The 60,948-nt window shown below is 30.4% G+C and overlaps 1 protein-coding gene across 2 annotated transcripts; it reads right to left on the bottom strand.

Moving 5' to 3' along the window:
* Positions 1–4,146: 4,146 nt before the first annotated feature.
* On the bottom strand, positions 4,147–37,111 carry LOC107169563 (uncharacterized). Of its 2 annotated transcripts, XM_089218543.1 has the most exons (8): positions 36,663–37,111; positions 33,809–35,067; positions 29,050–29,280; positions 20,832–20,920; positions 17,878–17,963; positions 15,068–15,342; positions 6,146–6,303; positions 4,147–5,001 (listed from the first exon to the last, which is right to left on the bottom strand). In XM_089218543.1, the coding sequence occupies exons 1-8, from the start codon at positions 36,695–36,697 to the stop codon at positions 4,834–4,836; spliced, it is 2,301 nt and encodes a 766-aa protein (XP_089074669.1). In that variant the 5' UTR covers positions 36,698–37,111; the 3' UTR covers positions 4,147–4,833. The 2 variants fall into 2 exon arrangements, with proteins under 2 accessions (XP_089074669.1, XP_089074675.1); XM_089218549.1 differs by lacking the exon at positions 29,050–29,280 and having other exon boundaries at positions 36,663–37,108.
* Between the last annotated feature and the right edge of the window lie 23,837 nt (positions 37,112–60,948).

Raw genomic sequence — 60,948 nt, 5'->3', positions numbered from 1 at the left:
ATAGGCACATATAATATATGCATATAATGGTATAGGAAATAGGACCATCTACTACTTAGTTTTGGTTACACTGCTGGTTGAGGAAGTATACCATCGTGATATTTTCAGATTTAAGTCAATTATGATTTTAAAAGAAATATTATAATTTTAATATTAGTTCGCGTTAATCAACAATATTTTTATGTATTTATGTTTTATGTAAATGTTAATATTTTTAATTATATGTATCCTTATAATTGTATATACTTTTCAATATTACTTAGCGTTGTACTATTAATAATTATTTTATTCTGTAATTAATTTTTTTTTCTACACATTATTGGTCTACATACCACACTAAATTTTGTAAAACGGCTTGTCCCGTTGAATTCTAAATAAATAAATACCATGTAATTATATCCGTGGAAAACAAGCTAACCAGCTAGGTTAAGAAGATGTCAACATAATATTTTTTTTATCCCTCAGACCCACCAGGTACATATAGATGAAACGCATTCACGTAAGATCGTTTTTTTTTTTTGAAATCTTGGAGTAAAATCAACTAAAAAGTTATAAATTACAAAAATTATAGAGAACAGTTTTTGAAGTTTTGAATTATAGATCTTATATTTTATTGATATTTGACTTAATATTATTCAACTAAAAAAAAAAAAAATACTGTATTAATTTAAAATATTATATTCAGTAGAGGTTAACTCTGCGGTGTCTATACATACATACTGATAGTATATTATCGTTGGGTCCAACGTAGATTTTTTTTTTTATTACTTCATTTTATTTTTCATTTCCACAATCTGTTACATAACTTTTGAACAGTAAGTGAAATTGATGAATTTGATAATTATGGCGTGAAGGCCCGATTAAATATACCTTCCACTGGAGGTACTTTTACAGTTAAAAAAAAAAAATAAGACTTATTGCTACAGCAAATTAAGACTATTTAAGATTAAGTAGTTTATTTTATAATCTTATAGACTATATACTATAGTCATAATGTATTAATTTGTTGTTTTCTTTTTCGTGTTATTATGGGATTGGAACAAGATAAATAAATAGATTCACCTACTTAAAAACTTACACTCCGAACACAAAAATTAATTTAAAACTGAAAAAAGTGTTTAAAAAAAAATTAAATGGTCAAATGGAGCTCAACTATGAAATATTAGCTGCATAAAATACAGCCCAACAAGTATTTGTTAGTGTTACAACTATAACTTATTTGATGAAGTAAAAATGTTAATATAATATATATTATATAAGTGAAATTAGGATGAGTTGCAGATACATAATTTGTAATTTTATATTTTTATGATAATAAATTACGTAATGTAATATTTACCATCAAAGTTTAGATGAGAATAAAAACTGTACAATTTCTGCTATGAAATACTTGATACTAACCAAGATATAATGGATTGCTTAAATGAACAAAAATGGTTTTTAGACAACGTTTAGATATATCGAGCATAATAATCATATTAAATACTATATTAATATGTATAATAACAGTTTGAAAAGCGTATCAAATAATATTTATTACAATAATTGAATAATAATATTCTTTGCTATACATTCTACAGGGTGATTCTTTTAAGTGGGTACAGGGTACACTAATTATCTCGAAAAGTATTTGCTTTTTTCGAATTATTTTTTTACATGGTTCCAAGTTGTTAAAAACCAACGTTTTTATTAAACAATAATATTTTAAAATATTTTTTATCCTTATCATTTTTTAAGTTTTTTACTTTTTTGATTGACAACATAGAGTTTTAATTTCATATTCCAAAGCAGAATATTTTTCTAAGTATTTTGATTCATAAAAATCGAATTTAAGACGAGTAGTTTATGAGTTATATGTATTTAAAGGTTAGACAAGCGGAGTAGTGGACAAACATTTTGCGGGGTAACCCCGTACCACTTCACTCTGACAAACTAAACTTTAAATACATACAACTCATAAACTACTCGTCCTAAATTCGATTTTTATGAATCAAAATACTTAGAAAAATAATCTGCTTTAGAATATAAAATTAAAACTCTATGTTGTCATCCAAAAAAAGTAAAAAACTTAAAAAATGATAAGGATAAAAAATATTTAAAAATATAATTTTTTAATAAAAACGTTGGTTTTATAACAACTTGAAACCATGTAAAAAAAATATTTTGAAAAAAGTAAATACTTTTCGAGATAATTAGTGTACCCACTTAAAAGAATCACCCTGTATAGTTATAACTTATAATAAATACATTTTGAGATGTTTATTTGATTAAATAGTCGTTCTATGCATAGTCATCTATTTTTCTTATTTAATCGAAATTGTTTCATTTGCCTTTTCGAAATAAAATTCAAACATTAGATTCTAACGAGTTATTAAAATTTGATACTATTTAATATTATGAATATGATTAATGCACAAGTAACGAAAATAATAACATCTCATTTGTACTTATTGGATTTGTCTATTGTCCTTATTTTAAAATTTTAATATTTAACTAATAAACCACACCTGTGCATGCTATTACCTTTTCAATGACACGTCAGTGTGCTTATATTTTTATCACACTTGATCTCAGTTGAGCTCATATTGTTATACTTAAAATTATTTAATAACATTTTTTTCGTTGTAACTGAATGAATTATTTACATTTAATAATTAAAAAACAAAAATCACACGCATTATCAAATCGAGAACAATGCGTACTGGTGAAAAAAACTACACCACAGAAAAGTATGAAAAAAGTTTCTTTAACAGTAATTTTGTGTGTTATGTTACTCAATATATTAAATTATTTTATTTTATCATCACTTAGCTTATATCTCCCACTCAGCTCCGAACGTCGCCGGGTGCCACTGTTCGGGAAAACAAGGAAAAGAAGGAGAAAAACGATTCACTTTCTCTGATATCTAATTAGAGTATATTAGACAATTGGACGGGTTTAATTGTACTCAGATAGTCGCACACGAAACATTTCCAAGTCGCTCGCATTCATTGAACTCGTACAAAATAAACAATGATAATAAAACACCTTTCACGTGAGTTCTGCTGGTCTAGAGGTGTACCTATATATACGTTTATAGAATTATAATAATATTATTATCGTGTACATACTTTTAAATATTATTACGTGTACTTCTACACAATACTAAATAATATTACAAAAGTCGAGGGGTTCATTTTTCAAAGACTTGAAATCCTCATTTTTAAAAAAATCAGTCATCTTCAACCTGTCTAGTCTTTTGCGTCTCGTTTTAATGTGAAAATTCTCTGGAATTTATACTCGGGAAATTTATTCTAATATTACCCAGAACCAATATACATAAATGTTTCAATATTTTAACCAACTTGTCATATTTATGACAAATGGGTAGTCATACATTTTCAAATAACAAATATCTAATATAACATAATTAATACAAGAGTTATTGGTGACTTCTAATATATATTAAATGTCAAATTCAAATTATATACTAAAATGTCAGACCTCAGTGCAAAAGATGTCAGATTTTATATTTATGTGAAACAAAATACAGTTTTTAAATTGATTTTATCTTTTTAATGAATGTTCTCAACGGGTTAGGGGTTAAGGGGATGGGATAATTTCTAAAATTGTTTTCCGTAAACGTTCCTTGAGGAATATTCCTAGTAGCACATATTTCTAGTTATGACGTCTCGCGGGACTTCTTTTAATTACTTTGAAAATTTATTTCCGTCAATTGTTTTTATATTATTGAAATCGCATTTATAAAACCCCTTAAAAATGATTGTGCCATACATATTAAAATGCAGTCTTTATAGTTTACATGATGTTATTATTAGTTTACGACCATGTTCCAGCCTTGGTCGTATAATATTGTAACTCACGATCGTTATTGTTTCCAGCTGCATTATACACGGCACCACTCCCGTATTGTAGACGGGGTTTTTTGTTTATTTTTTTGGTATTATTTCGATGTTTTTTTTTATCAGCAGCAGTGATTAGTCGTCGTCATCGTTGCGGTCCGTAGAGAGATGAGAAACCTATACAGTGAGAGAAAGGGAGAGATTGACGAAGAGCCGAGGACGAGGTAGGAGTTTCGAAAAAAAAAATTCTATGGGCATAATATTACACCGCATTACAGATTAAGAATGCAAGAAAACAATACGGTTTTTGGTTTTTGTGTTCTCTTATACTTCTATTATTGTTATTAAATTAATTAAACTATTATTACAGCCACATTGTGAGTTTATACACGTAAAATTATTCATCACTATACACGTTTTTACATATACAATAATATTATAATAACAATACGCCGATTCCTGTACGGTGACGATGCGCGGTGGTCTCTGTTTTGAACTTTGTGTTCGCTACTCGTTAACGATCTCATACCGTCTGGGCAACAATAATATTATTATAATAATTTAAAAACAATATAATATATCACGCACGCGCGCATTGCGCACAATCGGACACGGCGGTTCGTTATTAAAGATATTAAATATACCAATAAAATAAAATAACTTAAATATCTATAAATATAGTGTAAAATAAAATAATATAGTATAATATGTATAATATATATAATATATTATAAAATATACGAATGTATCTAAACGTTCGTCCCATATAATATGAATATATCATAGTATATGTATTATAAATTACTAACGTTATAAATATGAATAGTTTGAAAATATCAGAAAATCGGTACGCACCGTTTACAATATTACTATATACAATTTCTGCATAGGTCCGTCGGGGACTTGCGTACAACATAATATTATGGTGTAGGTATAAGGTACAAGACTAAACTGTTACATTTTTTTTTTTTTTTTTTTTATGTAATTATCATTATTGTTGCGACGAATTGATTATGTAGGAAATCCAGTCGACCGTCAACGCGACCCTGTGATAGATGCCGGGCTGTCCGCGTTGTGCGCACGAGTAACCGGCTGACACGATCCCGATCAGGTACCATCGACCCGTCTTCTCCAGCATCAATGGTCCACCAGAATCACCCTGTGAAAACCGTAAACCAGAATGTTAGCCGACGATGCATTGGATATTATACAATATCAATATGACTACCGCGAGCGGTCGGAAGAAAACATAATATTATATTGTTCCGTGTACCGGACAAGGCGTCACCAGTCTAGGTATCCGGTATACGGGTGATTATATTGGTATTGGCTGATATACGAGATAGTTAGGTAGATCGGCATAAAGCCGTATATACCACTACAAGGCGTTTACAAGGTATATTACTCGAATCAAGTGATAATGTATTTAATCATATAATAATATTCGAAAAAAAAACAAGAATAAAAGTTTGGCATAATATCTAAAACAGAAATTTCTATTATTCTAAAAACACCCTTAAGAAAAATATATGGTTGGTATTAGGACGATACCATAGTTAAATAATATGAATATATACATATATATATATATATGTGTATTAGGTGCATAACATATGCTCGATATTATAGCTTGTGGGTATTATCTTTTTTCACGGTTTGTTTTCTTAACGATAAATGTTGTATGATATTATTATTATTTTCCTGATTTTCTTCGAAGAAAATTGCTAACGTACGACTTCCATTGAGCGTGTCGGAAGAAAGCCGCTTCGTTAAAATCGCCGAATGCGTTAGTCACCCATCCGGAAAGATCTCGACACTCGTCGAGTGGGTATATCATACGTGACGTTTGCTTTCATAACAGCTGATAGCAGGTACGTCGAATCATAAGTCAACACGACGATTGTATTATATTAGCGCCAGATATTGTGTTTATTTTTTATTTTTTCACAGAACTCGATCGATTTTTATTTGTTCAAATAATAATAATATTATTATTATTATTATATAGGTATTAATAGTCAATTATTTTATAATAGAGATTATACTTTTGGGAAAATTGAATTATAATTTTTTTTTTTGTTTTTATAATTTCCGGCATGAAGAAAGCGTTAAGTCGGGTCGGTATAATAATTCCTCTCAGTACTCGCCTGGAGGACTGATCGGAATTAATTTAATGATATTATTACAATGTTATTTGAACCGGTGCAGTTGCGCGGAGACAACACGAAACGAGCTAGAATTCCGAAGAGACTGTAGAAAAACCTGTCGGCGTAAAAATCTGAACTCGGCTGCGTATTACTTACTTGGCACGAATCCTTCGATCCTTCCCGGTAACCGGCGCACATCATCTCGTCGTAGATTATAACGTTTATGCCGTTGGACTTGTGCCACCTCTCGCACTGCCTGTTGTCGATGATTGGCACGTCGACGGCTTGCAGCGTCTTTGGCCTCAGTCTAGAACCTGTGTAGCGAAAAACACGCAAAAACAACAACAGAACACTGTATACTATCGACAAACAATAAGTGATTTTTTAAACATTTTACATAATATTTTTAAATGCCGATCGGCTTGCGATTTCCGTTTCCGGGTGCGTGGTCGTCCGGACGTCACGAACTGGCACAGACACGTCATAATGTACAGGTGCCTGTTCAAGACACCGCGAACGGCAGTTGTTTTTTTTTTTTTTAACAATAACTTATGACTTTATGGGTACCATACTACTATCTACTTATAATAAACTATAGGTATATGCATATCGTGATTTTTATCGTTCTTGAAGCTTACGAGATACTCAAATAAAGCTATTTTATGGTGTTTAAAAAGTAGCTGGTCAGTTGGGGTTTTCATCATACAATAGACAGCACGAAAAAAAAAAACCAAACCATATAACTGCAGCATAGTAGTATATTCGTATTATTTCAATAAAAAATGATTTTCAACTATATTTAATATATTATATCAATATTATACTAAAACGTGTCTACTTCGATACCAATTACTAGTTAATATAATATTATACGAAATTGCAATTACGCAACATTTCGATGAAAAAATTTACCAATACGCAAGATTTCAGTGAAAATAATTTTGCCAAGACGGTTTTCGAGCTCATATTGTCGACAGTTCTATAACATAAAGTTTCCTTTAAATATAGTTATGTGCAATTTATTAGTCTATTTAACGTCACTGTTAACCGCTCAGGTATTTCGCAGCGGTTTTCAAGAATTAGTTTGGTCTTCACGAGCCGGTTAAAACCAAACGAATTTCGTCGAGCAATAAACCAAATAACAGAAGAGATTCGGCTGGTCTGCGAAATGTGTGGACGAAAGACGCCACTGTTGCCGCGGCGATGACGACAACAGTTGTAGTTGTACTGTGATAGACGGCATTGCGCACAAAGACTTTTTTAGAAACTCGTTTCCACGCTCGTGACACGCGTGGCGGACGCATTTCCTTTATTGCTTAGGTTTTGTGTGTGTGTGTGTGTGTGTTTTACCAGTTCTACAATAACGCGCGTTCACAGCGAAATCGGCATATTATTTCGATGCGCGCGCATCGTCCGACGCCGCCCACGCGAACCAGCTAAACGTTATAATAATAATGGCTGTAATTTAATAATATTTTGTACAAGTTAAACACAAAGAGTATTATTATTTATTACGATTTATCACAATATTATTAACCACTATGCTGTGTAGGCACAGTCGCGGTGATCAAAAGTCTGGACACGCGCGCGTCCTCCGATCGCACGTCGGGCCTATAGGTATTACCTATTTCCGTCGCATTATAATATTATTGTATTATGTGCAACACGTGCATCCAGCGACACTACTATCGTTTGGTATACGAATGTGGTACTGAAAAAACCATAAAATAATTTCAACCTGGATACGTCGTTTAAATTGTTTACAAGTTTCAACTGCCCGAATGGTCGACGTATCGTCTGCTCGGACTTTGGGGTAGAACAACGAAGAAACTGCTATTACGGTGGTGTTCGTGTATGTGCAGATGGTTACTGCATTAGTACGACATGGCAGTCATACCGTTTTCCTGACATCGATGGAAATAAATCATTTTATATATTATGTTTATACCTACGACGAAACAGATCAACCGATGCTAAAATGTGCAGACTAGCGTTAATATATTCTTGTACGTTACCCACCCCGTTCCGACGATAAAATAACAAATTATTCTACGTCGGTCGATAAGTTCAATCCTCCGAACTTTCACCACGAAACACAGTTATACCAAAGAACCGGCTCCCTCGTTGGAAATAGCAAAATCATTATAATAATTATGGCACAGAAGTTGTAGGAACTACGAGTCGTATATTTTAATCTCGACTGCAATATGGAGAAATACCGTATACTGGATCGAGCTAGAAACCAATAACAGTTAGCGAGATTGAAAACGAAAATTCAAAATGCATATTCAGTCAAATTTAGAGAAAAATTGCAAAATTTTTTTTATATTTTTGTATAGGTATTTATATATTAAGGCGTTCTAAAAAATGTATTTTTATTAGGTAGGTTAGGTACCATATCAATTTTATGCTCAATTCAAGACATTTTCTTTTTCATTTGTGTAAATTAGCAAAATCAAATGTTTCCACTACCTGTAGATGTTTTATTTGCTTATTTAATTGGTTTTAACGTCCAATCCCTAATAATAATAATAATAATAATAATGATATACGATACACATATAAAAGTGTAACATATTATGATGTTGTTCCGATCGCTTAAACGCGCGTTTGCGTGTCCCGTCATTTGAACACTGGACAATATCATTAATAACAATATAATATTATTATTGTATTGTCGAGTGCGCGCTGACTGAACATGACGTTATTATTATAAAGATTTCAATCCGTGATCCTCGAGCGACAACCACTACGAGATAATAATAATATTATTAATATAACGACGTACCTACGACTCTTGCGTGGACGATAACTATATGTTATAGGTACTCGCGGCTATAGCGTGGAGGGAACTGTCAACCGAAATGTGTTATCAATATCTTTGTTTTCGTATATCCATCAACTGTCTTCGAGCCGCTGCCGAGATTCGAAAGCGGGAACGCGCGTGCGAGCGTGATTTTCCAGTATTATTATTATTATTATAGCTGTTGGGTCTTGGTTACCTGTATACTATTACAACTAACGGCCGCCGATATACGTTATATTGTCATTGCCTACTTTTCTATCATTATTGTTAATGGGGCCACAGGACATTGTCCCGAACTGGGATAAAAAAAGCCGAATGATATATTTTGTATTCGATTCCGTCGACAGATTTTGTATTGTTTATTATTATTATACAGGGCTCAGCAAAATGTTTCCCTTTTAATAAAAAAATTACTTTAAAATTCAGTTATTTTAGAATTTTCAAGTATAACCAGTATAAGTACCTACAACTTACAAGGACCATGTTTTTAGATACTTAGATATTTTTTTATCCTTTTTTAGTAGTGTTTTGTAATGTTTACTACTTCAGCTTATTTTTTCCAAGACAATCAACAGTTTTACTGTAAATTGTTAAGTAGAGATTAATTTATTACTATAATTTTTATATTTCCATAGCTCCTGCAATATTTTTCAAACTTATTTTTATGGATCTACTATAAACTTTGAACACAAAGTTAAGCAACTCAAAAACTACGCATTCGGAATTCGATTTAGACGCATCGAAATTTCCAAAAGACTTTTGCTTAACAGCTTGCAGAAAAAGGGTGGTTTTCATTTAAAAATTAATAAGTTTTTATAACCACAAGATACTGCTTAAATGGTATAAGTAGTCCAAGTATCTGGAAATAATATATGATTTTAAGTACACATAAGTATTCCAAAAATTTAAAAAATGACTTATTACCGATAAAAAATAGTGTTGATCATGCTTGGTGAATCGGCTTGTATATTATTTTAACTTGCCTGCATTCGATTTGTAATGATCTCTGACACTCTCTCTCTCTCTCTCTCTCTCTCTCTTTCTCTACCAATCTTCTTTTACCCCACAGTCTCATTACCTCAGCTTGTATATGTTTTTTATTGTTACATATATATGTATAGTTAGTTGTCCGCACGATTATAATCGCCCGAGGTTTTCAAATAAATTGCACGCTGCATATTATACTCTATTAATATTAAGTCAAAGTCCAAGACATTTTGTGCACGTTTGACCGTATTTTAAACGATAATTAAGTATTGTGCAGAACTCAATTTTCAAACAGCATACTAAATGCGTGTGTTGTTACTTATATATCATCACGGAATCCCTATTACATTTTGTTAGAAAGAACAGAACTGAAGGTAATTTTTCAAATAAAATGTACAAGAATTTGAGAATTGCTACTTTATGGTACTTTCTATACGAAATTGTTTGAGAAAAATTATCCTATTCGAATTAAATCTAGAAAAATTCCTACACAATAATATTTTGTAAATTGTTGTAAAAAGTATGGATCCATAAAATAAAATATACGTTTTTAATTTTCATGTATCGGGAAAAATATATTTATTTAAATTGGATAAAAGGTTCACAGAAAATCAATAATTGTAAATAATTGATATCTTGGAAAATTATCATTTTCAATGAATACATGGATTTTTGATTTTTCACTGATTTTAATAACTCAATTATTGTTCCAGAAATAACAAGAGAGAAATATAATTTTCATTAGTTACACTACAGTGCTAATTTTTTTATATAAAGGTATAAAAAGCAGGTTAGTTTGCAGAATATTATCCAATTACAATTTTAATAGACGTTGTCAAGATCCTATTATTGTTTGAATACCTAATCTATTTTTGACATGTATATTTTATCCTGTTGGTGATTTTTTATTATTTACTGTTTACGTTAATTTCTGAATCGAATGGTGTAATATAAATATAAGTACTTAAATTTTTTGTACGACGGATATCGTGTCATGATATGTATGATATTAATAATTTAATTCTGCATGCAGCTGTCGGCTTTCAAAATTTTTAAGACATCGTTAACAAAATAATTTAATTAAACGTAATCTCTTAAAATTGCTCTGGCTGAATGAAATGTCACCGTACAGTATTAGTATAGTTGTTTTTTTCCATCCCATTCATCGTAACACGGGTGTTTCATATACCTAGCTGTTTCGTTTAGGTTGAATTCACAATTGTTTACACTCTGTGTAATTTTAATTATCAGTGCAACATCCGTTATACAGTTCTTTGCGGACAGACGTCTGCTGGAGGTTCCCTTTTACTTTTATTTTTTTTTTCTCAGTTTTAACTGACCAATGATTCGTTTCGACAATGTAACATCGGTGACAAATGTTTTTACAGCGCTAATCAAACTGTACACAAAAATATGTTCCACGCGGAATTGTCTCGCAGTAAATTTATTGTGAAACAATCGATTTTCGCGCACCTGCGTGAGGCTGTTATACATGCCTTTATAAGTATCAATTATAATATAATATACAACGGTCGTTAACGGTAAAACATTGGTGAATATAATTATTATTGTTGTGAGTTACATTATATTATTAATTAATAATTACTATAATAATATAGGTTAACTATATTATGGTAATTAACGCGATATTTTATGCCGGCATTGTACAAATGCGCCGGAACGTATAGGTACCCAATAATAATAATCAAATAATGATAATAATAATACAAATATTTTAGCAAACGCGTGTTGTCATCTCCTGTCCGCCAATACAACATAGAAACCCAAACAAAAGGATAACGAATTATTGCATCGTTCGTATAACCGTAATCGAGGTCGATGCACGAAACACATATTTATACCTAGGTAAGTACATTTGTTTTTTTTTCTGTGACCGTCGAAACGCATAAACCTAATTATAGAGATGTTTAATACAGCTACGATTACCGTAGTTCCGCGATTTTATAGATCACTAGGTTCATAAAAAAGTACACGTAAATTCAAATACGGATGACACTATACTCTAACGGTATATTCGTATGTAATATTTACCGATTTCTCTCTCATACTCTCTCTTTCTCATCAATCTCATCCCCTCTATTAATGTCTATATTATTCTCACTTCACAGTACGTATAACATTTGGCCATTTAGGTAGGTATATCCATATTCAAAAGTTGGACTTGATTTGAGCTTATACAAGTAAAACTAGCATATTAGGTAATATTGAAATATGATTTAGAGACAACAGCTGCAAGAAAAGAATAGACGAAAACCCGGGTTTCATTGCATACAGAACTATGCGAGTTCGTCTAGTATAATATAATATTTAGTATACCTATGTTTGGATGTTTGATTAATATTGTAATTTATTAATATTATCAACACTGGAGCATAAATTCACCCTTTGGTGTTGTAAAATGACTTATATTGTTTTTAAACGCTTAGATTGAAAGAAACAAAAACAATTAGTAGGACCTGGCATATACAACGGACACGTTCGAATATAGCTCCCGGGTGAACGCGTGTGTGATGATAAATGTACAAACATCGTTTTTATGATAGTCTCCTCCGAGGAAACTATATCGCATTAAACAGACTTATGTGACGGAGGTAAAGAGGTGCATATACCTTCACGAAATATATAATTATATATTATTTGAAAAGTCATTTTTAGTGTATGATGAGACTCAATCATTTCAAAATTATTATACTAGTATTGTAGTAGTCCTTGTCCGAAGACGACGAAGAAAATTAAATGACGCGTCGGAAAGGCAGGGCGGACAATGGTGTGTAATATTAATAATTATTATGGTAAAAAAAAAATTGAAACCGGTCTGAAAGATCGGATTACGGTGATCACGGGGAATATTATATATGTACACGTGTTACACGTACACGGATCAGTGGCTGTATTTGTGGGCGAGCGTACGCCTCCAAGTGTTTGGATACTAACTAATAACCATCGATCAACTAGGAAACGAACATACGATTTTCAACTGTTTGAAAGCGTCACTGCTACAGCTGTGCCAGTGAAATACGTTAGGGAATTTATGCTTGATAGGTAGCGATGATTATTTAAAATTATTTTCATAGATGCTTTGTCCGATCAGGTTTTAAATCGATGACTTTTATTTTTAAGCTCTCAGGCGTAAATATATATGATTTTTTTTTTTTTTTTTGAGTAGTTTGTAGCTCGAAACCCTTTTATTTTTCCTTTATAATCTGCGTGAAAACATTTTCTCCACTAAATCTAAGTGTGTAAAGTTTTCTTAGTGGCTTATATAAAATTACACTAACATTTATATAATACACCTATTGGTATGGTAGGTAAGTATATTTTTTTTTTAATCAACAATTTTTAATTTTATTTAAATACTAATTTTTAGATTTTTAAATTCCCTATATATTTCTGATAGATTGTAATTTTTCAGTAAATTAACATCTTTATTCAGGGAACTAAATTTGAGAAATAATTCTGCAACATATTATATTCAACATTCATAGTCAATCTTCTGACTCATCTAAGAGCAAATTTTTTTGGACATAATATTATAAAATATAATATATTTGGGGTGCTGTGAAATTATTTGGGAGGCTTAGTATTCAAGCTCCGATCTAGTTACTCTTATTCTCAAATTGAGTGGCTTATGCACGGCGTAAAATCATCGTATACACATATAATAATAACTGGCAGACAATTGCACTATAATAGGTACGTGGGGGCGGCACCCACGTAAAAACAGCAATATAAAAATCTCCGCTTTCGTTTAACTTACGTATAATAATAATGATAATAATAATAATAATAATAATAATAATAATAATAATATAGCTGATTCTGTCTCGCCATATACACTCTTTCTCTCCGGAGCTTGTCTGCGGGACGGCACACACTATCCGTCCGGCAGACTGATGGTATGCAGACGATCTGATATTGTTATAATCGCGTAGGTATACTATATATATTATTATTATGTTGGACGCAACAGGTATGCGATTTATTAGAAAAGTAGGTCCGGCGACTAAACGTTATAATATTATCGTACATTTGTATATAGGTTTGAAACGCATATACATATATATTTGAATATTGTGCTTATACGGGCTTATTGAAATTTGAAATATACAGCGCGGTCCACCGTATAAATCTTTGCAGATGACGCAGCGTTATAAATACGTGTAATGTATTATAGCCGACGAGGTTTGAAAACAATAATTGACTTCTCGACCCCCACGGCCCCACCTAATATAAAACACGGTCATACAGGTTTCCCTGGTGCGGTGTAGTATACTTTATAATACGTTTTATTAATATTATTACTCTATGGTCCGCACGATAAGATTTTTCAAAACCACGATGACGTTAAACATCGTTGGTTCGTTTTTGTGACGAAAAATGCCAGCGATAAAGCAGGAATTGGTGCAGGTCAGAGGTGGCATGCATTTGGGGGATTAACTCGCCTTAATGATTATGATTTCCAACTCTCACCCACCATGAAAAAAAAAGCTTGCAATATTAATTGAAGTATTAATTGAATAGTTATAATATTAAAATTAAATTACGTTTTATGTTCAAAAGTTTGATTTTCTGCCTGATCCATCTATTCCGGGAATAAAGTCGTTATAAAAAGTCGATCGCGTTTTTCATATTAAGCTTTATTTTAAAAGAAAAACAGCCTTACTCTCTACAAAACCACACGATCATAGTGGCCCTGGTGGAAAATATGGATACATATATTAATGCTATAATATTGATATGCGTCGTAATATACAAATTATTAAATGTAATATAATTCGAATTTAAGTATATCTCAAATAGTTCAAAATGTTTGAAAAATCGAGGTTATGCCAGCAGATAATTGTTTTCGTAATCACTGATAAACTTTTAAAACTTAAAAGTTTATTTTACCATGTGCCTACTATTATTTAGGTATACCTACGTATTTTAGAAATTGTTGTAATATTAGTTCATACAAAATTCGAATTTGTTTTCGAAAACTGGTTCAAGCTAAAGTAATTAGTGTTTATGGTAACTTAAGCTCGGTACATTCTGAATATGCAAGTTCTATAGTTTAATCACACAATATATTCTTCTCAACACACATATATTATTATCATCATTATTCCACGGAATGTTTCTGGGACTGGATTTCGTGTGGTAAGATAATAATATTATATACTTACTATACGTTATGGGCTGTCGTTAATTTTCGTTTTTTTTTTTTTCATCATTAATTTATAATAATAATAATTATGTATACTACATCATAATATAATATTTACCGGCTTGCAAAGCTCCCCATCCGGCGGCCCATCCGTAGTGGCCTAAAAAGTCTTCGCCCTTGTCCGGCAAGCAGATGGGTGCTATGTGCGGCATGTACTGCACCGGTCTGTCCAACCTGAGCACGGCCACGTCAAACCGGTCGGCCTGCGGTGTGAACTTGAAAAACGGGTGCACGCTGATCTTGCGGACGCCGAACGTGTAAGCTGGCAATGGTTCCACCGCCGAGTTGATGACGTAATCTCCGAGTGTCACCTGAACCTGTCGCGCTGACGCCCTGAGAACAGAGAAAACGCATAAAACGGCTGCAATAATTGTTTACTGCAGTTTAGTCGATCCCATCAAGCATTCCGACAAGTTCTGCTTTATACTATAGGTACCTATGTTTATTATAAGTAAGAAAGTTTGTGCGATAGGACTGTTTGAAAATTAAAACTTTTGTGCCTTATCCCATAGTTAACGGATGTATTTTTGACAAAAATTTTTAGGATATTTGATCTCTTCGTGAGTAGAACGTTTGGTCTTAGTATAATATTTTCGTGTTGTAGGGACAGTTTAATGATTATATAATCGATTGGGACACTCCACTGCAGCAAGTTACTGCGTTATAATTTAAATTTGTATGTCCTTTCTGTCACGTATTAAACAATCATGTGTACAGTTTTCTTATTTTGTTAAGAGTTTTGAACGATTTTAATTTTCAGCAGTAATATCATAAATATTGCTCTAAACAGAAGATTAGATCGAATGATAAACGCCAAACGGTCAAACCCAATTAATTTACTAATTATTAAAAAATATTGTAAGTATTTGTTTTTACTAAAGTAATAAATTAAAGTAGATTATCATTTTATTTTAAGAGGTCGTGATACCCGTATGTGTTGTCTCCGTCTTACAAGTGCATAACATACCAAATTTTACGCTCAGCAGATCACGTTTAGCTCCTTTAGTTTAAAAATTAGAGCGAATTTACCTCTTATAAAATTTAAAAGTTAGAATATTATTTAGACAATCTCATGGGCTTCTTATTATATTTTAATTTTGAAGCGAGTAATAAGTATTTTAAAGTTGTAAATATTTTGCATATCTTAAAATACTTATAACTCGTTTTAAAATTAAAATATAGTTAAAAGCCCGTGAGATCGTCCAAATAATATTCTTACCTTTAAATTTTATAAGAAGTAAATTCACTCTAATTTTCAAACGAACGGATCTAAACGTGATCTGCTGAGCGTAAAATTTACTATGTTACGCATTTGCTAGACGAAAACAACACATGGGGGTATCACGTCCTCTTAACTATACATCGGGCAAGCTCCTGTATTAACTATGGATTTTATGTAATATTTTACAAATCTTGAAACGCAAAAGTATAAACGTTAAATGTACGAATTGGCGGTACTGTAGGTATACTGTATAACGTATAGTAACGACTCAAGGTCCGTAATAATTAATGTTACCAAATTACGAATACGTAGTCATCGCTGTACTTTACTCGATTGTTCCGCCATAAAAGACGATTACCAAATCGATATTTAATTGACTAACCTAAATCGGAAATTTTACAAACTATGTCTACACTGTATTAATTGTATACCTATATTTAAAACGTGTAATGGCTGCGATCGGCGTAACGAGATCAGGTTGCGATTATTTATGTTATAGCCGATCGACTATTTTAATAATTAACAATAATAATATTCAATAGTATGTTATTGAGTTCCGTTGCTGTACACTATAATACATATAATTAAATTGCAGTTAACTGCCGCAAGAATTGGGAACTTTGAATTTATTATTATGTCCAGCCGTGGTTATGTCAGTGACCAGCGGCGTATTTAGAGATAATTAACTGCCGGTGGAATGGACGGGGAACAAGAAAATTATATTTTTTTTTTGCATGAAACGATGCTACAAAATTAAAACATATTTTCTCAATCACAGAAAAATAGTCAAAGAAAAATATTTATGATTATGATATTGGTATTTCTTGCTATCATTGTTCAAGGAATAAAACATGATAACTTTATAACATACATAAGAATTGAATTATGTTAAATACAAAAATCGTAAATCAAAAAAAGATATTACATCGCCCATGCTAATAATATTGTGGTGTTTTTTCGATCACTATATTAACTTGTACCTATTTCTGAGAAATTTCGAGTAAATGAAAACCTGCTCATTAAATCTTAGGAATTCATGAAAAAAAAATTTTTGTGATCCCGTTATATTTTTATCATTTGATGGTTTTTATTTTAAAATTATATTAGTTTTGTTATTCCTTTAAAAATTGATCATACAATTTCCGAGTGAAAAACGAAATTACTTATTAGGTACTTATCATATCGTTATTATTGACATTTGATTCACATGATCATTCGCAAAGCATTTTTCCATAGCATGAGTTTCCGTAGTTTTTGCATAACTTTGAGAACTTTATTAGATTGAGGAACTACAATTGATTATTAAAAAAGTTTCGTGACATTGTCGAATATAAGTAATGGAATACACTACAGAGTATATCAAATGAGAAATGTACGTTAATCTATAATAATATGTTCAGTAATGTACAATTTAGAAAAAAAAGCACTTTCTTTTCTGTACAAGTGTACAGTACTGATTTTATAATTTATCATTACATCCTACCAAATGTTAAGAAAAAAACATGAATCTGTATCCGGTATTGGAATGGGTGCGTAAAATCGTAAACGTCGCTAAAAATGCACTAATTTAATTCAGTTATTTTGTAATTTTTGGATGAAACCGAAGTAAGAATATTAAATATTATAACGAATAACAATTGACTTACCTGGCGACACAGTGACCAGCTGTTACTACGTGATACCTGTTCACCAACGAACCACCGCAACGACTGGATCCGATGCGAATATAAGCCTAGAATCATGCACACATTTATTGATTTGTAGGTACGTTTTAATTCATATATTTTTTTAGTCATAATATTATATTTATTAGTTTATTGTAATTTATAGGTTCATTTTAATTGAACATAGGCGTAATCGAGATTTGCCTTATACGTAAAAATGTAATTAATATCATTGGTTAAAATAAAAAGTTACAATAATATATGATTTTCTAATTAACCATACATTAACTCCTACCACACTACAATGTTCCAGGTCAGTGTTTGTGAAAACAATTTTTTTTTTTTTCAGTTTCAATTACTATTATCACATTGTATTAATTATTAAAAATTATTTATGATAATGGTTCTTATGATTTCTTATGTATTCAAAGTTCAGATGAGCTAGTAAAATTAAAAAGGGTACTCCCGCAAAAGTTGTGCAAAGCTCTTCAAAACTGTATTTAATATAAAAGTTTTAGAATAGTAGTTCGTTATCAGGTATGAAAATAAAATATTGTAAGTATTCAGCGGGGTATTTATATTTAAACGGAGCAGGGTTAAATTTAGAAATTAATCGAGTGATTTTTATTGTCAAAAAAACTGTAATATAGAAAAATGTTCCTAAATGTCAGCATAACTATTAAAAAATTAATATATCTTTGAAAACCAATAATTATTAAAAATTATAAATATCTATTTAGATATATAGTGAAAATGTTGTGATTACGTTACTTATCAAACTATAAGTAATAAGTATATATCTATAATATCAATTTTTTTTACCAAAAATACAAAAAATTTCCAGGAATATGTGTGCGTAGTCTCCAGTTAACGTATATGACCGTCAGTTCTGCACGTTTGATGTATTATGATGTCTTAAAGCATCAGAAAGGTAGGTGTAAAAAAATTTAAATACAAAATATATTAAAACGTATAGGCATGTTATGATTTTCGTGTTTTAAAGTGCACTTCATTTCAGTAAAGACGACGTGTCCGTTTGATTTGTTACCGAAAATCGTATATACATATACATTACAGTTATTAATTACACGGACTATTAGACATTAATTATTATTATTACGCATAATTTTATAATGATATGTATTATGCGAAGTTGTGCGTTATTATACCATGTGCTAGTGGTATGCTACCTACTCGCCACAGACGCCGGAGGACTCACGCGTTACGATATCCGGACCGGCGCGGCGCCGCTGCAGATTGATGCTTGGATCCGTTTCACCTTCCGCCGTCACTCATCCGGATCGATGTTATTAATAATTTAATAATATTGTAATGCGACGCGACTGTATAATGAACGTCAAAGTATTTCAAACGCGTAAAATATTACTGTATAAATCATAGGTACCTACGTATTGTCGTCGGGTTTTAGAAATCAGACGGAGATGGTGGCAGTGGTTGCGTTCGAAAACGATTATTGCGGTAATGACACGCGTCGATGGTAATAATGCTATTTACGATGTTTTCGTTGTGTGAACAGATGAAAACCATTCGGATACACTACGCGATGTGCGTTCGATGATGTCGGGCCGTGAAAATGTGTGAGCAATATTCCGGTTATACAATATATTGAAGACGAGAGGCCAATATTTTTGATATAGGTAGAGTGGGTCCCGAAATCGTATGTGAAAACCAATAGTTTTGATCACTGTTTTTTTATAAGTAAAAGATTATAACAACGAAGAATATTGCAATAAATAATAATTGTATAAATACAGCAACTGTATAATGGTACGAAATAAATTTAAAGCAACAACTAGAAATAACATGGTTGAATAAAAAAGGTCTCTGATTTTAATTTAGTTTTTTTTTTTAAATAATTCGTACATATGATCTTATAATGACATATTTTGTATCTACTAAAAATAATACCAAAACGAACTGCCAAAAGATCTTTAAAGATATGGACTGCTTGTAAAAAGAGAGATACCTGAATGCAATAAGGTAATTGAATCCATATTTCCAAGATATCATAGAAAAACAAATCATTTTACATTGACCTCAATAATTATTTATTTTCGAAAATATTGCTTATTACCAAATAATATACATAGTTTTATTCTTTTATGATTTGCTTAAGCTATAGGTACTCTATCTCTTTCATAATATTATCTTAGATCATGTACTATGGATGCAGCCATATTCGTTATTTTGCCTGTGTATTTGATCCATAAATCATATTTTTATTATGACATCAAAAATTAGCTTGATGGTTACATCCACAGTACTTGATCTAAGCAGTAAACAAAATTACAAGATACATACTGTATAAATATTTCACACAGGTTATCTCATTGGAAAACATATATATGTAAATTCTATATAGGTGCATTTTATAATATCTATTATTATGTACCTATATAATATATTATGATATATCAACTATTATGATTGCATATTTTAGAATATTTTGGCAAAATTAATTTATTACTATTTTATATTGCTTAACAAAAGCCTTATATAGCCCTAATTATGAATAAAATTCGTTATTTTTGGCAATCAGAGGTCATAAATCAATACATATAATTACAATAGTATACTGGCTGATACATGTATTGTTATTATTCTATTGTTGTTATAATATTACCGCGATGGTGGTGACATTTTTTTTTTCTTATTCGCGAAAACTCACGGTGAATTAACGTTAATTTAATAAGACGGATGACAAAACAGCGTTGTATTATCGTTATGGAATAGCGACTGTGGCAATATTATGCTCACGAAATATGTAATGAATTACGGTATATTAAGAACGGTAGTACCTACCTACCGTGTTATTATTATTTATTGTATATTATTACAATGTAATAAATATTATATTATTATATTTTAAATTTATATACTAAAATATAGGTATTGTTGTGGCTGTTGTTTTTTACCTGCCATGGAAAGCTGCCAAACCCAGCTTCGTCACCTCCAACAATTCTTCTTTGCGCTCCTTGTTGCTTGGCCACCGAAACACCACAACCTAAATAATACGCATACGTTTTGATCAAATAAAATCCTCGTTGCTTTCATATACCATCCACCAAGTTTATATGTATATGAGATGATCCATTAAGTGTCCAAACTCATTATTTCAAAAAGTTTTAACTTAAAAAAAAAATATAATATAATATTTTTACATTTTAAAAATTGTTTACATTCTTTTAAATGACAACATATATTTTGAATTTCGTGTATTCATGAGTAGAATATTATTCATAAAATTTACGAAAACGTAAATTAAATTTTGAACGAGTAGTTTATAATTTATTAGTTATTTCAAGCCTAGATGAGTGGTGTATAGTGGGCCAACATTTAGCGGGGTACCCCCGTGCTATTCTGCTCCACTCATCTAACTTTAAATTCATAATTTACTCGGCAATTGAAAAAAATGAACATTAAAAAAAAAAAAATCTATATAGACACTTAATAGATCATCCTTAATATATTATATGATTAGTATGATATGGATGTGCTTTTTGGCACATTTTATAAATATTAAATAATTATGCGTTTATCATCGTAGGTACTCAAGGCTGGGCAAATCAAAATAAATCTCACTTTGAACTTTGGAATATAAATTTTGAAATCAACTTATCAGCTCGTTGATGAAGTGTATTGATTTGGTTTTCTCGTAATTTTGGCGAGGTTGGACAACAAAATGATTTTAGTGGAAGACAAAAGTGTAAAAGTTATTACCTTCATAAAATAATGAGTCAAAAAATTAATCTGATAAAAAAAAAATAAAAATATAAAAATACGAGTTACTCGTTTTGTTAAAAAGTTAAAATTGATTCGACTTAAATTATTGAATATGCCCTGCCCTGACTTGAATATAAGTGTGTCTATATAATATTATGGATCATAAGTCTGGTATAATAATATAGGTAAACATTATTATGGTGTGTAGGTGTATTATGTTTATGCATTTTCATATAATATGACGATAGAGTCAAAATGTAGTATTTACAATGATTTATATTCGTCTATATAATATTATGACGACCGTATATAGTGCACCAAAACCACTTTCTAAATACTTGTACTACCATACAAACAAAAAATATTATGCACTATGTATATTCAATATTGTGTATCATGTGTATACTACGTATAATATATGCTCACAATTGGTTTGGGGCTACAAAATCGACCATGTACTTTGGTTTTTTAATTTATAGCCCAAAAACCATTTTTGTTAATATTCAGTTGACCCGGTCCAAAAGGGCATGATTTTTATTATCACATTCAAAATCGTTATTACTTATTATTTTAACTAGGTAATTAATATCTATATATATATATATTATTTTAGTATGTTATTATCATTATCATCATCACATAACAACTCGTTTTTACAACCACGGTTAATAATCGCCGGAAGTCAGCATTTAGTGTGCGGACGCCAAAACATAACATCGTTAATATTATGGTAAATTATTATTTCAATATTCTGTATAATATCCACAGACGTTTTTAATCATTGCAAACATCATTGTAAACCAATCGATACCCATATTGTATGATATTTATTTTCCACATTAGTATCGTCGCAAACGTCGTAATTGTTGTAGTTATAGTTATTATTACAATAATAATATATGTACCAAAGTACGCGTTTTATGAAGGCCTAACCGCGGTGGAAACAATACATAATATGTTAATAATACATCATGCTAAATATGACTATATTATGTTATTATTCCCATTAGAGTTGAAGAATTGAAGTGGACATTAGTTTTAATAGTTATGATGATGATGAAGATTACTATAATATGGTTAGATTACAACAGCAACAGTTTTTGTTCGGTTAAAAGTTCGTTTGTTATTATAATAGTTACGAATGGTTGTTACTTGTTAATATTTTCATGTATTTAATTAATCACAACGTTATGTATAGCGTTTTAGTATTCTAACTTTCACCGTGGTCGTATTTTCGTACAGGTGAAATATATATTTTAAGCTCATGTTTAAATCATTGCGTTTGGTACTACTTAATTATATCATATATAACATAATATAGGTATAAGTATAATAAATTATCGAAATAGTCTCTTGTCAAAGATAACAATAATATTTTATATATTTTATTGGCGTACTTCCAATCACTGATCGCACGGTAATAATATTAATATAGTTATTGCCTATTACGTAATACCTACGAAGGTACATATTGAATCAAAATATATTCACACGTAATAACACTAATAATAATAAATTGCTCATAATATTTGTCATTGTCGAAAGTTGTTTCGAGAAATTTTTACTTTTTTCTTAATCAAATAACACAAGACCGAACGATAACAGCTAGAAAGACGTTACGTTACGTAAAAATATCCACCGGTCTATAATATACGACTGGAAATCTACAATCATCGTTTGCAATAACATTATTTTTGGTATCGGTTCGATTTGAAAGTGTCGCGTGCGTGTGGCTATGTATTGCGTAGATACCATCTAAAAGCGTGCCCGTTTCTAACATATTATTATCATTACTATTATAACGATGGATTAACATTATCCACTCTGTAAAATGCTGAAGCCAAAATAAAACGTAAGTGTTAAACAATATTTTAACGACGGGACCAAACAGCGATCGAACATCTTTCTTTTGTGCGGATGAAGTTTCACACAAGGCGATTGATCGTATGAAATACGTTTTAATTCGGTAATTAATCGCCTAGTGTTAAGCTACTTAAATGATATGCTACTGCCTCATTATTTATTAATATATATTATTATCAATTAAGCTTATTGTTGAGCTCCGAAACTAATGATCTAATAAAAAATTATGTTTAAAAAAGACAATAATAATAAAGAATTTATCCAAATTCTGATCTTTGGAATTAAGTATACTCATGAAGATTATATAGGTATTCTCAAATCATCAAATTTTTTACCACAAAGGCTTAAGATTGTAAGGAATGTTCAGATGTTCTGTGATGGAAGAAACATTTTTTCCAAGTGAGTGAACCCCCTTCAAAATTTTAAATTTTTAAGCACATGATTTTTTAAAAATATTTTGATACGTCTAAATCGATAGAGTCATAGTTTTGTTATTGTTAATCTCTATAAAACAAAAGCACTAAGAAATAAGACCTAAGCTAACTTAATCAAAAATGTGAACCAAATTACGACACTATCACGAGCGGTTCGGTCGGATGGGATGATAATATTATCATAGTCGGAGAACGACTACGGTATAGTATAATAACTACGAACCGCTGTTGATATTGTATATTATTATCGCATTTTAGCCGTTATACGAAAGGCCATGGTGCACGTCCTTCACACAAAAACTGTCATTGTACGGAACAAATAGAAAAAAAATTCGCTTTCTACACAATAATAGTAATAATAGAGCGCAGAGTTCCGCTTAATGCCATCACGTCATCGATGCAAATAATTTTGATTACATTAACCGATTGATTCCATAGTAGATTTTTTTGTAACTATCCTTTATTAATTTAATTATTAAATATACAATAAAAACAAAACATGGTGGTTTATAATAACGAGCATTCACTGCCAATTATAATTGTTGGACTAAATTTATCAATACCTATAACAACTGCAAATCTAAATTTAAAGATTTCTCTTCTATATAGTACAATTATTACTGACAAATAAATTTCTAGTTTGTTTAAAACATTGTAATAGTTATTTTTCTGCGTTCACATTTGGTCCATTCAGTTTCAAGAAAAGTCAAATTTTGTTATCAACAATCACCAAGTTGCATGGAATGTTTTTAAATTTTCTATGATATAATATTATTGGATGGAATTTTTTTTAACTTATCCTATATAAGCTTTACTTACGAATATTTTCCAGCTCATCTAAACGAATAAGTAAATGTATGTTATTGTTATTGACCGATCTTTTTGTTTTTCAAACATTTATAGGTAAATAAAAAACTGTTATGCACAGAATTAAGGACATCGATATTATTCTAATATTATACGTTTACTGTCATTGGACAAATAATTTATCAATCAGATTTTTACTTATTGAAAGACTACAACAGTTTTCATTAAAGTGTTTCAATTATCCTAACACGATGATTTCAATCAAAAGGTTTAATTTTAAATAGGAAATTTGGTTCAAGTTTTCATTTTTTGATTTCGAATAAATGGTTGATTGTATTAACCTGCAGTGATCACATTAAGCTAAACGAGTTGTGTAAAATAAATGAGCTGTAATAAAAATGTAAGATTCAAATTGAAAAAACTATGTTTTAATTATTTTAAATGGTTCCATGAATAATAAAAAAAAAATTGGAAAATAAATATTTTTTAAATGTTAGTAAAAATTTATAATCGACGGAAATCGTTGGAGATATCAGAAACAGACTTAAAAACATAGTTTCCAAATTCAGACACACCAGATGATCATGAAGAAGTGTGCAGAGAGTTTATTCGTGTATGGCACATGAACTCTTCATCGAGAGCATAACAAACTATAGTCGAGCAAATAAAAAATCAGAATATATTCGATTGTGAACACACAACGGTAATAATAGCGGACTTTATAATTAAATTATACGAACAGAAAGATACTTAAACGCCGTCGAGTCAATTATTATTACAGGTATTTAATATTATTTATTATTTAACACATTCGCCGTTTATAATATACAGCGTGATTACGTGTTTATAAAGTATAACATTATACATAATATATTATCATATTATATTATTATATCTGCAACCAGCCAACAATGAAAAGATATTAATATTATTTATTGGCTGATCGTCGTAATAATATAAATGCATTATACTTTTATATAATAATATTATATTATAATATAGGCGCACTTCCATTATTTATCATTTTATTATACCGGTCGACATTGACGACACGATGCGAATGCGATATTGTTGTTAAACGGCCGCACGCGTTTGTCGTAATAATAAAAATACGATAAATTTGATACCATTATTATGTTAAAAATAATGCCGACAACATAGAAAGCTGTATTGTACGTTATAATAATAATATTATGTTATAATAATAATAATATATAATTATAATAAAGTGATCGATCCGTGGAAAATCCTCCCCTCCGCCAGCAACCCATCCAACGATTGCCGTCGCCATCCATCGGATTTAAAATAATATTATGACGTTAATATCACGTCATTAAAATATTATTGTTTAAAATATCGGTTTTTTTTTTTTTTTTTTAATTCGATCAAACCGTTTCGACTTGCCTGTCTTTCGTCAGTCGAGAAACTGTCTGACCGCGCGTCATAATAGTATGATAATAATATACACGTCGCGTTCATATAATATGATATGACAGTACTCATAGTCGTAATCCGGAAATTATTCTTTGCGATATTATAATAATGTATAATGGTACAACGGTACAGGTTTTATGTTAGGTATACCGATTACCGACGCAGTGACCGCGGTGACGATTTCCCCGCGAAAATCGCGAGCGGCCGACATTATATTATATTGTTATTATTATCATTATATTACAGACGAAATGTCGTGAAAACCGCATACGATTTCACCGATTTTGCTTATTTTCACAGTCTCGGACAGACTAGACGTAACGACGCGACGACGGAAATCTAAACCGTAATAATAATAATAATAATAATAACCAGGTTTAGGATTTTATAGCATTTGATAATAGTTATCGGATACTGCAGATAAAAATAGCAGAGTGAGCTATACATTTGTTTTGTTTTGTAATACTCCGAATAAAAAATTATTTAGAGCCATTTTTTTGTATATTTGAAGTATTTTAGTGTTTTAGTACTATTTTTTATGTTTTGGTGCAATTTTTTTCTAATTTGCGTAAGATAACATTTTATAATGTATTTTTATGAATCTAGGTTTGGTATTAAAAATCAAAAAATCAGTCATTTATTTTAATTATATTTTGTTTGAACCCATAATAAAAATGTAAATACCCAAATTTTATTTATTTTTTCATGTTAAAATCTAAATACCTATTTTAAAGTAGGTAATTTAGCGAATGGGTCTATCGAATAGTAAACAATTATGAATATATAGTTAAGTATTTATAATATATATTGTGTAGAATATTCTGTCATTCATTTGTATTTTTTTTTTACAAAGGAAAATGTAGGTACATAATTCTGTTAATTTAAAATAATTTGTAAGTTTATTCCAAGTTTTTTCCAAACAAAAAATAATAATCGAAATCTCGTTAATCGTTTTGAAACTAATATACATATACCTATCACTGATAACATACTATTTACATATATACAGCGTTATTAGTTCAAGTGTATTATACTTAAGACTGAAAATTGTACTTGAAATGTATTTTTACTCATCATTTATATTTTTTATATTTACATTATATTATACTGTTAATAACATTTGGATTTCATAATTTGGATTCTCGGTACATGATTTTGTATTTTCTAGATTTATTACTTCTATTATATTATTAATATACCAATTATTTTTAAACTTAGACGCAACGCAGTCCGAGTGATCAAATTTCAATTTTTTTGATTCCCTTAAAATATAATTAATATAGGAACGACATTTTTTGTATTCCCTATCAAATAAATGTTCATTAAACAAAAATATGTTTTTTGTTCGATTTAAGTGTTCTAATTTGATCTTATTCATATTAAAGCATAATAAAGCAAAATTAAATAATAAAAAACAAAGTTTATCAAAAATACTAATAGAGTTCAATAGAGGTTTATTCAGACAAATTCATTTTGATATCATCAATCGTCCTCGGATGTAACTATAACGGTAAAATTCGACAAGCATTGATTCGAAGGTACTACATTTTCGTGTATAAATAAAATAACGAAATACTTTATTTAGACAGATAAACAAAAACTTTACCTCGGACAATATTAAGTAGTTAAGTACCTACATCTAAAATAGATATCGATAAGATATTTTTATTTCCTTAAAAATTATTAGTAAAATTTCGGTATTTGATATTAGGTACGTTAAAATATTCTAGATAGTTGCGACACTCAGGCTCTAACACGCAGATTCGCCAAGATTATCTTAGACCCTTAATAATGTATTATAAATTGTAAAACCACAAAGTTTCAATAAAAAAAAAAATTATTATTGTTATAAATTAAATCGTGTTTACCGCTTTACCAGTTTATCGACAGCGATATTACTTATAAATTGGATGAAATGGTTCACATAATGATTATAAATGTGACGTTTATTTTGATGTACAAACGCATTAAGGTTCATATGATATGTTTAATTTTAGTGTGGTGTATATTTAGTATTTGTATAAAGCTGTGTTGTAAAAGTTATGACTTGTTTAGGGTTAGTTTATTGGTTTAATTAACAGAATGATTTTTAGAGACGCCAAGTCACTCATTATTTCGAAAACTATAAACATTTTTGAAAATATTTTTTTTCGCATAATTTGTAATAGTTAAAACATAGAACCATTTATCTTATTAGATTACACACTTTATCTTTATTTATCTCTATAATTACTTTTTTAATTTAAAATCAGATGAAAAATATTTTTTTGAATATTATAATATATAAAAATAAAATGTTGAATGAGTAAGTACTTATGGGTTATAACATTAAGTAATTAAAGTTTAGATGAGCGAAATGGAGTGGCTAAGGGTACCCCGTAAAATGTTGGTCCACTGTTCCGTTCATCTAAGCTTTAAATACTTTTAGCTTATTATAATAAATCATTCGTTCATACTCATACTTAGATTTTTATATAAGTACCGAAATACTCCAAGAAATATGTACATAGTATGAATTTTCATCAAAAACTAAAAAACTAAACATTTTTTTACTACTAAAGATATTAAAAAAATATATTTTTTTTTAAACTTTCAATAGTTTTTGTAATAATGTGTGTCTAACATTGAAAAAACAAAAATCATTTTGTAGGTATGTTATGTCGTAAGTGTTGTGTCTTCGAGCGACGGTTTGTGAAGTTTTTACAAAAGCAGGTCGTAATAATATAGTATAAATATACGTATTATGGTTATTATACAGTTTGTAGCGTTATCGTTAGACAAGAAACGAAGAATGAAAGAAAATAACAGTATATAAGTAAAGTGATGTATAAGGTGTAATAGGCAATAAAACCGCGGACCGGCGGTGACTTACTGGGATCGTTAGTCACTGGCCCATAGTCGACCGGCACCGACGCTCTGTTAGTATTGATAGCAATATTTTCGTTCGTTTTGGCGGAATTTCGGTCGCAACAGACGTACAGGAAGCCACCACAGGTGCTCTCAATGTAACCGGAAGCCATCCAGCAAGTTAACAAAAATTCACAGCTTCCTGTATTGCACAAACTATTGCGTTTGCTGTCTACGTCCAAGTCGGTCCATTCATCTGCGAACATCATCCACCGTCTTCACCTGGTCATTTTTTTTACATTTGGAACAACCGTTCCCGAGGTATAGCTCGCTCACTCGCTTTACACGTCATCACATAGATACACGCCGAAAACGTGCTCATAGCCGATATGGTCGGATGTAATCGTATAATATCATATCATTGTCGAGTCGTTATTGTTTTATAATTATTATTATATTTTATTATTTATGTCGTACTCGTTTAACATAATATTTTATAGTATTTTTCGGGGTTGTCGGTGAAAATAAGTCGTTTTATGCAGAGTCCTTGTCCTACCAAACCATCATTATTATTAATAATTAGTCTTATATTATTGCGTCTGTGTTTAGAATACAATAATATTGTAAACATTATTGATGTGATCACGCACTCGGTACCTATTATATGCAGGTACAATAATATTATGTTAATAATTGTATTGGTGTGTTTAGTGATGTAAACGAATCCTGTGTGTTAAAATATACTCATGACTGTAAGCTATATTAAAGTGTTAACCATGCAACTATAATATTATATATTATCATCTAAATATTATTATCAATAACTAAAATCAATTAACCAAATTATTATTAATAATCTGCATAGAACCTCCCCGCATATCATAATTTTTAGTGATTGTCCCTCAATACCAATTATGTATGTGAAAAACTATAGAAAAGTGAGTTGTCAGCAAACGTATGCATAATATTAATTATATGTCAATATGTGATAGGTATAATTTAAAAGTTATGATAGGCTTAGAATTTTAAAAATTAAGAGGGCCATTTATTATCTCCGTCTTAAAAACGTAGTAGATGACATAATTTCGTTCGGCACAATCAATTTTATATTTTATCAGCTCACCTTGAATATTACGATGGATCTATCGACAAACCTAATGGTAAGAATACTATGTTTAGTGCATCTCATAGGCTTTTATTGATATTTTAATTTTAAGTGTGGTTACAAATATGTTAAATATAGTTTCAAAAGGTTTATAATTCGCTTTAAAAATATGTAAATGTAAACAAAAAACTGAAAAAACCTATATTAGATGTCTAAGATAAATTTGACAATTTATTGGTCAATTCGCTTGAATCTTAAACCATAACATAAAATTTCATAAAATATGTTCCGTTGAACGCACATTTGTTACTACCATATGTCTGTAAGACGGAGACAATACATGCGTGGTCGTCGTGTTCTTAAAAGAACGAAAAAAAAATTGATTTTCGTATTAAATACAGTATTCGTAAAATACTAATATATCGTATTGGAATGATATTGGAGTCTCGGGAACGATTGGCTGCAAGTGTACATCAACGTGACCTGATTCACTTTTTTTCCCATACCGTATATTATTTGTCCAGCGTAACACGACTTATTAGTTGATTTATAAATAATTATTAATTAATCATGCACAAAAATGTTCCAAACACATTACCTAGGTACTCACAACTCACAGTAGTTAATGTAATATAAGAAGTTTTTAGGGAACACCGATTACATGCCTACCAATACGGGACGCACAGATAATACACAATACAATTTGTATATTATTATATTATGTAAGCCTCAAAGGGGCAATATATATTATTTAAATCTCTTGTTTCTCGGCGCTATATTATGTGTTAGACGTAGGTTTATTATGTACCCATAATGTATATATATATGTATTCGAACAGCGTGTTATCGCTATCTGATTGTACACACCTGTTACATTTGTTTCAGTGGAGATTTTAACGCGAGTGATGTGTGTCGTATCCCATTATAATACGCATGGGATATTATATAATATTTGTATAGGATATACACCACGAAAATGATAATAATAATAATAATAATAATATGTTTGTCCGGGGTTATAGTTTTTCAAGTTTTTGTCGTCACGCCTTATTGTATTATATTATGCCGTACAGCAACATAACATGAAATCTTCTCCAGACGGTGTAACAATAATAATATTGCCGTAACCAGAATCACATAGGTACACCCCGCGTTATAATATTATGTACAGAGTGATTCACCGGACATGCTGAGCCCAATTTTTCCAAATAATAAATGTCTTTTTTACTAAAAAATATTAAACCGATGATTTGTTTGAAAATAATGATAAACCTATAATCAATATAAAAATTTAGACGAGAATTTGAAATATATTTACTAAGGATATTGAAAATAGTTTTACGAAAATTTAATATATATGTATTATTGGGTCTGCTATTTATCATACTCGGACAATTTTTTAAATTATAAATGCTGATAAATTAATAAATCAATTTCAATTGATCGTAATATTTTATATTATACACGTATACATATATTGTTCCAATTAAACACAAAAGTAAATAATTAGAGAAACTATTCGTTCAAATTTCGATTTAGATAGATAAATAGATTTTTAGGTACCTGGTACATATAATTAAAAAAAAGTCATCTGCAGCTTAGAAATGTATGAGTTTTCCTACAGATAATGATCATTAGGTCCTAACTTAAACGCGCTCATAAAAAACCCTAGTACTTACGTGGAAATATGGTTCTAGGTTAGGAATACTTACAAAAATTTAAAAAAACCAGAATTAAAATAGATGGACATTATTAAAAAATTAAGAAAATGGGCTAGAGCATTCTCTGCAATTCACTCTGTATATAATAATATGTAATCACGAAACGGACTCTAATACCACGTAACAGCGTTAATTCATCGTAATATAATATAATAACCCTTGTCCGTCAACGTGCATTGGATATCAGGATGAGTGGCGGTGTGGAGAGTTCTTACGAGAGGTTTTTTTGAATATTATATTATTGTACTAATATAGTATTGTCATGAGGGTACTGCTTCAGGGGGGAGAGGGGGTGTTGTGACACCACAATCACAATAGATTAAGGATCGAGAAGGTTAGATCGAGGTCGAGTTCCTACCCGAGGTCAACGCACAGTGGCTGGTTTCAAAAATCCCGACCGTCGTCTATGTAATACGCAATCACTGGTGTTCCAGATGACTTAATCATATAAATATAATAATAATATAGGTAATAATATTAAAATGCTTCTAAAACTGTATACTGTAGTAATAAAATCGATGACAAAAAAATATATATATATATCTAAACATTTAAAGTCTATAAGATGAGTAACGATTAAAATTAAATAAGATATTTTCATCTTCATTTCTATAATATTGTACACGGATATCCCGGACCGCGGTCCAAGGGAGAAATATTTCAACATATATCCGCGGTCGGGACGCCGATGACGGTGGTCGCTCATCGTCGTGACACAATCGTATATAACACGATAAAAAACAGTATTGTAATTATTATTACTTGGTAGCGCGCGATCAACTGTCGCGTACAACCACTCGCAGTCCTGTGCGGCGATGATCTTGACCGGGGGCGGAGGGCGGGGGAATCGCCGTGTCCGGAAATCATCGATAACGATAGTAATATAATAATAATAATGATATTGTGCGCGCGTGCAGTGTTGCATGCGAGTCGGTCGGCTTACGGTAAAAAGCGAAAGTGTACGGTGTCGGTCCGCCGGCGGGAAATCGAAAGAAGCGCGTGTTTATCCGCCGTTAACTGTTTATTTATCGTTTCGCCAATAATATAGTGTTATCATTACTATCTCTATATTTGCCTCATAATACCATTTTGTTTTTTAACGGCCGTCACGATGTTAACTTTGACTTTTAACGAGCCGTCAACGCGTCATCGTAAATATCGGGTGCGCGCGTAACACGTTGTTAGGTCCGGTACGAAGATTACGCGAATAACGCGTCCGGAGCCCGCCCGCGGCATTACAATAATACGGTATATTATAGGTACCAATACCGCGGTATAAAAATACATCGACGTATCACACCTACGTGGTACCCATAGGCAATATTGTCACATATCGTACACCCTCCGCTGCGGATAACATATACGAGATTACAAAATTATCGCCAATATTATTATTCAGTTGTGTAACGCAATCGGGACCGGAACGAGTGTGTGTGTGGTGCAAAAAACCCACCCGGTGCAGTGTACAAACTGCCGGTCGCGTCGTCAACGGGACAAACCGGTAAGCGACGCTTGAGCCGCTCGAGTCCAGACGCGCTGCTTTCATATTGTTATTGTGATATTATTGCTGTTGGGAGTTTCGTGCCTATATTATAACCTATACGAATGTCATTATTATTGTCGTTTCTCTCCTCGTGTGATACGCCTCACGGTTTGCGCTAGAAAACACGTTTTTCCCCTTTCGTATCGTAATAAAAATTGTCATCACTTATGACATTACTACTATTATTATTATTATTATTATTATTATTATTCACGTTTACTTTGTGTATATCCGATTGGTATATGAAGACGAAATATGTTTGGACTTGTTACCGTTGAAATTTGTAATATATAATATTCTTACGATAGGACACGTATACATCGCCCGCGCCCACAACTATCACCCCCCCCCCCCCCCCATCATCCCTTCCAACAACCCACGTAGCCCACCCGTCGATAAGCGCGCTGACACTGACCTTTGACGTCGTCGGGTTGCGAGACCAACAGGTCTTGGAGTCCGTTGGGCCCACCGCCGAACGGTGCCTGGAGCGTGCCCTGGTCAATAGGGTCGCGGAACACGAGCCGAGGACTCCTGGGCCCCATGGACGGTGGTTGTTGTTGGACCGGGTACTGGGGTAAGTAACTGAAAGGCTGTTGCTGTGACAGCAGGCCTGGCGGTACGGCGGCCGGCGTCCACGGGTTGTTGCTGTTGCTGTTGACGATGTTGTTGTATGCGGGAGGCGGTGCATCGTGCGTGGGCGGGAACCGGAGGTACCGGCGACGGAACTCGGCGGAACGGTCCCAGGCGGTGACCGCCGCACCGTTCCGTTTGTAGTGATACGGGTCCGCGGCGTACCGGTAACGCCGACGGCGGTTTTGCTGCAGCTGCAGGTCGGCTGCCAACGAGGGCCCGTACTGTTGTTGCTGGTACCGGTTGTTGTTGTTGCTATAGTGGTACGGCCGTATCATGCCGTTCGGATATGCGGCCACCGCGGAACGCCGGAACCGCTTCCGCCGGTACAGCTGTTTGGACGCCGATAAACGCGCCAACGAAAAGTCTGCAGCCGCGGTGTCCGTGATGCCTGCACCCGTGTCCACGGTTTCTTCAGCCGGGCTCGCAATGCTTTCAGCCGTAACTGCGGTGTCAGCGACGGAACGTCGGTACCGCTTGTACCGGAACAACTGTTTGTACGTGGACGACTCGGCTGTCGAAGGGCCCGGCGTACGGCGGAACCGCTTGCGCCGGTACGACTGTTTGGACGCCACCGAGGCCATTAGCTGGGCGTACAGGTCTCGGTGTCGCGACGACTTGACGACCATCTTGAACAGCCGGTTGTCGTGGTTGCGCTTGTTCCGCCGGGTCTTGGCCTTGTCGATCAAGCACATCTTGCACACGGTCGAGTTACCGGCAACCGTGGTAACTGATTTGGCGGCCGTCGTCAAGTTCTTCAGCGGTTCGTCCACGTACTGCCAGTCCTCCACGTGCTCGTCGAACTTACTGGGTTTGCTGGCCGCTGACTGTCCAGCCGTCTCGTTGCCGCCGTTCGTCAGTGGCGATTGCGTCGGGTAATCGGTAGTGGCAGCAGCCCACGACGGTGGCGACGACGACAGTTCGGAAGCGGACACGACAGTCGTTGTTGTCGTGCCGTTGTTGTTGTTGTTATTGTCAGACCCGAGACATCGGTCGGCCAACAGCATCACCGCAACCAGGGTGGGTAAAAACACTAACAAACACCTGTGAAAATGATTAAATTTAACGGTCAGTTCATTGTGTTTTAGGAAAAAAGTTACAGGCAATTAGGTAGCAATTCATTACGTCATGCCATGTCATACGTAGTTTGTAAAAACTGTTTCACGCAAAAAAAGAACCTTCTGGCCGCCGCACTTGAGCAAAAAATGTTATTTAGTCGTTATAAATGTTTTTGAGTTTTTCAATTTAGATAAAACTTAAAAAAAAAAAAATAAACACTACGATTCGGCAAATGTTTTCCTACGCACAGCCAAAGTGGTTTTTATTAGTACGGAAAGATTTCTGTTCGGAGGCGTCCTCTTTTTTATTATTAGTGTCCTCTGTAACGTTTAGTGAGCTGGCCGTTCTTTCGACATTGGTCATTTGGTCATACGTATTATAATATTTTAGGATACATGGGACCAAAACAACAATGTTATATATTTTATCATATAACAATATACTACAATTTGATTTTTTTTTTAAATAAAATCATAAATTATGTATAATTCGTAAGCCATAATTATATTTTTTAAGGTTTTGACTGTGGAAATAAATTGGTGTGGGATCGGTATCATGCATATAGTCATTACCGATATTTTCCAGTTAAAAATAAGACTAACGCCGATGGCATATATGTGAAAATAGGGTAGTGCGCTTGAGAAGCTTTGCCTCCTAATTTGAATTCAACGGATTTATTATCGTATTAATGTATTTTTTGTAAAGAAAAAAATAAAATATGACTATTAGTATACTGAAGCCTCCCTATTGAAATTCCCTATTTGCGATTATGGCCGAAGTGATTTGTATACTTGTATTATGTATACGATGGCATTAAAATACCGATAAACCAAATTTTTTACTCACGAAACGATGACCCGCGTTTTTAATTATTATTGTGAATATTAAAATATTAGAAAACGATACAAAAAACACATAACGGCTTGCATCAACTACAGATGAATCGCATTTGTCCTATTTATATTTTATAACGTTATTAGTTGTTATTACTTTAACCATAGATTTTTTTAATATCAACATTGTATCGTCTATAGAATCTTACTCAACTCAGACCATGTTGTGGATTTTTGTTATAATAATATAGGTAGATACTAATATAGATAATGCCAAAATATAAAATAATAATTTCTATTTTAACATATTACAATAGTACCTACATAATGGTCGTATAAAAATCTAACCTCTTTTAACCCCTCACTTCATACCCACATTTGCATACGCCATAATAGTAGGTAGGTACGCATGTTGAATATTTTTGAGAATTTTGTTTGATCTTGAAAAGCTAAATTTTTATTTTTTTATTTGTTACAAAAAGAGTACCACTATTATAGGAAATAATAATATTATTTGTGCAGAGACTACGTATAATTTATGACAAATCACAATGAAAGCCGAGGTCCTCATTATGTCAGCAGTCGGCGTAAATACAAACGCAACAATAGAGGTAAATTAAAGTCATCCACTGCAGGAGTCCGGCGCCATCATAGTCTTGTGCACTCGGAGATCATAACAATAATAAATCGCAGGGAGGTGGAAATTCCAATATCATGTCAAATATAATATTGATTTATCATAGTTACCTTAGACGGTTGCATCTCGGTGACATGGCGAACATGACGCGAATCTTACAAATGAGCTGTGTCAAAGCAAAAACGCTCTAGCCATTTATTTATGTGAAAATTGAATATAATACCTTTGCGAGCAGGTTATGTGAAAATTAATTTGAAAAAAAAAATTATTTCATGAAGCTCGATCGAAAGACAAAAATAAAACTTAAAAAAAAAAAAAAAAAAATAGAAACACGATTCCTAGGACACTAATTATAGGAAATTATTGGTCGGAGGGAATGATTGGGTTTACGTTGGTTTGTCTATTGGTTATTCGCGAACTAATGTAGAAGACGGTTGCGGACCGGAAGACGACGTAGAACTAGTGCTGTGTTCTCGGGCCGGCATGACGGCACGAGCGGACAGATCGGACTGATGCGTTCGGAAACGCGGACTTGGTGCTGCTGCTTGCGCGGACCGTCGCGATGTCAGGACCAAACTCCCACCGCTGCCATCGCCGCCGCTGGGAGCGCAGTGGCGATGGTAGTGGCGACAATAAAAAAATAATAAATAAATAAGAATAATATGGGAAAAGGGAAAAAACTACCGTGCCCATGTACTACACATATTATAATAGTAGAATTATAGCTGCACGGAGAACGGAAGGAACGAGAGGAAGAAAAGGAGAAGGAGAAGAAAGAAGAGGAATAGTATGAGAAAAGAAGAAGAGAACGCGCACGCACTCGCACACACAAGTGAAAACCACTTTCATTTGTTATAAACTTTCTTTTGCAAGGTCAACCGAGGACCGGCATTGAAAATCCGACCCCCTCCCACCCCCGTCCCTAGTACACCCGACAACCCTACTCCTATAACGTGCATGTTATTATATGTACATACCTATTACTTTACGCTACAACTCTGCTCGTATATATAATAATAATAATATTATTAAACTCATCGTCGCCGCCGTCTGTTACGACACACACCAGACCGGCTGTTGTTTAGGTATATGTGTGCGTGTATATTCTGTCTTTATGTGTGTGCACACAACACGAGCATACGATTTTCGTAAACACTTTCACTGTGTGAGTATAATATAATAATATAACTACGTGATACGCGTGGTATAGGCAAGTGTATTGTAATCATGATGTCCGCACGCCGAACGCATAATATCATATTATATTATATAGGTACTTGGGTAGGTAGTATAATAATGTTGCATACAACGTGTAGATGATGTAAATAATGTATTTATGGACAAGTCATAAGAGTAAAAAAGTAGATAATAGTAAATACCCATAGGGTAGTGTTCTCGAAATCAAGGCATGTGGCCCAATGCCCCATGCCCCCATCGTTACCATCTGTTACCACTCGTTCGTTGCTGTCTCATCTTATGGGCATAGCCACCGAATAGATTAAGATTTTTTACTTTTTGTGTATAGGTACGGAGAATAAAAAAAAGGTCTCCATATATAAATACTGAACACTCATTAATTTTCTTTTCTTTTTTTTTTCATCGCATGAAGTTTATTTAAATAGTACCTATGTGCCTACTAATGGCGGGATGAAGGGGATGATGTGCAGATCATAAATTTACCATCGGCACAATATATAAAAGTCTTAAAAATCCGTTTGACTGTCAGAACAAAATTTGTTAAATATCGGGTCACGATACATATGAGAAGACTCTATGTAAGCTGCAAAGGTCTCATAATATTATAATCAATCTATTGGCTCGTAAATGTCGGCGTGGATGTGCATACGGTACAGCACGCGATTATTTATTATTACGTGTTGGCCGTATTGTATATCGTATACTGTATGAAACGGGTCGTGGATCAATAACAATAAATAATTATTAATACAACACGCAAATTATATGTTATAATTAGGTTTTAAATTTGCGTCCATGAGAAATAGCGCGATACATAAACGCATGATAAGGCGTCAGAGCCTGGTGGGGGATCATTCCTTAAGAAATAATACGCAACACTGATATTTATTTTGTACGATGTTTTAGTGGAATATATAAGTATCAAACATATCTTGCACTTATTGTTTAACTATAATTTAAAGGTAGTGTATTTTATTATATATTTACCAGGTATATAATAAACAAAACTAAAAAAAAAAAAAAAAAAAAATGAAAAGTATGTAGTTTCTTAAAATTATTCTTAATTTATATATTATACTTTATTAATGATTATTATTATTTTATCATACATTTTTGAATTCATATTAGCTATAACTATAGGGATGGCATTTTTCTGGTAATAATATTCGATGTAGCTTTGTAAGTTGAAAATGAGTTTTGGGTGTTACTAATTATTTTAATGCACCTACTTTTATTTAGGAGTTTTGACAAATTTGACTTATTATCATAATTAATATTTTTTTTCTTCTGCAAACATTTCAAATATTGGATAAATTGGCCATAGCTGCTTTGGAGGTTTAGTCCCCCTAAATTTCCGTAAAATTCCTCTGATTCAAAAATCAGTATATTAGTAACTAAGAATGTATCATTATATATTATAGGAAGAGGGATATTTTTTAAAATAGGCTTTTTGCTCCTGTGTGTAATATGTAGGTAGTAGATACATAGTGGCTGCAGATAATCAGATAGTAACGAACTTGAATTATAATCACTATAATCAGTTATTAATGATATAGTGCAACTTGTTTTACGAGATAAACTTATAGGTAAAAGGATTACGTGACTGGTAAGTTAAACCAGATCAATTACAAAAGCAACCACTTACCTAATTGAAATTTTAATATTTAAAAAGATTTTTTTGAATTGAATTGAATTGAAACATTTTACTTTTTATTTTTTGGTGGTATTAATAAATACAATTTAACGATTTTTAATAGAGTATTTTTTAAGGCATTGAAATTCTAGCGCTACTCACAACAATATATAATTAAGCATTTCTTTAAAAAAAATGTAAAATTGTGTACGTGTAATGTACGAGATCTGTGGGAGGGGCATGAAAATATCTCGAGGTAATAAAATATTCTATGTCAATAGTAAAAATAGTTAACAGTATATTTTTAGGTGTCCCTAAGTCAGCATGGGAGACATTTATGAAAAATACAGTATTTCCTTTCCATGTTCTGCCACGCGAATTTACCTCTGTTATTTGCATTTATCATATTATATTTATATGTCATTGCAGTATATCACCATGGCTCATCCATTGTTAAATATCTATACAAATTACAAGCACAACATGTGCAAGTATGTATACATTACAGAAAGAGACTTAGAGACAAAGAGACTAGGTTGCTAAAGGAAAGATGTTTAAGGACTGCATTCAGTGCAAATAGTCTGTTTGTTGATTTTTCGATACCTTAATAATATATAGTTAAAATATAATATGGATAAGTAGTATTTTATGCCACGTAGGGCCAGGAAAAACGCGATCAACCGGGTCAACGCATCGCGATTGTTTAATACATAACAAGGCAATAACTTAATAATAATAATAATGGTAATCAGACTCAATATTATTATACATTATTACGAAACAAAAAAATCACATATTTTATAGTTACTAAGCAATGTATAATAATATTGGAAAAAAATAAATGAAATCTATAATCATAAGTAGTTTTTTTGTTTCTACGTAAACCACACGTGTATAAAAAAAAACCGAAAAACTGAATTTTCACGCGGTTGGGCACATCATTGTTGAAAATAACACGACGGTCACTATTCTGCAGACCACAAGTCATTTGTGTTATTATTGTAATATTGGTCTTCTGCAGGTGAACGACTGCAGTCGTTACAGTATAATAATATTATTAGAGTTAGGATGTTTACCGCTTTTACATATTTTATTTTATTTTAGTCGTGCTCACATAATATTGCGGAATTTAATTCATGAAAAGTTTAACACTAAAAAATTATGTTATTCACTCTTACATGATAATAGTTAGGTGTTATTATTAGAAGTATTATATTTTTAACAAATAATGAACAATATAGTTTAAAATCAACGCATTTATAATGTCAGGTTTTATCGTTCTAAGGACATGCTTAGATATTTTTTGAGCATATTTTATAGTAATTTTTATAATTTTCAAGGTCATACACATCCTTGTTTTTATTTGTTATTACCTACTCTAAATTATAATCATAACAATAGTAGTATTATTACCGAACATTTATTATATTTCTGTTTAAAATATCGTTCATACTTTGGTATAAGTACCTATTATACATAGTTTATTGTATTAAGCAGGTAAACTTACGCCTGTTACGTTAGATTTTGATAGCTTTTGAAATTTGCTACTTGTATAAAAAAAAAAAAAATGTTATTTTCGCCACACCTAAAATAATGACATTTCGTTTTTTACGGTGGTGCAGGTTACCAAAATTATGGTTTAGATGTGGTGCTATAACTACATGCTACTTTTTATACTGTGGAGCAAATTTCATAATAATAAACACATTTATATAATGTAAAGCTATTGGTGACGTAAATTACGAGCACTAAAATTGGCGCAAAATATCATATGGCCCGTATTTGGACCTTCAAAACAAAATTGAGTGTATTTAAAAAAAAATAAAAATAAAATTGCAACGTTTGTGTAGGTATTTATTATGTTTTTTTTTTTTTTTGGGGGGGGGGGAGAGTTATAAGAACGGACGCAAAATATTAACCAGCCAACACTGCCAGAACCATGCCACTGATTATAACACCTATGCCCACCTATATCTACCTACAAAATGTTAAATTATTGTCATTCGTATACACCACGTGTATTCTTAAATAATGTCCTCCCCCCCCCTTTTGAGTAATGTGCATAAGTGGTTATCGCCACGAGGAACCACGGTTGACCCGTCTCCCGTCGCCGGCGAATAATGAAAGTTTATAATAATGTTATATATTATTATTATTATATTATTATTGCGTGTGCCTTAGTGAAATAGACGTCGTTTTAGCGTTTTACGGCGGTAGAAAGTCATAATACTCGCTTGTACCGTAATATTTACACTGCTGTGGCAAACCGACAAGGCGCCCACGCGTGTTTAGCTAAACACTTTTTTTTGTACATATCGGGTACATGATAGGTATAATAACTCCGTTCGTATGTAACCTGCATGTAATTTTGCCATGATGATGATAATAATTATTATCATAATAATACAATTTTCCGATACCATATTGTATTGTATTAGACGATGGCGTTTAATCGATAACCGAGAAAGGAAGCGAGTGTCCATATCCAGTGGCGTAAATTGGGTTAAATTGTTAGGGTTGCAATCAGTTTCCCGGTTATACAGACTTTTGGGGGGCTAAGCCCCTGATACCCTCCTACAAAGTTTTATATTGTTCTAAATATGATATTATAAGTAAAAAGTACACAATCTCTACAAAATTATTTTAACCTTAAACATATAGTATCTATTAGTGACTGGTATGTATTATATGAATATACAATATAAATAGGGTATATTATGATTGATTACCGTCAATAGAACATGCATAATTTTCTTAAACAATATACGAAGTATATTACAGTAAATATACAACAGTTTTTTTAAATTTAGACTCTAATAAATAACTGTATCAAACTTGTTCAATAATAATATTATTTTAGCTGCGACGTCCTGATAAATTAATTTACAGATTAAATATAAATTGTTTTATTTGTCAAAATTGTAGTTTTAATACAATGTAAATCAGTAATATATTTTAACCGCTACTTTAAACTTAATGCATCATACAAATCAAAAGTTATTTATTAATTTAAAGTAAAAATAGATGCTTACATTCGACTTCGATATTTTTACAAGAAATTAGTCTATTTTAGCAAACTATTGAAACACTTTTAATTTTGCATCATTCGCGGAATAAGAAATAAATACAAGTGTCAAAAAATAAATGAATATGTAAAAAAACAAATAATAATAATTTTAATCTATAAACATAAAATAGTGAAACACGTTTTCACTATTAATATTCAGCTACCATTGAGATTCAACTCTGTTGATCACAATAAATACATATTGGTAGGTATATTAATAGAAAATAGTCAAAAACAAGAGTATAAGAAAATGTGGAAAGTATATAAAATAATAATAATTCCAGTGATCCAAAACAAAAAACAAAAAAAAAATTTGTTCTCAAAATATAAATTAGTTAATTAATTGAATAATTATTGATATTTTAATTTTTTGTAAACTTAAATCGTGATTTTCGGGGTCACTCTTACAACTCTATAATATTTTCAGAGGTCGCAAATGCAACCCCGTGCGACCCCCAGTTTACGCCACTGTCCATATCATTGTCCGTGGATTTCAAACCATTGAACGCCATCATAAATAATATTATCATAAACAACCTAGTTACTATAACATTGTTACCTAGGTATTATTATTGTTTTCATGTATTGATAAGACGTATCAATTGATATAATAATATAATATTCTCTATATCGTCAATCGTCGGCACAACATATCATGGAAGATTTGGAAGACGCAACATTAATAAACAATACTACCTACGCTAAATTTGATTTTAATTGAAATATTATAGCAGTAGGTATAATATTATTATATCATCCTAATGTTATTTTATCATGTTAAAACGTGGAAACGTAGTCTATAGGAATTCTATTCGTGAAGATATTAAAATATTATATTATATTCACAATCAATAACTGTTGAGCATAACATTAATTACAATTATTTATACTGCCGTCTCGCGAAATCCGTCGGAATAATATGATAATTATTGCTGATGTCTGTCCTGCTGCTGTGTCCACGTGCAGCATATTATAATATTACGAGTATATCCGTGGGAAACTGTCGATATGCATGCAGGTAGGTACATATTACTGCAAAGATAATGGTTTTTCGAGTTTTTAAATATTAAACGTAATCGTAAACTACACCACATATATACATACTGTGTTATGTAGGTACCTATACTAATCGCTATAAAGAGCTCAGTTTGTCGTCTTACCAACGGATTGAATAATAATGAATTGCACTTGGTGCGCAAGAAGAGAATACAATAAAGGATCGTTTTTTTTATTATTTTTTTTTTAAATCTGGGCTCGCGCGCGTGAACTAAACTCTGTTCGTGTGAAAAAAATGTGTGGACGGATTGAGAAAAAAAAAATAAGAAAGCGTGAACCGCTCGAAAATTAAGTAATGTGTCGACGATTGCAAAGAAGAACATTCGATCAAAATCGTCTGCATGCTTACTGAATTGAAAACAAAAACGGTTAAATTCGCCGAACGGCTATGTAAAATATAGCGGTTATATTATGTTGTTGTATGTTATCCTCGTCGCGCATAATAAATACCTACGAAAAATCGAGATCATCATAAAAAAATAACCTTATGTAGGTATAGTCAGCATAATATTATACACACACACACACACACACACACACACACACACACACACACACACACACACACACACACACACACACACACACACACACACACACACACACACACACACACACACACACACACACACACACACACACACACACACACACACACACACACACACACACACACACACACACACACACACACACACACACACACACACACACACACACACAGATACATCACGCTTGCAAATGTGGCGGGGAATTCGTAGGTATGTGCGCGAATCTCTCGAGATCCCAAATACCGAGTTCCATACCAGCAACATTTTAAATTATCTCACCAGAAATATATTAAAGTAGATATCATCATCGTCTGGATCTGTGTGCTATTATACATTAATAAATGAAAATTCAGTAATCTAAAACGAGTGCGAAGGGAGGAGTAGGTCGGTTAGAACACGTGTATATATGCGTCGAGGATTTGTAACTAAAATCCTGGTGGTCACCCATCCGGGAACTAGTAACATTGACCGATGCTTGACCTCAGTATACATTTGTGATTGACGACAAACACCGCTTCACATCATACCAAACCTATGATATTACATATTACATATTTAAATATAATTTAAAATACATAATATTATAATTAATGTAATCTTAATTGCAGATAATCTTAATAAGAAGAGCCAAGCCTAAAAATAAAACGTATTAATTGGGTTGAAGTCTGAGATAAACATTTTTCAAAATGATCTATAAGTCTGAATAACTGGACTTGGACCATAGTTGATAAAATCGAAATTGATATTTAATATTTATACTTATAGTTCTTTATGTTATTTGTCGATATCTTGGTAAATATTCGTTATGTGATTGAAATGAAAAAAAGGTAAAACGACGCAAATATTTCGCATAAGAAAATCTCAATTTTGATAAAAATGGATTTGGTCTTTTTTGCATCTCGTGTACATAAACGATTTGAATATTGTTATGTATTATAATGAATTACGAATTTTATTATGACATACATAATATTATAATAATATTGTACTTCATTAAGGAGTGAAAATAATTCGCACGGGCATCATAATTATAATCAGTTTACTACAATTTCAAAACATAATTTTCGAAATTATATTCAAATAATTAATAAAAATGGCCTTTTATCTTCGATTTCTATTTTTTTTTTGTATTTTACATTTAATAGTGCCATTATTAGAGACTGGTGATGGATGTTATAACAAATAAATAATTTATGTTTAACGCATGGGAATGAGAACGGCAACGGCATTGAACAAAAACTAATTCTGATCAGGAAATAATATAAATAGTTTAAATACCTTATTATATCAATAGTTAATTTTAACTATATAATATTATCACAATTTCTTAAGAATTCAAATTTTCAATTGACTGTACAATGTACCTACATATAGCTCAAAATAGTTGCTTTTATTTTATTTTATTAAAAAGGTGCTTATTTACTTATTTTTAATAAATTTTATCAACTAACGATTTGTAAATCAATAAATTGTTTTAACTAATAATCATATTTGATTTAAATAATGGATAAATTACTACATTTTATTTATTGTTTTCGTTCAATTAATTTGTGTTTATTGGGTGCACGCGTGTACCTACGTAGTAACAAATTTCATAATAATATAATATTGTTGTATGCGGATTATTATCATGTTTTACTTCAACTTATAAGAATAAATAGTTAATTAATATTATTACTTCTACTGTTAATTTGATATGATACTGATTATCGTCGAATTACGTAAACATTATATTAGGTGAAATGACTAGTCTTTGAAAATGGCTTCTAGAATTCATAATGTGGTTTAGAAGAAAAGTAAAAAGTGAGCAGCGAACGTTCTCGAAAATTATCTTTGATAACAATCAGAAAAAAATCAGTTTTTGTGTAACATAACAATTTAGTGTAACGTATATGTCTTATTATATATATTAATATGTACAGTTATTGAAATTAAATGGCTGTCTTCCTTTCTTCGTTCGTGATGAAATAATAACTCCCTACTCATAGTTACAAAAAAAAAGTGCATGTACCTATGCAATTATTTTATTTTGTAATTTAGGTACATCTTTGATAAATACCTATACCAGCGTTAATAAAAATGTATATAATGACAACTATTATTATTATTATTATTATTATTCGAATACTACTTAATTTTACAGTAATAATATATATTATGCAGAAATTTAAATTACATTACAACAATTTCACATTTTGCTTTTTTTATGCACATTATTAATAGGTATTTTCAATACCTATTATGAATAAAGAATTTTTTATACATAATATAGGTATAGTTGAAATTATTTTTAATTATTATTTTATTATTTCTAAAAAAATAATATTACAATAGAATACTGAATAATACATAATATTAAGATTAACTATACGTGATCGAAAAAATATGGCATGGTAAACATAATAATAATTTATATCACATTATCAGACATTTTGAAGTTGATAATATTGTACACAATATTGTTAGCTGATGAGAAATATTATAAATACTGATAATTAGCGATTTTATTATTTTTAGTAAATTAATTAGTTAGTATAGTAAATAGCTTTATATTAAAACATATTGCTTGGGCGTGGACTCCAGGCGGTTTTTATACATGCCTATTAAAATATCAATATTGTAAAGTATAATAGCACTATAGTAAACTTAAGAGTACACGGTGTTCTTAGTTCTTACTGTTTCTGTATAGAACAGCGATATGTACTCGCTAGGATTTTGAAAAGAGTATAATATTAATTTTAAAAATTATTTGCTGGCTGCATATTTTATATTCAGTAATAATTGATATAATGTAAAATTCAACTTAAGTACACGCCTCACATAATTTGTAAACAATCCGCGTAGGAGTACAATAACTGCTGCAATAGTGCTATAAGACAATTCATTTATTCATAAGTTTATCATAGAGTAAACTTGGTAAATATAAATATTCACTCGAAGAATGTATTCTTTTTAACAATATTTCACTATGCGTCATGGCCAATTGTAATAATAGATCTAAATTGTATTTTTTAGATATTCAAATATTCTCAATGTTATTTTTTATGTATTTTACCAAAATAGACATGTCAGCAATACCGCTAATACTTAAGGTATTATAAATCTATTTTGTCTTTTTAATATTGTATAATATCACAGTTTTAAATTAATATGGATATCACTGCGTTGATTCTGGTATCCCTGCAGGTAGTCAGGCTTAAACCAGACTACCAGACTATAAGACGTGGGTATATCATCAGTGAACATTTGCCGACAAACGCTACACATCCACATATTATATAAATTATGGTTTGTAAAAATATAATTTATATATTATCTTATAAGCAATTAACGTTTGTCCTGCGCAGACACTTTCTATAGTCAACTTGACAGTAACTATAATATACACGCGCCACTCGGCCGGTTTCATAAGTTGCAGTATATTATGTATTATTACAGGTGTGCACACATATTATACGTAATATTATTATTATTATGGTGGAACTACCATTTATTTTCAAAATTCCACTTTAAAGCTTCACATTATTACCGTCATGTGTTATGTAATAAACGATACCGATACATTCAGCATCATATTATTATGTGATGCAAGCTAGAAAATTCCCATTGGTGACGCGTTATCGGCACCAACTGAGTCACTGCAGCAGACCGACTCCGCGGCGCACCAACATCGGTTCTCCAGCTTTCGTAATAGTTTGAAAATAATCTTCTCCTATTCATATAATAGGTACTTGTCTGTTATGTCATGAAAAATAATGATTGACATAGGATTTATCTGATTGTTAAGAACGCGTTGTAGGTAAAATTGATATTATGTTGCCGAAATAAGTAAAAATCTTGTGCGAATATAATATTATATAGGAGCGCGGATTCTATATACGAAAATCAAATGATGAGAGTTCATAATGGCGACCAAAAATTTAGTGAATCAAATGCACTTATATTGTTTAACAATAATAATTATGCACCTATATGGATTGAAAATTCACAAAATATTGCTCGTCGTGCAATTTAAAATAATAAATAAGCAAGGAATAATTTACATATTTTTTGCGTCAACTTTCCCTCGCAGCCGTACCTATACAATAAATGGTATTCATCTTGGAAGTTCCGATGCACCGATAGGTCAAAGGTCTACCTATATAATATATAGTTTTCAAACAAAACATATCTATTGGATGATCGTTTAGCTTATGTTTTATTTTATAATGTTTTTATATATGGTACCTTATTGTTGTAATAATAATTATTTCTATATTCTATAGGCGTAAGTCATATTCGAAAAAATGATTAATATTTTATTAAGACCTCTGATATGTTTATAACCTCATACTTTCATTATTAAATTGAACAATAGAAAATAAATAATTAATTTTGGTTTTCATTAGTGGCTTATGACATAATTAAGTTAAGATTAATTAAAAATATAAAAAAACTACTTTTCAAAAAACTCATCACAAAAATAAACTTTTAAAAATTGTATTTTTGGAACATGACACAAGTTTCCAAAGCTCCAAGCTAGATTTTATAAAAATTAAAAAAAAATTAAGCAAATGTTTGAAGTCTCAAACCCTTGTTATGACTTATACATTTTATACTTCATCTTTTCGAGATGATTTTTTTTCCAACAAACCCTTAATTATAGGGCACATCAATAAATTCGCATCAAATCCAAGTCACAAATACATGAAAAATTATATTTTTTATGCCTAACACCAAAATTATTACAATGCAGACAATATTGTTGCGATTATAATATTTCATGTATATTGTATATATTTTAAGGCTGGGCGAGTTAATTATAATTTTTAATTGATTTAAGTTAAGTAGATAAAAACGTTTTAAAAAGTTTAAAATTAATATTATTATTTATCATTACTTATTTTTAATTAAATTTAAATGTTATAAGGAAACTTACTATTGACTTATTAATTATGTAACTTTATATAACTTGAATTATAATTACGTTCAAAAATACGATAAACTTACAATAATTAATGCCTTTATTATATTATAATTTACTAAATGTGAATATAAAAAATATAAAATAACAATTTATTCGGTTATATGACGAATAGTTTACGCGTTGTTTGTGCGGTCGATAGCAAAATGAAAGTAATAATTGAAACTTCGATTAAATTCATGCCATGCGATTACAATAACAGCTTATTTGATGAGCTAGGATTATATAGATATGTGGCTTACAAAATTTAACTTATAAGTGTGCGAATGTATAATCCACTAAATAAGAGGCAGGGTGTTTCGATAAAGATGCTCACCCCTTTTTCTCCCCTTACCCAATGAATAATAATGTATTTATTAATTTGATTTTTAATGTAGGTATTCTCTCTAATTTATTTTTTTAGTTTTTACCTGTAAACATTTACAACAATATGTACAATTACTTAAATTGGATATTCACAATGAGCACCGGAAGTCTTACCCACAGAACGTGTACATAGAAAATAAAAACATACAGATAATATTGAACGGATGTATGTTTGCGTGGTGTCTTTAATGGAACATTTGGAAAGTGAAAAAAGTATATACATTCAAAATAAACATATTCAAATAAATACTAAACATTTTATATTTATAGTGTATTTTTCGACTGGATAAGAAACGTTTACAATCTATAAATCTTTTGAAATTTTAATAGATACGCCTACAAAATGCATTGATATGCATAAGAATGGTTTTGTTAAAGTAATTTAATTTTGATTTAAGGAATCACATTTCTTCAAAAATAAAAAAATTATTAGATACTAAATTAATGATGACCTATTAATTATTGGTTAAGTATCTAGATTCCGAGTAAAGCGAAGATTGTATTGATTTTACAATGATGTGTGTTATTTTTATTTTGCTTGTCATCACCTTTTGGAACATCAAAAATGCATAGATTATCAATTTTAACTTTATGTAGGAAAGTGAATCTAGTTGGTATTTTAAACCCCTTCAATTATTCTCCGGGTAAGGTTGGTGATTTAAATTTTTAAGAGTAAAATATTCTCAGTATTCGGAAAAACACATACATAATATAGGAAAACATTTTTTACTCAGAACCAGTTCTTGAAAAAATTTAAATGGTTTTTGTACTTTAAAAATGAATAACTGTTGAATGTTGTTATATGAAATTTTCATAAAATATTTATATTTTATACTGAAAATGTTTACGTATGATAAAATTTTATTTTTATAAACTACTTGTAGATAAGACAAAAACATAACACAAATAAGTACATATACTTAATACGGCGTTATTTTTTATGATAATCGTATAAATTAAGTTCTCAATAGCGAAAATTAATTTTATAAAAGTTCGATAATATTTAAATATATTTTGCTTTACAGTCTATAGGTACTTAGCCACTTATTAGGAACTTATAAAACCAAACTGATGTTCGTTTGAATAATATAATGTTTCTGTATTTGTTATTTGTTTAAAACCAATTATTTTTAGAAATCGTAAAAAGTAATAAATATGAACAATATTCGTAAATGTTATAGGTTATAGTATTTTTCATAACATCTGGGCGGCAATTATGATAAAAAAATTTATTTATAGTGTATCTATTACCAAATAAAAAAAAAAACCACCCAATACAAAAATGTATATAATTTTATATAGGTTCTTGAAATATCTTTCTTTTTTAAAAAATCAAGGAGACACTTAATTAAATAAAAACCCTCACGTTGTAACTTGAGTATAAAATTTTTTTTGGGGTTATATAACATAGAGGAAAAAAGCGTATAACGAAATTTTGAAAATAAAACCGGTCCACTACTGGGCCGTAACAGTAAAAACTACTCTACCTTATCAAATTACAGACATTGCTGTATATCTACTGTTGCCTGTTTTCTTAGTCGAAGGGAGAAAACAAAAGTAAAACTATTTTGACTATAATTGTCAATAAATAAACACAAGTCATGTAAGAGAAGCTTGGGTAAGGTACGGCGGTAAAGAGACGGGAAAATTAAGTTAGTATGATGTACTCGTACAAGTCTTAAATTACTTCATACAAAATTATCTTCACGAAAAAATATAAGTGATTTTCACTAGCTATCTTATTTTAAGTAGGTAAATATACCTGTAATGTATATTATATTATGTTGGTGGCGTAGGATAATTCGTTTTAACATTTATATTAATGTAAAAATCATCTTCTCGTGTCAACTCCACGTCTCCACTAATACAACCACGGATTTGGTGATACAAATAATTTGGTTTTGCGTATGACGTTTACAATTTATCGTGTACGTTAGTTACATTACTAAAGGTAACAGTACACATCAACAAATTGCAAATAATTTTTGCTCATAAAACGTACATGAAGAAGCTAGAGTATATATAAGACATTTAGTCGACACACTCGACACTCAATGCTACAATAAGAGTACCTACATACAATTCATTATAATTACTACACAGAATAATTCACCAAATATAATTTAACGAAAAAGAACAAAATGAAAAAATTGCTGATACAAATATTGAAATATTAAAACACGTAAGCAATATTATTTAATTTTCACACTTTTTTTATGCTTCTATAACCTGCTATGTCTTAATGAAATATAACATATTGTTTAGTTATAATTAGAGTAAATTAAATTTCTATGTAGACCTTTTCATACATTCTTTCATACTTTACCTTTATACTTTGTGTTATTATTTGAGTCTACAATAATATTGAGACTGAGTCTGTCACCAATGTGTTGGTTTTTCCTAACATGTTGTTAATTTTAAGTTATATAAATTATTAAATTAAATAAAAGCTGTGAAAAGATGGTATTTGAACTATTTGAAGTATACACCTACCTATATTGCAAAATAAAATGATAAACATTATTTTACTAGAAGATGTTAAAAAACAAATTTGTATAACTAATTTTCGTAGAATACCATTATACCTATAGAACATATATTTTGAAATTTGACTATATTATTGCAATAAACATGTTTAATAATATTTTTGATTTTATATTCTTTGGACTTTTTTCTGTTATTATATTTTTACCTTGGTGTTTTTTTTTAATTGATTTGCTCTTTTTGGTACCTACCAATAGTTTACAAACTGTAAGTTGTAACAGTAGCGGTAACATCCTATTGTTTTGACGGTAATGGTAGTTGTGTGGTTGTGTCTAGTTTAAATTTTATCACCACTGCTGTTGTGTGATGTGTGACCAACCTTTATCGGGGGTATAGAATTTTCCCCTTCCCATAATTTTGTATTTAATGATAATTTGAAGTGTAGTACATGCTATTGTATAAGAATCATATTTCAAATAACTGCCACCCACCTATAATAATTTCTGATGAAAAATTGTCCAAGAGCCGTATACAGAAACTCAAGTTTCGCTGATTATTGTACCCGATACACACTAATTTCGCTCTAGACAACTTTTACTAAGTCCAAGTAGGTTTTTTATTTTTTTTGATAACTAAGTTGCGTCCCTAAAATTGATTATTTAAATGCACTTAAGAAATTTACAAACCCTTATATGAATATACAATATATCCGTATATTTGAATATTATATATTTACTAATTGTATATGCTACAGTTATTCAAATAAGTATACCTATTATAAATGTTTATTATTTTTTTTATTGTTATGTAACTGAATATTACAGATTACTTAGCTAGTATTCTAGATATTCTAACATATTCTAATTTAATTTCGATTCCAACTATAGAAGGTATTTATGTGCTATACGTATATATATATATTAATTATTATTTTATTAATAATAAGCAAATACGTGTAAGTAACCTTTATAATATATACTAGCTGACAATGCACGCCATTGCCGGTGGACCATAACAAATTAAATGCTCATTGCTTTACCCTTTCTTAAACTCCGTTAAATGTAAACGGCATAGATTTTATAACACAGTTATTTGAATTGTTTTGACCAAATATTAGACACAAATTTGAAATTGTATCATATCATAAGAACAGTAAAATAATATAAATTGTAATTTCTGTAACCAATGCAACGATTTATAAGTAAAAAAAATTTCCACTCAAATATAATATGTAACATTTATGTATTGAAAAGTACAGTGTAGCTCATGGCACTACGAATCTTGTTGAATTTATTGACAAAATATTTCAAAAGCCGTGGATTTGCTGTATATTAAATTAATGATTATATGTTATAGGACTTTGATTTTTTATAAAATAGATACATTTTTTAATGTATGTGATCCTGCACGGATTTGTCCGTGTACAAAAGTATGATATTTATATCTAACCAACGACAACTTATATAAAAACCAAAAAATATCCGTTTTCCATGAGCCAATTATTAATCGCTGCAGCTGGTTAGTAAAAAAAAGCTATCGAATTAAGAACCTTTATATAGTGTCTAAAGCTAGTATAACTATACTAAAATATACAGTTATATCTGAATTCTATGTCGGATTCCTGATCGATCAATTTGAATGTATTGGTGTTTCGTTTACAGTGCATTATGTTTTTGGACGGTTTAAGCTGTATAGTGTCACTGATTACGCACCGATGGGCGATGACGCACCGATACCATTAGTGATTATACGTAGGAACCAATAGGTTAATTTGTTTATTTCAACATAAAAATATTCCATAATAACTGTAAATACTGATAAATTCGTATGACGTGATTGATGTATGTTTTGTACATTATTGGTTGACTACGTCACTATTGTTGGTATACCGTTCTTGTTCATGGCGTGGTAAGACAGTAGGATGATTAGTGTATAGATTAGACTTACAGTATTAAGTGTAGTGTTCACGTAATAATATACAACTGTGTAAGTGTAACACGTTTTACCGGATTTAATTGCGATAGATACAATATCGTGGGCTAAGAGTAAAAATGTTTTATGTCAAATATCTTATTTTATATGAGAGCATTTTTAAGTTTGTTTAAAGATATAAAACCTTTTTTGTTTTGAGTATCTCATTAATATTATAACTCATATAAAACTAATTTCTGACTTAAAATATGCGCCATTGAAATTATATACGGTACTTATTTTAAAGTAAATTTCAAAAAAAAAAAAAAACAACGGAACCTTTTTACTTTAGCCCACGATATTGCGATGATGCAATGTTGTTGCAGGAAAATGTTTGTTTGAGACGGTGAATATGATGTCGTCAATTTATTTATTTAAAATAACGTGAATAATACCAAATATTGTTATATTTTTAAATACAAATCATATAACTGTTCAACTGACTTATACAGTCATACTACATTTGAGTTTTAACTATATTTATGCGTCACAAAATATTTCCGTATATATCTATATGCCTTAAATGAAGACTTGGTCTAGCTACGTGCCTGCCTTGACCTTGAATATTTTCCTCTTGCAGTGTGTTCTATTGTTCTATAAGCTTTATTTGCGTAGACTTAAAAATTCAAGTTTTCCAAAAATATTGGGTGGCTTTGAAATACTAACATGTACCTACTACAGAATATTAGATACAAATAATAGAATTATTATAATATTACTTTATTCATCTCATATATTATAGTGTATTTATAAAGTATAATTTTTTGAAATCAATTATTGAAATTAATTTATTGTAACTTATGAATAATATTAAAATATATCTAGTTTTAAAATTGTTTTATTACATATGCATATTTTTTAATCGTTTCTGGAGAATAATGTCTGAGCAGGGAATCAAAGTTCGCATAGTGTTTCGGAGAAATGTCTTTATGTCCTTTGATATATTTTCTCTTGCTTTATTCGACTCAAACTTTAAATAAATTAGGGAATCTATGAATATAATTAGTTTAGGTATTATTATTTTTCAACTATAATTGCTGTTTCTATGTGTTCAAATTTAAAATTTTATTGCGTTAAAATAAATGTCTTTACATACTTAATTGCGTTTTAACTTAATTATGTTTAAAAAAAAAATTAATACCAAATTTATCTATTTAAATACAATATTCAACATATGTGAAATTTGCACCAACACTTTTGAAATGCGTCTCTAATTTGCATCAAAATAAATGTATTATATAATTTGCACCGTCATATGTAGTAAAAAATATGAATTGTAATTTTCATCAAAATTCAAATCGATTATTCTTTCGATTGTATGTATACATTTCAATATTATAGTAAAAAATAGAAACTAACAGTAATAATACTTAATGTAAGTAATTAAAGTATTAAGTAATAATACATAATATTCTATTTAAGTTTCTCATTTCACTAACCTATTCACACCAACGCCGTTATATACGGTATATAGGTATTGACTTTCAAGCTAATTATAATAACAATAATAATAATATGTTATGTTACGAAAAATATAGTATTTAATATTATAACCATTAATAATATAGGTAATAAATATGCATTATTATTTATGCAAAAATAAAATATAAATGCCATATGTTTAAAATTTTAAAATTATCCTAGTTTAAATAAATTATTGAGTATTAGTACACATTGAAAAAAAATTAATTTATGCTCTAAAATATATCTTGAAATAAATACGTCCATGGTTTGTTATTAAATTGTTTTATTTTTTGTAATAGTAACTATAGCGACTTCACAAATTGGAACTTATTAGTAACGCATTTTTTATACATTGAAATATTATCTTCAATTTTTTTGTCTTGTCTTTTTATATTTACTATTTTGTATGGTATTTTCATTTTAGAATACCAACTATTAATTTTAATATGATTATGTTTGTGCTTGGATAAGTTTCATACCCTTAACTAAATTAGATATAATATTTTTGGTATTTCAATATTGTCCAGCACAATTATTAACGTATATGATGTCGTTTTTGATTACCTACTTTCGAAGATGTAAATTATAAATTCTATTTTCGGCTAGTGAAACCCTTTGTGGTACAAATTACAAACACCCGATTGTTTAGATTCCGAGTTAAGTTAATCTAGCCAACCTTTTTTTTTTTTTTTTTTTTAATCTTAATAAGATATATACAATCTGTACCCATTAGGCACAATAAGAATATGTGATATAATATTTTGTACATGAAATCGTGAGGGAAGAAGCCAACCAGTGAAGGCACTACCTAATTGTATTTATATATATATATATATATATATATATTTTAATTTTTGGATTATTTATTTAGTAAATCACGACACCAATTTCTTTTTAGTCGACGTGTTGGGTTGCCAATCTAGCCAACCTGAAAATTAACAATAATGGGGATATTCATCTATTAATGCAAGCAATAATTTAAACTACAAAATATTATAAATTTTCCCAGAAAGCCGCAAATACAGTTAAATATTGGGGAAAAGGGACTATATCCATCTATACTAGGGTTGGTCAACTTGCAGTTCGCTGGCATCTTATTAAAAAAAAAAACAACCAATATTTACTTACTAAAGATAAAATACGATAAAATTATAAAAATTATAAAATGTGTTTATAAACATTTTTGCTCTTGATATCATTGTATTCATCCATGTGGCTCGTGGACGTATTCATGTTGGCCACCCCTGATCTATACCTTCTAGATAAGCACATCTTATTCTTTAAATATAGCATATAACTTACTAACTACCTATACACAATAAAATTTAGTATTGTTATGTCTAGGTGCCTTTGTCGATTAAATCACATCGCGTTCACTCATTCGATTATCCGATCTCGTTGTTCTCTATTTCTGCCAAGTACATCGATTAAGTTATAAGCTTATAAGTGCCATACATATTGGTACACATAAACTTAATAGTATAACCTGATGTAAGTCGATGGATGACGATACATGCTGCGGTATCAATCATTTCCCATAGTTGGGTAAAACTTAACGATTTCGAGAAACTGTTACGTTGTTGTGTTACATACTTTTATATTTATTTATACGCAGACCTCGTGTGTAATTTATGCCGAAACGAAAACGCGACACGTTGCGTCTTCCGTAATAATTTCTCCTTTCCCCGCCCAACTCTCAAGACGCTCGCTCTGCGGCCGTGAATTTATATTGTTTTAATTTTTTTTTCGTCTACACACGCACACACATAACAATAATGCCTAATTATCATTAATATTATTATTATACAGTAATTTACAAATCGTTTTACTATCACATGAATACCTACATGATGTTGACTACGATGTATAGTTATAGTAATATCATAATAATATCCAAAATTAAATCACTTTCGACATTCACAAGAAGGGGATAGGAAGTGCTTAGGGGGGAGGGGGGAGGCTGGAACTCTTATAAATTTGGCCGAGTCTTCATCAGTTAAATATGAAGTAAATATATTTGTTTCTACAGTTTAAAAACTAAACTTATCAAAAATTATTTAAAATTATTTAATTTTTTTAATCATTTTACATTTTTTTATTATTATTGTAATACAGCTAATGTACAAACGTAACTATAATATGTGAAGATTGAAGATGATATAAAAATATACGAAGAGAATTATTGTTTTTTTACCATAGAAGAATATGATGAGGTTAGGTTAGGTTAGATAACGTTGAGATACGCGGAAGTAGTTTGAGGACGTTTTAGGTTTTTAAAGTTTAAATTTCTTTTGACTATCGATAATAATTTGAGTGAACGTTTATAATTTATTATTTCTTGAACTTTCATTATTTTAGCTGTATGCCTGGGAGGGGAAACATTTATATTAACATAATATTAAATAGTAATTTATCTTATTATAATAGTTTGTTTGTGATCAACAAGATCGACAGATGATTTATGTCGTATATTCTTATATTCCTAAATTAAGCGTGAGCGACGAGCGTGTATCAGTAGATACCTAACATTTATGTACAATAAAATAAAAATATTATGTTACTTTTACCTACATCTTTTGTATTAACTATATAGTGTATACATATCGATGTTTGTCTGACTTACAACTACTGGATCATTTCTCAATACAATATAGTATAATCAATAGATTACTTTAGACTTGGAGGGTGTTTATATTTTTATAAACATTTTTTCCAACCCGTATAGCTAGATGAGGTAGCTAGATGGTAAATTTTTTTCAGCTTACGGAAAAAATAAAAATATTTTTTTTTTTTTTTTTTTAAATAGTTGGCATATTGGTTTTATGTATATTATATTATTATTTTAATTCGTAATATAGTATACTAATATAGTTGGTAGTAATATAGAATTTTTTTTCCTTAAATAATGAATTTATTTAAATATTGTTGTTCAGAATTTTAAAATGTGTTCAAATTCTTGATGCATGGTGAATCACCCTGTATGTTCGATAAAATTAGATAGTTTTGTTAAGCATTTTCAGGATCGAATGATTGTAACAGTTATCACCGGTAGACTACAGTTGTTTTTCATTGTGCATTGTGTATAATCTTCGTTGTTGCAGTTTTTCAATTTAATTTATAATTTTTAATACACGTGTGAATTTTTTCAAATAGATAAAAGAGCAAACATGTATCATGTCTATATATGTACACATTGTACACTTATGAATGGAATATATATTTATAATATACCTAACGTTATCTTGTCTCAATAATAATCTATAACATATATATACACAAGATAAATTATTAGTTACAACGTTACGGCGCCTTTTCACAAAATTTTAACGTGGTAAAATATAAATTAACAATATTATATTCCAGTGTTATTATTGTATTAAATGATTAAAATTAAATTACATGGATAACAATAAATATCTTATTATATTATTATTGTCGTGATTATGGCTCATAAGTTCTCCAGTAGTAGGTGACGAAATCACACTACACAACAATGGCTTTACTGTATTTATTGTTTTCGAAATATTACTACCTATACGACTGTCTCAAAAGCGACAATAGCACCAATAGATATTTTCCGATCGGTCGTTATATTGTGTTTTTAGTCATTTTTTTTTTTAATTGGCGAAAGTAAATTTTTGGAAATGCGTTCTGTTGATACACAACCAAGCTTAAAGTTTTTCAATAGGATCATTTATTATTATTATTATTATTATTAGGCAGAACTACAAAATAAATTATGAACACTGTAAAATAATATAGTTAACAATGTAAACTCAACCCAATGTAACTAAAATGTTGTAACCCAATGGCCTAGCTATGTCACCGAGGGTATATTTCGTTTTAATAATAGAAAAAAAAATTATCATTATTATTATTATTATAATTATGTACTTAAAGGAGAAAAAAACTTTACCAAAGAAACAATTCCAAAGTTGTCCTATACTGAGGACTATATTCACATTTCTACCGATATAGAAATGCATGTGTAACCATTAAATTAAAAAAGTAGGTAAGTGAGTATCACTCTGCTGTACATTGAGAGTGGGGTGGACCTCTGAATAGGGTAGGTTAAATTTGAATGCAATGATAGGTATCAATGGTATCATTATATACGAAAAACGATTCTGAACGGAGACGGTTTATCTGTCTAGGATATATTATAGATTATTAAAAAATTTTCAAATCTTAGATTTAAAAAGAACATTTTTTATGAATTTCTAGCTTAAAATAATTTGCGAATTTTCGTGATTTTTACGTATTTTGTCAAAATTCAAACTTTGAATGCTTTAAAAAAAAAAATTATGCATATATATTTCTTTTATTTTTCAACTGCTATTGTAAAAATATGATAGGAGCCTTGTATTCAATTTTCAAATCTTAGATTTAAAAAGAAAAACTTTTATGAATTTCAATCTAACATAATTTGAACATTGCCGTAATTTTTACGTATTTAGTCAAAATTTGAATTTTAAACGCTTATAAAAAAAAAAATCGTGCCAATGTATTTGTAATATTTTTCAACTGCTATTGTTACAATGTGTTAGGAGCCTTGTATTTAATTTTCAAATCTTAGATCTAAAAATAAAAACTTTTATGAATTTCGATCTAAGATAATTTGAAAATTGCCGTAATTTCTACGTATTAAGTCAATATTTGAATTTCAAATGCTTATAAAAAAAAAAAATTGTGCCTATGTATTTTTATAATTTTTTAATCACTATAAGAATAACTTATGAGGAACTTTGTATTAAATTTTCAAGTTTTTTGATAGGACCATCAAAATTTTATCGACACTTCAAAAAAACATTTTCAGAAAACTTGAAAATTTCAGTTGTTTATAAGGGGAATCGTAAGTTCCTACACGAGAGTAACAGGTAGACAATTACATACGTTAATTCCTACATATGTGATGTGTAAGTTCCTACACGAAAAAAAAAAGGTACGTATGTTAGTTCCTACACGGCGGAAGACAGGTACCTATGTTAGTTTCTACACGACGAAAATCAGGTACATGTGTAAGTTCCTACACGGTAAAAAAAAGGTACACGTGTAAGTTCCTACACTAGGAATATTATAAGTTATCAATCTAATAACAGTTATATCATATTATAATACTGTCATACGTATTAACTCTTTATTATATTATATAATATATAATTTATATGAAGCTGTCTATCTAATTTAATTTAATAATTTTAAAAATAATAATAATTGTAATAATTCATAATTGTAAAAAAAATATAAGTAATGCATTCAATATAATGATAATTCATAATTGTAAGAACATAATAGTGTGGAGTAAGTGATGAAATAATGTTATCGCATTCGTTTAAATCTATATATGGTGATGCCTATATAAAATAATAGGATATATAAAGATAGATTATAACGATAGTTTATCGATAAAGCTGACAAAGTGACTTTTTATTATATTATTACAATTATTATTTTTAAAATTATTAAATATTATAAAGAATTATATATTATATAGAATAAAAGATTAAAATGTATGACATTATTATAATATGATATAATATCATTATAACTAATATCATATTGATAACTTATAATATACTTAGTGTAGGAACTTACACATGTACCTATTTTTTACTGTGTAGGAACTTACGCATATACCTGCTTT

Source organism: Diuraphis noxia, unplaced genomic scaffold (genome assembly GCF_037042655.1).
Source record: "Diuraphis noxia isolate RWA-SAM2 unplaced genomic scaffold, SU_Dnox_SAM2 contig0001, whole genome shotgun sequence".
Classification (NCBI taxonomy): domain Eukaryota; kingdom Metazoa; phylum Arthropoda; class Insecta; order Hemiptera; family Aphididae; genus Diuraphis; species Diuraphis noxia.
Note: the sequence above shows the minus strand (reverse complement) of the source record. Positions and strands in the feature narration are given on the sequence as shown.

Bases quoted from the DNA above. Each gene is read 5' to 3' on its own strand.
- LOC107169563 (XM_089218543.1), bottom strand. From the start codon at position 36,697: ATGTTCGCCATGTCACCGAGATGCAACCGTCTAAG. The intron at 35,068-36,662 runs GTAACTATGATA...TCATTTTCACAG, and splicing joins CCGAGATGCAACCGTCTAAG to GTGTTTGTTAGTGTTTTTAC. The intron at 29,281-33,808 runs GTCAGTGTCAGC...TGATGTTCGCAG, and splicing joins GCAACCCGACGACGTCAAAG to ATGAATGGACCGACTTGGAC.